General features: G+C 40.4%; 1 pseudogene; it reads left to right on the top strand.

Annotated features, from left to right (window-relative positions):
- Nucleotides 1–7547: 7547 nt before the first annotated feature.
- LOC144222227 (large ribosomal subunit protein P1-like) lies at nt 7548–32407 on the top strand (annotated as a pseudogene).
- Nucleotides 32408–68285: the final 35878 nt, after the last annotated feature.

Here is a 68285-nt window from a genome sequence, read left to right as displayed (position 1 = left end):
CAAGAAAGAAAAATTTTAATTGTGATTCTGTTTCTAGGGAATTATTTTAAGGAAATGAATAGACAAAGATTAACACATTAAAATTATCACAATATTTATATTTATATCATTTATATCATTATAAAAGATATGTATATCATTTATAGCTAAATGATAGAAACAGTTTTTTAATGTCCAAACATGAGGAGTTATATATTACAAGAGGAGTTATATATTACAAACTAACTCTTTTTACATAATATTATATAGCAATTAGAACCTGTTAATAAATGATTTCAATGACATGTAAAAAGTCTCATGATGGACAGACTGTTAAATGAAAAGGAAAGAGTATAATTTTTCAGTGTAACGTCATCTCAACCATGTAAAAATATGTACAGAAAAAAAGCTCATTATATCTGGATGTGGGAATCTGAGGTTCTACATCTAGATTCCCACATTCAAACCAATAGGATTTCTTTTTTCATACACCGAGTTTCATTTTACAAGAAAGAAATAAATCACAAGTAACTAAGTGAATGTGAAGAATTTGTTTAAAAGTGCACATCCCAGGGTAGGTCTGTGGGGAGTGAATTTATTCTTCTACAGCTCTTAAAAATGACATGTTTAATGGTGACCCTAAAGGCCATTACATCCTAAGGCACTTCAGAACCACGAATGGTTTTGCTCAGTATAGTTTTCATACTAGGTGAGCATATTGCCTTCTATTGTTTGAAATTGGTGGTCTGGATGGGATCTAAACAACTCTGTAAGTAGAAGATCTAATTAACATAACACTGCATTCGGCCTTCTTTATGGATAATCTGGGGCTTAAAACCTTGTGGCCGCAAGCTTTATTGACTTAAAGAATTCATTTTTATTAATAATTACTTAATTAATGGATCTCACTTGGCCTCAAATAGTCTCCCACATGAGAAGGTCTACATCAAAATGATGAGAATACAGTAGTTTACAAGTTTCTTTAAGGCAACATAAAAATACCAATTCATGCCAACCGAAGGGACAACTTCCACCGTTAATACATTGGCAGCGAGAAAGGAGACAGACCACCAATGTGTTTCACACGGGCCACTGCATTTTCCCAGGAGCATCTCCAGTGGCACAGCTTCTCAGTGCTACCAGTAGAAGACGGGCATCTCTCCAGGAAGTGAAAGGCTCCTTTTCATACCCTGCACTGCCATATGTTTTGAGTTGAAGTTGGTACTTAAAAAGTTTTGTGAAGTGGCCACGGGGCTTTGCTTGTACATGTGCCCTTGGATCTTTCTCTGAAGACTAGCCCCCGTGGTCCCTCTGATATTTTAACAGCTTTGTTTGTAATGTGGGATACATATTTTGGTCTAGGATCAAATATGAGCTCTGAATCAAAGACAAACGTTTAAACTGGCCACCAAAAATGTTTTCCTTCAAAGCGTGTCCAAAGCAGCAGCTTAATTTTGGCATGCTTTTGGGTCCCATAGGCAGGACCTCCAAGCTTTCCAGATCCAGGTATTTCAAAAACCCCCTTTCCCAATTGGTGACCTGACAAGAGATGTCAGAGTATTTCAAGTGACTCTCAACTCTTCTGTAGCTTCCATAGGTTTGGCCTCTTTGACTTTAACTGAGTTAGAGTGCACATATCATTTGGGGTCTGTCTAGACTGGAACAAAGACACTGGCTGTCCTCATGGTGAACTTCTTCTAAGAGAGAAGATGCTTTCATTTATCCTGTCAGATGGCAAATATTTTGCTGAATGTCTAATGAACAATGTATTTATTCTGTGGGGGAGGAGGGGGGAGGAGCTCAGAGAGAAATGATGGTGGCCTTTTGCATTTGAGTTGGAGGGATGTAGGTCCCAGAATCACAGTGGACCCAGTAGAGGGCTCTATGCTTAGCAGAATAATGAGTAAATAAATGAATAAGTGTACTTTCCATGAGAAAAAAATTGACAATATAGGGTCTGTGTGAGCAATATCATGGTAAAAATGGACAGTTTGAGAAAATTAAGACTGTAGACGTGTTTGCAATGGCACTAGATTTACACACAGCAGTTGTAAGGAGATTGGAAGAATGTCTTCGGAGCAAAGCTAAATCTACTGTTTGGAGTATCTGTCAGAACAGAAGTATCTACTGGTTGTGATACAACAATGCAAATGTACCTTCTATAGTACGGTGAGCCCTCCTTATCGTGCTGAGGCCTTTCTAGTCATGAGCACGACAAAGAACACACACGTACACAGCACAACTCCAGTGTGCAGATGAGTCGTTTTCATGGATTCTTTCGGAAGTCATCTTACCATGTCAAAATGTAGCTTTTTGAAATACAGAAATAAAAATAATCCCTCCTTCAACTGAGTTTCCATTACACTTATCTTTTTTCATAAATAAATAAATAAATTCTATAAATATTTATCAAGAATTTACTTGGTCCCAGACACTGTGATCAGTGCTGGGAATACAAAAAAGACATGACCCCTGAACCCAAGAGGCTTGGGGTCCAGGGAATAGAAGCAAATAGACGATTAAAATACAATGTTCCTGAAGTATCTCTATTGTACTTATTTATTTAAATGTCTACTTTATTTATTTAGATGACCTAATTTGAACTATGGGAGTACAGAGACTGGATCTCGTATTTATTTGATTCCCTAGCATCTGGGATGCATCCTATGTATTTAACTACATTTATTGAATTTAACTTAATTGAGTAAAGTCTGGCATATGATGGATCTCAAAGTAGTAACCATTACTTATTTTTTGCTCATATTATTATAGAAGTTTCATATGTTGGAAGAATACTGCATTTGCTTAGTCTAAATTGATCCAAGCCTGATTCTAAAATATCGTATTTTAAAAAACACACTTATTTTTAAGGTAATGGTGTTATATAATGGAAAGAGCTTGAAATTTATACTGGATCTGGATTTCAGTTTTGTATAAGTGACACCTTTTCATAGAATCAGTTGCCTTTTCTCTAAAAGGAAAATATAAACAAAGCCTAACTCAGGAGTTTTAAAATGAGATTAAATTAGATAGTATATGTGAAAATCATTTTGTTAATAATAAAGCGAGATGAAATGTTAATGGTAAATCAAATAGTCAATTAATTACATAGAAATAGCTATTGGGTAGGTATTGTGGTAGGCAATTATTACTTTTTTTTTCTATTCATCATTTTCTCCTCGAGGAAATACCTTTTCCTGATTTTTATGTGGTCCAATCTATTTCTACGCATATCTCCCAAGATTCTGCTTGTTATGGATAGAATTATGTCAATTCAAGATTCATATGTTGAAGTTCTAACCTTCAGTGCCTCAGAATGTGATCGTATTTGGAGAGAAGGCATTTACAGAGACAATTAAGATAAAATGAGGTCTTATGAGTGGGTCCTAATCCAATATGACTCATAGTCTTATAATAAGAGAAGATTAAGACACAGACATGCATAGAGGAGAGATTATGTAAAGACACAGAGAGAAGATGGCCATCTAGAAGCCAAGGCATCAGAATGTAATTAACCCTGCTAAGACCTTGATCTTGGACTTTTGGTCTCTAGAGCTGTGAGAAAAATCAATTTCTTTTGTTTAAGCCACTCAGTCTGTGGTCACTGTTATGGAAGCCCTAACAAATTAATACACTGTTTATAAAAATTTGTAAGATTTTATAACTCCTTTAGTTAGCATGAGTTGGGTTTCCTTCAGGAGCAAACCTTGGAATTCTTCTAAGTCACACTGACATTTAACACTCCTAGTGAGCCTGTAGGGAGTGTGTGTGTGTGTGTGTGTAGGGGTGCTGGGTGTTGGGGGGATTTGAGTAAGTTTCTAGAAGAATTGACATTATTTCAGGCAGCATCTGCTGTGGGTGGACTCGCTGGAAGATCTATAAGTGAGGGAAAACTTCCTTTTTCTTAGCAGGAGGAAGAGACACTTGGCTACTGATCTAGAGCTGTGGTTTTCTTTCCTTTCTTTTTTTAATTTAAAAATATCTTTTTAATGTTTGTTTCTGAGAGAGAGAGAGAATGAGCAGGGAGGAGAAGAGAGAGAGTGAAACACAGAATCTGAAGCAGGCTCTGGACTCTGTGCTGACTCAGGGCCCCATGTGGGGCTTGAACTCATGAACTGTGAGATCATGACCTGAGCCAAAGTTGGACGTTTAACCGACTGAGCCACCCAGGTGCCCCAGAGAGCTGCAGTTTTCAAATTGTACTTTTAGGATGAGCAGCTAAGGCTTCATCTGTGTTAGAAATGCACAGTGTTGGACCCCACAACCTAACCTACTGAACCAGAGGCTTAGGGCCAGCTCCAGCAATCTCCTCTCTGGCAGTGACTCTCAAACTTTATCGAGCATCAGAATCATCCAAGATCTTGTTAAAAACAGAAATGACTATATCCCATCCTCTCAATTTCTCATTCATTAAATCTGGGGCAGGGCCTGCAAATGGACATTTGTAACAAGTTCCCAGGTGAGGCTCATGTTGCTGGTCCCGGGGACCATACTTTGAGAGCTGCATCTCTCAAAGAATTAGCACCTTTAGGACTAAAACGGAAAGGGAAGAAGATCATGTTACTGGAGTCCAGTGATTGCTGGGATTTTGTAGGAGTGTCTGCCAAGTAGGAGGGAGACAGTAGGGAACAAATACCCTAGTTTCTCTCTCCTCCCTTGCTCCCATCTCTGCCTCCCTTCCATTGGTGGAGAGGAAGACAGCTGGAGGAGAATCTAGTGATTCTCCATAGGGGTCAGCCTTCCAGGACACAGGACAGGGCATAGAATAGATTTAGATCATAGGACTAAGGAAAAATGAATAGCAGATTGAGCCACCTGGGTGTGAACCTGGGACTTCACCTTCACTCAATTTACCACTTAATTTATTTCAGCCTTTCACTGAAAGGCCTTCAACCTTTTCTATAACTCAACCCAAGTTAAAGAACTAAAGTCAGCGATAGAGCAGGCACTAGAAGCAAATCTTTTGACCCTGTGCACTTTGCTCTTTCCGCCACACCAGCAGGAGTTTAGGCTGATAAATCTGGGTGCACCGTAAGGAATACACTGGGAGGTGTGGCTGGGATTCAATCTCTTTGTTGGGGGTAGTGGGGGGAGGGGGGTTCCGGGAACCAGGGAAGCGGTTCATAGTTTGTTGCAAGAACCTGGATATGAAACTATAAAACACAGCACCCAGTTGGAGACGGCAGGAGTAGAAATGAAGGAATGGATCATGAAAATCTTTGAAAGGAAGAATGGCTGGGATGTGTTGGGCAAGAGGAAAGAAGTATGAGGGTTTGTCAAAGGCGAATAAAGCCTGAAGAGGAGCCTAGTAAGGCATATGGGAGAATTTGCAGGTTAGTTTTCGCAACTGAAGCACGGTGGGGAGAACCAGGGTTCCGAAAGAACAGAGAAACAGAAGTCGACCCTGCTGCCTCCTTCTCAGAGTATGCTGCCTCTGGCACTGATTCTTGTGGGGCTGTGCGTGTTGTTCTCCCTCTCACTTTTCCAATTGGCACCACTTGTGACAACAGCACACTCCGGAAGGACAGCTGGCCAGGCGTCGGGTGAAGTGAACGACAAGAGGTGACTGGCTCCCACAAGGCCAGTCCGCGCTGCCAACCTCAATATACCAATGTGGTATCAGATCCACCTGGGCTTGAGTTTCAAGTCTGCCACCCATGACCAGGCAACCTTGGGCACATCCAGAGTTCCCTGGAGTCTTTGGAGCCTCAACTCTGAATTGGGTGTAAAAAATAATATCCACCCTTTTCCTCGTTATTTTAAGCTTTCTAACCAAGTTGACCAACTTGTCTCAGATTTACAACAGTGACCGGATGTGAAATAAAGCAAGTATTGGCATCTAGGTTTCCAGCCCAGGAAGCAGACAAGTTTTGACTTTTACTTGAAAAGCACAAAGTGATTAAAAGAAGAATTTGTTAAATTAAATTGTGAGAGACTGGCTTTTTGAGGAGAGAGCAATAACTAGTGTAATAGGTCGTGGCTTTAGTCAAATACGTTTACCTTCCTGATATGCTTAATGAATCAATAAATGTTATCGTTTCCCAAGGTGTGCTTAGATAACTATTTTTACATAGAAATAGGACATTTCACTAGCTCACACACAGATATTTTAGGATCCTCTGGAATTGTCAAAAAGCAGGGAAAGTTTCGTGTGTTACTTGGAAAGACTTCTTTTATAGCAAGCCTTATCACGTTATAATGAATGTTTTTAAGGGACTGATTGGAAAGTCCAATGTTTATGCTATTTAAAAACTATACTAGGCATTAAACTCAAAATTTTAGTGTGGAGGCAATTCTTGCCTTCAGCAGGAAGAGTGATATTAAGACATTTTTTCACTTTCTACATCTTTTCCATTTATTTTTCAGCTTCCCATGATAGAGATGAAGTAGTCCAGAATATGCAAAAAATTGGCTGTCGATTGGTTTCAATAAGTTCACTAAGTTTTCAAGCACCTAAAGTCAAGAGTCAGGGTGCTCTTTGCTAGTTCCACAGTGTTGAATGAAGCAATTATTAATGGAAAATGAGAAGTGACCAGCAAGTTAACCCATATTTACTGCAGGCAGATGACATTTTTGTTCAAAGCTGTGATTCAAGTAACTACTGGTATACTTAGCTTTAAAGGCAACTGCTGCATTAAACAACTACGTGTGTTGTCTCATTTACTTTGTTCAGCAATTTGGAAGTAAATGACATATTCCCATTTCACAGATGAGGAAACTGAAGGCTCAAAGAAATGAATAACTTGCCAATGTCACCAGGCTGGTAGGTGGTTGAGTTGCACATGGAATTCAAGTTGGTCTGATTCTAAAGTTGAGGTTCTTTCCATTACTTCATACTGTCTCCCTGAACAGACAGCAGCAGCACCAACAGCTATCCAGATCTGGAAGGGTGAGTTACAGGTGAAATACGGGTAGACAACATACAGTACTAGAGAACGTTGATGGGAAACAAATCAGAAGCAACCTCATAGAGCTAGGGTTAGCTGTATCATATGGAAATAAGTAAGTGACAAGAAAGGACAATGTGTCGCCAAATAAGTTTTTCTTAGGCCAGTCATCTCCCTGGGTACTTAAGAATTCTGGCATTAAAACGTTTGTTATGTTTACATCACTCTACCACACATGTAGCCCTGTTTATCTCTTAACATCTTTGTGTTAATTAGAATTCGAAACTTGTTTTTCATGCGACAAGTCACTGGGATGGGACAGAAAGAAATGCAATGAAATGAAAGTAGATTTTGATAGTCTGGAAGGTGAAAAGAAAGTTTCAGAGAAGAAACTACCCAAGAATGGCAGGACAAGGTGGGGACTCACCGTGAGGGGCCTCTCCTACTCCCCAAGCTCCTGTGAGGGTATGGGGAACAGAAGTGCGAGGTCAGGGACAGGGACCATCAAAGGTTTACGTATCCTTTAGTTTATAATTTTTAGCTAAGGGTGGCTCTGAAATAGGGGTTGGGGCACAAGTGATGGGAAAATCAGATTGTGAGCAGGGTAGGAATGAATGTTAGTAACTGTCCAGCTAAACTTGGAAATGGGTTGAAGACCTGGAGTTATTGCTGTCCCTGAAAATGGACCCTGGGAGCCGGCAGGCCTTGAGGCTGATAACAGAAAATCCAGGCAGGCGGGAAGATTGCAAACCCTTCACCAGCTTGTCGCATAGGTGGGGGCCGCCTCCTGGGGTGAGATGGGAAGTCAGTGAGACAGCAGCAGGAGACCACCCTGGGAAGGAAAGGATGTGCTGGGAAGAAGGGAGATGGGGAAACTGAGCTTCGTGCCTGCATTCAAAAGGAAAAATAACCCTGCTGCTGTATGGTGAGGAAGGATGTTTCTGTTAACACAGAGAGCTGGGAAGAGCCACAGAGGCTGTGGGAGGCCTTCTGGTGTGTTCCGCTTGACCTCCCACTTGACTCGTGGCACCTCGCCTGTGATGGACACCAGGAGCCGCTCCCAGGCCTCCACTTGTGAGTGTTGAAGTGTTAGTCCCATAATCCAGCCTACAAGTGGCCAGTAAGATGGAGTGCATGGGGCACAGTGCAAATTCCAGCCCGTTCGATAAGTCGTCCGTGGTCTGGGGCTTGCCTGATCAAAAGGTGCAGACTGGAATTAAGATTCCAGATAAGCAGAATGAGTGTCTGGGGAGAGGCCCATTCAATTCTTTGAGGCCAACTGCTGCAGCTTGTGGTCTTTATTTAACCCACACAGAGGCAGGGATTCGTTTCCCTTTCTGCTAGTTTAGTGGACAGCTTATGTCTCTAATGGCCTAAAACATACATACAGCATACACCAAAGTGAGGAATCTCTCCATGCAAGGCTGAGGGCCTGTTGATGAATCTCCTCTGGGAGGGCAAATTCTAAATACCATACGTGCTTAGTTACAAAAATATTGGGCCATGCTATCTGCTCCTCATCTGGACCACAAGTTATAATTGATTAACTGCCTCTGGGCCAGGATCCCAACTTCCTTTTGCCTATGTATGTGGTCTACTTGCTAGCCATAGAAATTTTAAGAATCTTTCACTGGACACTTTGAAATGAGAATATTATCTCAATGATTTATTGTTTAGTGCATTCTTTGCATATGTGCACATAAATGTAATTTGGGTAAAATAGATAAAAGAAAAATAAAATATTCTAGGAAAGAGATGTTGTAATATCCAATTGGCAAACCGGCAATGGAAAAAATCTTGATTCACAAGACTGTTCTTAGCAGTACAGAGAAAAGGAACACTGACAGGAGTCTGAGATGTAGTCCCAGAAAATACAGATTAACATGGCTCAAGAATTGTCTCTGGAAGTAAAATGGCCCTTCCTCTTTCACATGCTAGAGAAACTTTCTCTTTTCATAAAAAGACCTCCCCCCACTGATGCAAATGGTGGAACACTTCCAGCAAAACTTGTCTGTATTTGCTTGTTCTAGAGCCAGATATGGGGGAAAAAAACCCATTTCTCAGATTTATTCACTAACATTGTCATTTCTTGTATTTTTCCTATAGATTTTATTCTAGGGAATAAGTTAATTCTGAGTTAATAATATCAAGTTGTTTGGAAATCCTTGCATCTCATCCTTAAATATTTCGGTATGCTTGAGAGTTTATTTTGTATTATTAAACATTTTTTAAGTTCATTTATTATTATTTTTTTGAGAAAGAGAGACCACGAGTGGGGGAGGGACAGAGAGAGAGGGAGACAGAGAATTCCAAGCAGGCTCTACCTTCAGTGTGGACCCTGACGCGTGGCTTGTTCTCATGACCCTGGGATCACGACCTGAGCTCAAGTCGGACACTTAATCGATTGAGCCTGGCATCCAGAAACTGGTCGATATTTGTTTGTTTGTTTAAAATGTTTATTTATTTTTGAGAGAGAGAGAGAGACTGAGCACGAACAGGGCAGGGGCAGAGAGAGAGGGAGACAAAGAATCTGAAGCAGGCTCCTGGGTCTGATCTGTCAGCACAGAGTCCGAAATGGGGCTCGAACTCATGAACGGCAAGATCGTGACCTGAACCAAAGTCGGATGCTTAACCACCGCGCCACCAGGGCACCCCAAGACTGGCTGATATTTAAATTGTGTCCCAAGCAGCTTTGAAGCACGTGTGTGGCATAGGACAGGTTTAAATCCTTTAATGAAAAACAACAAATTTTATTTGAAATAAGGGAATTTGATATGTTTTTATTGCCTTTGTGCTTTATAACTTTCTACTGTTCGAACAGAAACCTGGAGGCTTACATGTTTCTGGCAACCACGTTGTCCTTTAAGACTTGAAATAAACAAAATCTCTTTGATGAGGGAGTCTCAGTGTCATAACTGACGGGAACAGTGTAATGAAAGAAGCTGGCAAAAACCATGAAAGTTTTATGAAACAAATAATCCAAAAAAGAACCAACAGCTTCTGCTAGGTGATAGTCAACAAAATAAATGTGCTTTTCAATACATCTCTTAGGAAAACCAAGCTGAAATCCTATATCAAATCTTGCTCAGTTCACTTTGTTGAGATTTTGAAAAAAAAAAAAAAGCTTTGGTTTCAAACCTAAGGCAGTGTTCCCAAACTAAGCCAACGTGACACTTAGTCACTAATGGGATATGGACCTCAGTGTTCCTCACATCTGTATTTGGAAATCAACACATACACAGCCATTGAACATTTCAATGGTAAATAAAAAGCATCACATTCCTCTTTCCTCGGGCCAGCTACTTTTACAGTTCTCTCTGCCTGGGCTCGGGAAAACAACTCAGGATCTGAGCTCCTGTGAGAACCTGTCTGATTTAAGCTCTGCCAAGAAAACACCAAGTCGTTTACCTTACACTACAATGCGGGCTGCCTGAATAGTGGGCTGATCAAAAGGGATAACAGGTCAGACTACTGAATGCAACCACAAGGAAATCCATCCCTAAGTGCGTTTCACTGGGCATCCGTGTATCCTGCACCTGATTTCAGACCTCTGTCTAGCTCCCCTTTTAAATAAGCTTCAGTCAATCTTCTAGTTAATTTAAAAGCAATAAGAACATGTCAGAAAACCCAAAAGCAAATGGGACACTCAGAGCTTCCTTTCCCAAAGATGGTTATCAGCGCTATCAGACATCTCTGGTCTTCACCCCTGGGAACTTGCCTTCGCCTCCGTTTGGACAGTGTCTGAGGATTAATTGGCAAGAGGCTGTCTCCTGATAATTGAGTTTCTTCCTTCCCTCGCTGACAAGCAAACACCACTGCCGCCGGTTCACTGTGGTATTCTGGTGCTTGAGACTGGTTCTGAAGCAGCCCAGGCAGACCTGCCTTCCTCTACATTGTCCCGTACCTACTGGCCATTCCCAGGAACTAGAATGTGGTTAGAAAGAAAAACAATGGCCCTCAGTGCCATGGTGCAGAATGGCAATGGGAGGAAATGACAGAGACACAGGAAACAGGGAGAGAGGTTTTCTTACACAAACAAGCCCAGGGAGGAACAGACTAGCAAAACAAAGGTAAAACCGGAGAAAGCAGCCACTGGGCCCCGGGGAGAATGTGGTCAGGGCAGGGGCCTCTGCCAGAGCAGCAGAGCCAGGGTCCTTGGCGCCTGTGGCACCTTGGTGACCAAGTCTACAGGGGCTCCCGAAGTCTGGGGCAGTAGAAAGCCAACTAAGAAACCTAAGAAAATACTGACCTCTGGGGTTTAGAGTCTTGGTGAAGGCTCACCCGGTCCCTGTGGGAGTCAGGAGCTAGCTGCCTCATCCCTCCAACCCCTCCCTTCCTCTGCCCTCCCACACAACACAGCAGGGGATACACACAGCTGAGTGCACAGCTCCTGCCTTGGGATGGGGGCTGCTGTCTGGAACAGCCTGCTCACTAGCTGTCTTCCGAGAAAAGGTAGAAGTCCCGGCCTCCCTAACTGAGGCTGCACCCTTGCTTAGTCCTTCCTGGTTAAGGAACTGGTCGCTCTGGGGTAGATCCCTGCCTTAGTTGCTTCTGCATCTCCATTTCCACAATGACTGGGACACACAGGCGATCCTGTGTGTGCCTTTATCGTCACTCGTTGCTTGCACAGCGCTCTTATCCGTGACCTCTGCACAGTGCCCGAACTTAGTAGGTGCTCAGGAAAGGCATGGGACGTGAAGTTAATCGAACTCCTTGCCTGTACTCTTGCTCCCAGGTAGAATCTTCCTGTCCTGAGGCTTCTGATGCTGGCTCCTCCCTGATGACCCCTCTTGGCTACTTGCAGATTCTAGTTGCTCTTTTTTTCTACAACTTTCCTCCAGAAAGGGGCCAGGGAGTGTTCTGACAGAGCAATCGGAAATGCCTTCTGCCTACTCCCTAACTATTTTGAGGGTAGCATTTAGGAGTAGGGCCGCTGTCTGGAGAATGCTGCCATTGCTAATATTCCTCTGTGGAATTATTTTTGGAAGGTGTCCCCACCCTGTCCCCCAACCCCCATTGGAAGTGATTCAGCCGGGGACAGTTCCAAGGGTAGCCTGGGGGATGGTAATGGCTAGAGCTGCCCTATATCCCCACTGCCCTCTTTCCTAAGCCACCATGGATAAGACAACACATTTTTAAATCCACTATTTTTTGTGTGACTATTGCTAGTTTTATAAATGTGGTATTAATAAAATAATTTAAAAAATCTATGCCAATCTGAGCTGGAATTTCCTAAAAGGTATATGGAGAATTGGAGCAGTCCTCTCAGAGGCCAGGAAGATGTGGCTCAGAAAAAGCTTACCCCCTTAGAGAGGGCTTCACTTTGGGACTCATCTCTCCTTGAGCTATGAAGTCATATTTAGCATTTACTTTGACATCCAATTATTCAGTGACATCTACATTCCCACACATCTTTGTGGGGTGAAGTTATGGAGAAAGGAAGAAGTGGGCCAGTAAGGTGAGGTGAGGGAGGCCTGCCTCATACGCTTCTATCTTCCTCATGAGCCCTTGACAGGGAAAAGAATTTTACAGGGGTCTTCAGTAAATAGCAGCCACATTAAGTCATGGCCCGTGGCTCATGTCAGAGCAGGAAGGAGCCCTCAGGTCAAGGAACAGTGGTCAGCTGGTTGACTTAAAGGCAGATGTGAGACAGAGGGGAGTGATCCTAGGATGGAGGGAAAAACCACCACTGCAGGCACAAAGTACTTGTGTGATTCGTTGTTTAATGTGTGTCCCTCTCACTGAATTACAAACGTCACGGTTTGTGAAGGGAGGCAAGGATTGTGGCCAGAGTTATATTCAATAACTATTTGTTGAAGGGGTGTATAGATACATTTATAACACTTTTGATTTTTTAGAAGTTTTAAATTTACGCATCCAGTCATTAAAAAAGAAAAATCCACAAAATACATTGACCCTCGTTCCTGAGCACGAGCTGAGCACGGGACAGACACCTGGAGTGATGCAAAGCAAACAAATAAACGGAACTTCCCCATTAGGATATGCTTCTCAGACAGAGTTCCCAAAACTTACAGAGCTGGCCCACAGAATTCAGCTCTGTAAAAAGCGAATTGCTTCATCATGCTAAAAACCAGCCCCTGGATATGCTGCTCATATTTACTGGACTTAACTGATGGTGTCTCCATTTCTCTCCGCTGGAATTATCTCTTTCTTGCATCTTCCCAAAAGATACTTTGATTCTTAGGAATGTTAGTTCATTTATCTCTCAAATGCCCAGCCCATGTACAACAATGCATTTGGATGAATTAAAGTGAATTTCCTTTTCTTTTAAATGTTTTTTAAATGTTCATTTAGTTTTGAGAGACAGAGAGACAGAACACAAACAGGGGAAGGATACAGAGAGAAAGACACAGAAGCTGAAGGTGCTCCAGGCTCCGAGCCATCAGCGCAGAGCTTGACATGGGGCTTGATCCCAGGAACGGAGAGATCATGACCTGAGCTGAAGTCGGATGCTCAACCGACTGAGCCACCCAGGCGTCCCTAATTAAAAGTGATTTTCTAAAATTTAGACCCATTTCCAGATCTGTGAATGTGGAGATGGGTCTAGATTTGACAATAAGCTGATGAACACAGCACTGTTTTCGAAATGCTCTGAAAGCTAATAAAGCTGATTACCTCTTTTTCTTAGGCCTAGACATAGAGGGTAGGGATTTTGAAACTAGAAAGAAACTTTCAAGTAACCTTCAAGTTTTTCTCATTTTATAAATCAGGGTAGAAGACAGAGTAAGCATCTTCTACTGTTAGCTCTGCTACTCCATATTTCTACCTATTCTAAAGAGATTATAGATATGAAAATACTCTGAGAAATTTAAGGTGCCATGTAAATGATATGCTTCTGGAAAGGCTGGGTGGATGCTGATTCAATTTTCTAGTACCTGGGAAGTGGTTTCAGATAAAGCAAATCATGATTGTTTCTTTAAATGAGATGATATATGTAAAGCTCCCATTATAGTCCCAGGCTTGTAGTAAGTGCTCAGTAAATGTTTGCTATTATTATTATTTCTTTAAAATTTTTTTTAATGTTTATTTATTTTTGAGAGAAGGAGAGAGAGACAGAGTGCAAGCAGGGGATGGGGCGGAGAGAGGAGTAGATGCAGAATCCAAAGTGCGCTCTATGCTCCAAGCTGTTAGCACAGAGCCAACAGGAGGCTCAGGCTCACAAACTGTGAGATCATGACCTGAGCCAAAGTCGACGCTTAACTTACTGAGCCACTCAGGCGCCCCTTATTATTTCTTTACTATCTCAGAAGGTATCATCATTTCAGAATACTACATGGACCAATTGCACCTGTCTTAGTTTATACTGAAAACAATATGTGTATGGGATATCTTTATCTTGATTAATACAACAGACCAAAAAAGCAAGATTTTCTGGTTAAAGGAATGAAATCCATGCATTTAACTCTGGAATTAATCCCAGAGTGCAAATTTTATCCCTCAATAAGTCTTCATCTTTCTTTATCTACATTATTTACTTAAAGTTATCTTGGTTAAAACTTTGTTTTTAAGGATCAGATCGGAATGGATACTCATGGTTTTTGTATAATCACTATACATGTTTAAATCAGTTTTCCTACAGAATAGGAGAGGAGCTGAGATAATTATGATACTTCCAATTTATCCATAACATTTAAATAACTAGAACACAAAGATGAGATAATTTTTATCAAATAGTTGGAGCTTCAAAAAACAAATTCCTTATTTTTTAAAAAATCTCACAGGGCACCTGGGTGGCTCAGTCGGTTAAGCGTCTGACTTCGGCTCAAGTCATGATCTCACGTGGGTTTGAGCCCCGCATCGAGCTCTGTGCTGACGGCTAGTGCAGAGCCTGGAGCCTGTTTCAGATTCTGTGTCTCCCTCTCTCTCTGACCCTCCCCTGCTCACGCTGTCCCTCTCTCTCAGAAATAAATAAAATATTTAAAAAAATTTTTAAATTAAAAATAAATAAATAAATAAAAATCTCACTTCAGCAAGAGGATGGTATCAATTTTTTTTACTTCAAAATATTTTATTTCTATCAATTTTTTTATCTAACAGCCAAAGCTGCTAAATGAAAATATTCATTCTTTGGATGGGGACATGCAAAGGCCATGTGAATGTGCAACCCAGAAGTGAATCTAAGGGGGGTGCCCTTGGGCAGCTGCATGGGTTAAGCATTGGACTTGATTTTAGCTCAGGCCGTGATCCTGGGGCTCCATGCTGAGCTTGTTTAAGATTCTCTCTTTCTCTCTATGTCTCTTCTTCCTGCCCTCCCCCACTCACACACACTCTTGCTCTCAAATAAAAAAAAAAGTGATTCTAAGGGAGAATTATAAATAAATACCTCAGACCATCGTTATTCATTCTACTCTACAACTTTCCTTCCCAATTTGTGTTTTTTCTCTTCTTGTCCATGGGCTGATGTTTACATCAGAGTTGTGCTGTTACTCACAGTGCTTCTAATTGGGTATTTGACTTCAACTGGATTGTAATTTAAATGGATCCAAACTGGAACAGGAGGCCTTGTGAGAGAGCGAACCTCATCACTGGATGTTCAGTCAGATCCCCAATGGCTGTGTGCTGAGGATGCTGAAGAGAGCATCCTCTGGGAATTGGCCTATATGGCTAATAGAATCATTTCCAATTCCTGAGATTTTATTCCAAAGATCTAAGTTAACATAATCATATTTATTTTTTGCATTTATTGTGTAACTATTCCATTTGTATGAGATATTCAGCATTTTCCTTAATGTTATGCTGCTTGTTCCTTTTGTATTTATGCAGCTGCATACTTGATTTTAAAAACCACTTGAGATTAGCTGGTCATGCCTCAGGCAGTTGTCACCAAGACCCTCCCCACACCCTCCAACACAACTCACTGGAGGAAGAGCCTCCCTAGGGGGATGATGAGCAAGCCTGGAGTAAAAACAGGACTATGGATCCTGGAAACTCAGTTCAGGGAGTTTGATGCAAAGAGGCAGAAAAGGGAACAGAGAGACCATAAGAATGATTTATATCGCTATTTAGGAAGCAGAGAGTGAGATTTGTAAAAAATAATCAAGTGTTTTCTCAGGGAAATTGAAGGAGGCGCATCACAGTCAGTGACTAATGGGGTGGTGTTTGTCCTGTACAGCCTTGTTCAGAATGAAAATAGGTAAGAGTCTAAACTGCCCAGTAGGGTTGTTCTACTGCTGGGTTCTCTTCTCCTCATCGCTGCTATTTCAGTGGAGTTCTTTATTTTTCTTGGGTAGGTTCGGCTCATGAGTATGAACCTGCCTTAATCCTCTCAGGGCCCACCAAACTTCCATGCCTTGTGAAAGTTGGTCCCTGGGGGATTGAGCAACGCTCAGTTACCTGCATTTATGTCGCAGAGTGGGAAAAGTAGCAGCAGCCAGTTGCTGAATTTCTTTCTCCAACAATTTCAGAATGATGTGGAGGCTAGTAAGGAGCTGTGTGAATTAAGTCTTTGGGTAAATGAGAGAAACATGAACAGAGATGGATGTTAATTAGACTTAGTGTGATTATTTTTGTGATATATACAAATATCAAATCATGTTGTACACTCGAATCTAATACATTGTATGTCAGTTACATCTAAATTATAAAAAAGAAAAAAAATGGAGAAACTTGGACCCTGCATTGTGGACCTGTAACATTTTAGAACCAGCAGATACCTTAGAGATGGTCTTGTTCTTGTCAAGAACAAGATTATCTTGTCAAGAGATTGACTTTCTGCCCTGACTGTGCATTAGAATCCTAGCCATCTTGGTTGCTTTCAAAGACAATGCCAATATTGGGACTTTACCGCAGACCAATTAATTTCCTCGAATTGGCCTCATGGAAACTACCTTATTTTTCTGACAAACAAAAGGAGGACTGTAGTTTCTGTTAATTACACCACGTTCCAGAGCAAGTGGCGGCAGAGGGAGGCCAGCGCCTGCCTCAGGACAGAGAGCTCCCACCAGGAAACATTTTGGTAAAATCTCATTTCTCTCCTTCATTAATTTTTTTTTTTCAGTTCCAGATGGAAATAGTAATCTTCTATTTTTATGGCATTTCTTTGCCTCCACACTCACCAAACACTAACTATATCTTTGAAGGATTTCTCTTGCAAAATAACTTGGAAACCCCAGGCTGTGTTGTTTATTTAAAGAGTCCCTGACCAGAGACACTGGGGATAAACCAAGACCATGTGAAGCTGATGAAGCTCCCCACATAAACACACACACACGCACGCACGCATGCACGCGCACACACACACACGCACACGCACGTACGCACGCACGTGCACACACACACACACATACATCTTGAGCTGAAATTGACCAAGCTGGTGGGTTCAAAAGGGTAAGAAATTCGGTTGGAATGGGTTAAATGTACAAGAAGGCATTCTTGTCTTCTACCCTTTCCCTTAATTCCAGCCCCTAAGCTACACTGTGGTTAAGTGGGTCACATGAGAGCCTCCCAGGTGGCCCAGCCACCCTCAGGAGGAGAAACTTGTGGCCCTCTGACCTGAGGGCAGTGTTTTCCATTACAGAAGTGAAATGAGGCTATAAGGCTGGAAAGGGGACATTGTCATTGAATGGTGGCTGACTTTTACAACCCAGAGCAAAAACTCAAAGCTTTCAGTCTTCCCTTGTCCCTCCCCGCCACATTTCTTTTCACAAAGCAACAAATTCTGGCTGGTTATCACTTATGCTCCACCCCATTCTTCTAAGTTAGCTTTTGTGCAGGAAAATAGAGAACTGTTTTCATTGCCTTATCAGCGTCCCAGGAAAGGGGAAAGGAGCGTCTGGTCTGCTATCTGCGCCTTGCATAGGGACAATGAAAAGCTGAAAACAGGCTCCAAGAGCGAGGGGCTGCCACTTCAGCCCCACAGAGTGTCTATAAGGACCAGGGAAGGAGGGGCTGGGCTTAGCCTTCTGCAAACATAATAGCCCCTGGGGTGGGCTGCCGCAAACAGGAAGGGTGTGGGCAGGATCTGAGTGCAGCTGCCATTCGGCTCATGCCCCCATTCCCACAGCCTTTGATCAGCGCGCAAATGGCATTTTGTGCCCTGAGATAAATGCTCGGTCAGAGGGTGTGTGTGGCTGTGCAGGGGGATAAGGATTAAAGATGAAGATGTTTTATAGCCTGCCTTAAGGATGTGTGTTTTAAACCTGGGATCAAGGAGGTGCTAAGTACAAGGAACAGAAAGATTTTCCATGGGTGCATTCATTCATTCCTCCGACATTTTTTTTCTGCACCCAGTAAGTTCAAGGCATTGTGGGGCACCTGGGTGGCTCAGTTGATGGAGCAGTCGACTTTGGCTCAGGTCATGATCTGTGCGTTCGAGCCCCGCATCAGGCTCTGTGCTGACAGCTCAGAGCCTGAAGCCTGCTTTGGATTCTGTGTCTTCTTCTCCCTCTGAGCCTCCCCTACACACACACTCTATCTCAAAAATAAATAAACATTAAAAAAAAGTTCAAGGCATTGTGCTAGACAGTGTAGGAAATGCAATGGTGAATAATACACAAACTGCTTCTAGTCTACTGTGGCAAATCTCAGGTGTTTGGAAGTTACTTGGAACATCAGAAATCGTGGAGTCTGGTAGCAAGAGGTGGGGTACTCTTTAAGCCTGGATACGTTCTTCCCCACCATAGACTCAGACATTCACTGTCCCTGCCTCCACTTTTCCCACCTCCGACTGTGCTCTGCAGTTGATAATCATCCTGGACTAGGAATGCTTTTGGCATTTGAACTGGGTGGAGGCAGATTAATAAAAACCAGGGAAACTCTTTCTTAGCCTAATTTGCAAGGCTAAGACTCATACAGAAAACAAATAAGCAAACAACAAGAATAAAAACAACCAACCAAAGCCTCCAAATACACAGTGATGATTGTTATTGCATAATCAGGGAGATGTGGATCTAAATCAGTGAGAGCAGAGGGGAGTGGCTTCTTCCATCCAGAGCAATGGCGATCGTGATGGTGGGCATATGAAGAAGAGCCTTGGGGAAGGCATAATTCCTAGAGGAGGCCTTGAGGGTGGATGAGGTGAAATTGAGATGTGTGGTGATGGCAAGAGGTGCCAGGGAGGCTGGGAATGGTAGAAAGAACAGTTTGGGGGCAAATAAAATATTATAAGTAGGGCACAGTGGTGGGGTGAACACACTTGGAGAAAATAGCTCGCTGTAGGTAGGTAAGAATGTATATGTTTACCCCAGGAGGGAAGGCTGGAAAATATTGGAAGGCTATTCTCTACAGGGTTTTGACTGCAGACTAGACCTTACACTGTTATCAGGCCACAGTCTGTGGGGATGTTATCCTTTCACCCATCACTTACCAACCCTAGACTTATCCACAGCCTGAAGGAAGGTCCCCAGGTCCTGTGGTGTAATGCTCTGCCTCTGGGCCACACACAAAATTTGAGCAAAATACACCATGAAAGATCAATAAATGGCAAGAAACCTTTCTGAAACTCTAAGCAAAGATGTCTTACCGTCATTGGTTGGTTTGTAAAACAAATCTCTCATGGAGGTGTCCTTTTTAATTTATGTATGATTAAATTATAATTTATAATCTATAATTAATTTATATTTAAAATAGTTTTTATTTATAGTTTAATAATGTCCTGGCATCACTCCAGGCCTTCGGAATGCAGCAACAAACAAAAAATGCAGAGTCCTGTCCCCAAGGAGCTGATATTCTAACTGTGGACAAGTGGCCAACAAATAAATGTAGCGAGTCAGAGTTATGAGGCAGATTAACGCTGGGTAAGATGTTGAGAGAGATGGTGGTAGTGGGTTAGTTTACGCAGGGTGGTCAGGGAAGGCCTTCTGGTAACTGAGTGACATTTGGGCAGCAGCATGACTGAAGTGAAGGAAAAGCATTCCAGGCAGATGGAACTGGGGGAATTTGCTCGGTTCTATAGTCAATGCAAGGAGGAGGGACACTGCCAAGTCCACTTATGATGGATACATACACCTCCTCTCCGAGGTGAGGAGATGAGTAAGGGAAAGCCAGTGCTGTGGGCTTGACCTGGAAACAATCCCGTGGCACCGCTGGGAGCTTTGTTCCTTGGGCAATTCTGGGTGTTGTTTAATATAGACTTCTTAGGATGGAGGCAGACAAAGGTTACCAAAAATATCTCCATAAGCCCTGATTTTGGTGAGCAATGCTGGATTAGGAAAGCACTGTGGTTTAGAATTCTTCTATGACACCGAAGCTGGTTTTTGCAAGGAAAGTGTGAATTTTTTAGAGGGTAGTGGATTGTTATGGATGGGAAAGTGTTTCTCATAAGTCAGTTGTTTATTAACCCAAGAAAGATTTCTCCTTTGAGGAGAAAGGGAGGATATGTCTCTTGCCCACTTGAGCCAACAACGCACCAGTGAACAGCGACAGAGTTTTTTTTGGCAGAGGAAATCCCTGTTAAAACACTACAAAATTTGGTATATTTCCCCATACCCTACAATTGCCTGCTGCTTCCCCAAACTTTATGTAAATACAGTTGGAAAGCTTTAAAAAAAAGAGCATATATAATAATAAAAAAAGAAAGTGTGGGGAAAAATTGGTAAGTGGGGTCTCCTATTTTGGTATACATATGTTCCTGAAAACGAGAAAGTTGAATCTTAGATATACTTACTTCTTGAAGGCTAAAATATGAAGGAAAAAAAGAAAAAAGGAAAAAATCCTAATTTTTAAAGAAACATTTAGTAATAATTCAAGGGGCATTGCCAATTGCCAATATTAATTAAGGTTGATGGTGCTTCCTCTTGTAACTAGAATCTTTTTAAAATAGTTTTATTTTCATGAGATAAGGGGAAAATGTAATCTAAAAGGAATATAAAAATTTTCTCTATTCTTTTATTCTTTTGCTGTAATGACATTTCTGTAAGTGTGATCTTACCTGAAAGACCCCTTGCTAAGGAAATGAGGCAAGTTTGAATGCATTTTCTGGGCTGCTGTGGTGCTTTTCTGTTCTGGACTCTGAAGGATCTTAACTGTGAATATGTCAAGACCTCTCAACTAGTAGCACATGTGTCCACTATAAATGGATTATTCAGCTACATGCTCATCAAACAGGGGGTTTTAAACAAGAAAAGGAAACCTATTCCAAAGAGACTTTATTTGTTCTATATTGGGTCCCTGGAATTAAACATGCATGCATATATACATAGATATTTGCACACATACATAAGTCTCTAGAAAATATAGATTTTATTTTTCCTCACTTATAACCACTAACCTTTTTTTCCCCTTCCAAATCTCTTGGAAAATGGCCCAGGGCTGCTTTAATGGTTTCTTTGTTCCTTTACAGAGCAACAGACTCTTGACCATGAAACTCCGGCCTGTGTGCTGATCTAGGTTCTATCTTAACACTTGAGGAGACATCTGCCTGAAGCTTAGAACTCTGGGGTGACCCGGTGGCCCGTTGGTATCCTGGTTGGAGCCCAGCTGCAAGTGGGTGGGATGAATGGGGGCCAGGGAGTAAGGGGGTCTCTTCCCATCTGCTCTAAGGTGACACTTTAGAAATAACTACTTTTGAAAACCTGCTTGACCTAATTGTAAAACCCAGAAAATGGTGTATAGAATCAACTGTCGTGACTTGGGAATTTTCTTAATTTCAAGGGTGGTGGTAGTTGGGGAGAGGGTCCAGGATAATCAGATATTTGAGACATGGGTAAAATCCACTTGATCCTAACTTGTAACAATGGACAGAGGGTCTCTTGGGTATAGTCAATCATTCATTATTTACTTGGTAGCTCTGAGAAATTGAGTATGTAGCCTAATCTCCTTGAGCTTCTACTACCTTAGCTCTATAATGTGTAGCAATTTCTTTCTCCTAGTGGGATTGTGAGGCTTTCATGAGACACTGTTTGAGGCCACCATCATCGTTCCTAGCACTTAGTGCCTGATGCACATTTGTTCCTTTTCTCTTGTCTATGAATAGGGTGTGAGCATTGGCTCAGGTATTCAGGCCTTACAGCATGATATTAACTATTTCAGGTCTAGTTGTGAAATCAAATGAAATTCCACTTTCTTAAAATTAGCATTAATTTATTCAACATGGATATTAATTTATTCAACATGGGCTCTGTGCTAAGCTCTGCAGATATCAATGAAGCACAATGCTCATCCTAAAGCAGCTGTGAGTTTAGGGGAAAGCCCAGTACGTAACAGACAAGGATTACTTGGAGTCAATCATGCAAAGAGGACAAAAAAAGGTATTGGGGGGTCATTTTTAATAAGGACACTGAATGATTCAGATGGAGCAGGCTCAAGGAGCATACCTGAAGAAAACATCGCTCTTAAATAGATTCATTCTATAATTCTAATTTTTATGAGTAATGGTGTCCCTTATAGTTGACTATAAAAATTAAGCCTGCTTTATCACCTTGTCTTATTATGTACTCCTATGTTTTTTTGTAACTTCCAGTCCTATTCACTAAGAAAACCATACTTTCTCTCATACCTTTTCCAATCATCACATCTAAAGCACTCAAGCACTCAAATAATTAAATTCACTTAGCTCAAAAATGTAGATCTTTATAGGCATGCCTTCCAAGTCGTGAAGATTGTGTTGAGATCTCTGGGTATTACAAACACATGTGTAAACTCACTGATTTAGAGGCACATGGATACATGCCCGGTCTCAATTGCCTGTAGGTGTCCGGTGTTCATTTAGATATATTCAGGTTAATAAGGAACAAGCCTTAAGTGGTCCCATGGTCATTGTATAACACTGGAGCATGCTTTTGTTTGCGTTTGCAATTATAATGGCTTGTGGGTTCAGGTTGTGTTTATATAGCACTGTAACAAACAAGGTGAAAAATTAAAAAAAAAACTTCAAGTAATGGCCTGATGGTGTATTGATGATTTTATTATTTTCTAACTTTGCCAAATGAGTGAAGTATTTTAGGGGATAACAGGTACAGACAAGTGCTGGACGGGAGTTCCTCTGATGTATGTTATTTTTGTTACAGTTTAACTTCTTAAAGATCTATTTTATATAGAACAAGTGTGTGTACTTGCACAAGTCTTGGTATTTACTTGACCAAAATGTAAAACTCCACATGCAGATTGAGGTCCCTGGCTCTGCATGATCTAGGCTCATCTACAACATACTTGTTCCACCTACCACACGTGGGGCTGCTGAGGTAGCAACATTGATATTCTCTGTTCTGATTTGTCCTAATGTCTGGAAGAAGAGTAAGTGCTACATTCCTATAAGGTAGAGCCAATTGCTGGCTTCTCGCGATATTTTTTTTTTCCATTTGAAGTGACTTGTGTGAGAGGCAGATGGCTGAGTGATTCCATTACGCATGGCATCTCACACATCTTAACCAATTAGAAAAGGCTGTAGAGAATTACATGGAATTAATCCCATCCAGAAGGTCTGGGACAGCCTCATCGACTCAAACTCTAGTTACTTGGTTTACAATGTCACAAGAGCCCCTTGATGGGATTAAAGCTGTGTATCTCTGGGCAGTTTGTCTATTATTTCTTGTGAACAGTGTGTGTTTCAGGGGCGGGAGTGGGGGCTACAACTGTGTCAGCATTTGTTGGGGGTTAACAGTAAGCTCTCACATTCATTTTATTCAATCTGCCAAGTTGTGAGACCCTTTGAAAATGTCCACTTCTTTTGTACTTGTAAAAACCATGCCATTTAGTTGACTTCTTTTGACTTTTTTCAAGTGTTTGTTTTGAAGTTTCATTTATACAGGAAATAGACATAATCACCAATAAATTTAACTTTAATAACTGAGACCCTGGGAGCCTTTCCTGGTTGGCAAAAAATTCCCTACATGCTGCAAATCCTTCTTATGGGATATCCTATTTCTTATCTGGAGTTGAAAGTCGGGATTAATCCAGATGATTAAGAAAATCTTTCTAAAAGATACCCTGCATCCTCTTTAAAATTAAACTCTGCTTGGAAGTTTCCTTTCTTTTCTTATAAAATCATAAGGTCAATGATAAAAGAAAAAGCAGATCACAGGAATTTTGGTATTTTCCATAGGTATGTTTAAAACTCAGACAGTGGGATCCTCTCAGTTCATTATTCCACAGAAAATGACATATTAGAATAAAATTTTGAATCTAATTATTAACAAACAATATTCATTTGACAACGTATTCAATATACTAAAGGAATTGCAAGAGTATATAAAGAAAAGCTTTTGATTCTTTCACTTAGGTTGTCGATTTGAAAAGCTCTCACATCATATATACCGCATATATGTGTTTCATTGAACACACACACACACACACACACACACACACAGAAATCATCTTTGTAAATTTTGAAAGCCAGAAAACCTCCTGCAGATAGTGTAACTGAAGGTTTCTATCCCTTTCTTTTTGTTTTCTAAGGCATGGAACTCCAAATCTCTTTCTCAGACAGTCAGATATGCTATAAAAAGTAACATCAGCCATGGGAAATATAAAGGGGGAAGGGATATACCATAAACATGGATAAACATCTTCTGTTATGCAAACCTGCCAGACCCCTTGAAGCACAGAACTGCTCCTTGCCCCCACTGCGGGCCTTCTTTCCTGTCCAGGGACCCATGAATGGGGTCTTTCCCTCATAAGTGACCCACCATGAAAGGCTTAGATAAGGCACAAAGTTGCCCTCACTAGACTTCAACCCCCCATCTCTGCAACAAAGTGGGAAAGTAATACTTTTGTTAGCACTCGATCAAGGGAAAAAAACCCAAGGAAAACATCCACTGGACAAAGCCTACTTTGTGTGCTGAGAAACCCTGATCCTTGACTATTGTGTCTAGTCTTGTTTATGCAAGAAATGAATTTTCGGTGTTTTAGCAAAATTATCAGCAGGGCCATTTTAATACCCTATGTGTTTATTTGGTTAGTACACTCTCCATTATCTAAAGGAAGAAAACACTCAAAAAACTTTCTTTAAACAAAAAGTTACAGGAAAGAAGAAAATGTTCATTTCTGAATAGGAAAGCTCTCACTGTGAGATGCCCTGATATGGAAAGACATGTACTTTATGCCAAACCTTAAGAAACTTATTCTATACATAGGATGTATAAATATATGTTTATGCTTTTTAATCATAAAGTTTATGTATAGTATACTTGATATACATTACGGGTGAACAAGTGCAACTATGAGACCCAATGGCTTTTTTGACTAACCCCAAAGCCCAAGTAGGCTTTAAATTATATATAGTGCTTTTAGCATGTGACAGAGGCAGGGAATTGAGGGAGAGGTAGAGAGCGCCAAAGACAGGAAAAAGGAATAGGGGAAGCATGGGTTTAGGGGCCTTGTGGCCCAGATTCTGAATCTCAATTCCACACTTCACTCATTAATAGACCCTAATAAATATTATTTTGTTTTGATTTTTGAACTCTAATGTTAGGATAACAATAACACCTCCCTTACAGACCTGCAGGTACTTGTGCAAAAACCTCTGTTGTAAAGTAGTCATGAGAAATCAGCTTTGAAAGTACTTAAGTACCAGAGGTAGGTAACTGCAGAATGATTTGGTTTTCTTTCTATCTCCCCTGGAGAGGACAAGGGGTCTTGAAAGAAAACCTTTGCTATATTATGTGAGTGAATTTTCAAACTAGAGTCTCTTATCCATGCAACAAATATTTATTACTGATTCTGGGCCAGGTGGTGTGTCAAATATTAGAAGAATTCTGGAAAATGATTCAGGAAGCTGCAAATGTTTGATTTGAATTTTCTTCAAAAAAAGAATAGAAATGGCATGCATGTTCTGTGTGCTGGATATCAAGTTAACTGTTTTTTTTAAAATCTTTAATGTTTTATTTACTTCTGAGAGAGAGAGAGCAGGGGAGGGTCAGAGAGAGAGGGAGACACAGAATCTGAAACAGGCTCCAGGCTCTGAGCTGGCTGTCAGCACAGAGCCTGACGCGGGGCTCGAACCCACGAACTGTGAGATCATGACCTGAGCCGAAGTCGGACACTTAACTGACTGAGCCACCCAGGCACTCCTCAAGTTAACTCTTGATACCACTGGTGTCTTTACTCGTGCACTCAGGTTAACTCGTTTTTGTGTAGACTCAGAATATAGCTTCTCCTGCCTTCTCTGAAAATATTTTCACTTCTAAATGTGCCATTGATTAGGAATGTAATGGCGCTTAAATGTTCCTTTAAAAATTCAGGCCTACTCATGTGTACTCATGTAAAACTGTACAAACACACGGCTGTCTTCTGTGAATGCTGGGCTCAGTTACATGAATGCTGGGCTCTATTAAATGCCAGGCTGGGGATCTGCCCAGATTCTGTTCTGTTCAGTATGTAGCTACACAGCTGTGCAAAAATGAATGACAAGCTACCTTGTTTGATACAGTTCTAAAGCTGTAAATCTGAGTGCTTCTCTTTTGGCTTTTATATTTATGAGAAGGAATGAACCGTTATTAATGTATTGTCGATGATACAGTTTTTTGCATCAACTATTCCCACTCACTTTTTCGAAGAGTATGTTGAGATTGCAAGGGGGGCTCTGAAAGAGTGTCAGCCTTTGTAAAGACTTCTATGGCTGAATTAGGATTTGTCTCAGTACTGTGCAACCAAAATGAAGTAGAGCAAAAATGAAATACTGAAGCTGATTTCGAATTATTTCCTAAATCAAAATACTGGTTGTGCTTAATGATTGGTTTAATAAGAAGTCATGTTGTAAATTAATTATATAGAAGAAATATACTAGTAGAATAATGTTTTGTCCGTTTCTATGCTGGGGTATTAAGTGCTCTTAAACAAGTATGGAAACCATGGCTTGAGGTATGACTTTCTCCAAAAGGAAGGTCACAGGAATAGAGCAGCAGAAGTGCTATAGAAGCTCTGCTTAAGACATGGCTGTTTTCCTTGTTTCTGGAAAAAATGTAAATGTAACCCCCAGACCTGTAGTTTGCATGGTGACACAGACGTAAGTGTTCTATGAGACAAGTGAATGTTGAATCAAGTTTGAGTGAGATGGTCTCAATCATATTTTACCCATTTTATGCATAAGATCCCTTTTTTAAAGGCATTATAGAATTGCATCCATCCCTTCTCTCAGATTCAGAACCATGAATGTATCTGGACAAGGCTCTTGTGGATTCTTCTGGTTCTGTGAGGCTTATTTTCCTTTCACTGAAATGTCATTTCATCCTTAATTCTTTAAAAATCACAAGAAACACCACTTGGATGTTCAAAAATGAAAATCACAAGCTTTATAAACATTCCTGTGAGGATGTTTCCCTGCTGTGGTCCGCATTTAGAGTGGTGTACATTCAGTGTCCATCATTGTTCTGTTGAGACCAAGGAGTAAATATCACTTCCTGTTTCCAGATCTTACAAACTAAGAGGAAGGAAAGAAGAATTAGGGAGCAACCTGTTGGGTGCTGAAGCTGATGCTTCCCTTAAATAAGGATTGAATGGAAGTATATGTTGCCTCCAAAAGCTTTTGTGCATTGGGGGGATGAGGTGGGGGGTATTAGAAAAGCCTGTATTAGTGAAGTGCCCTGCATGGATAATGATGTTCAGTTATTACCCCATTTATAGTCTTGATAGTTTAAATGTTGACCTTTATATTAGTGATGATTTACAGTTACTTTTTGATCTGTTGCACCTGTATTAGACAAATAGATGCATATTCCCATCTAGGAACTAGTATTTTATTTTATCTTATTCTTTAGGACATTAGTGTGATAAAAACTGTCTTCCTACTTGCCTGTTTCCTCAATACCTAGTTGCTTGTTTCCTTTGATCCTTTGGGTCCAATGAGGTCATAATGCCTCTGCTGAAATCTGTTTGCGGGTTAACACTGGTGGGATAAATCTTGCTGATGCTACTTTTCATTTCTTTATCTCTGCCTTTCCCTAGTGCTCCTTTTACTGCTTTCTCTACTGCTCTCTAGGACTTATTCTACATTTTTGTTCATTTTCTTGTTTCTAAGACTATTACCTCCTGTACTTTTGTGTCCACGTCCATAGGTTTTCAATGAGACTCTTTTGTATAGAACCCAAATAACCAGATATAAATTCTGTCATTTTTTTATTTGGGAACTATGCCCTGCCTCCAAAACTAGGTTAATATAAGCAATATATTACTTCTCTCAGAATTGGAATAGTCCCAGGGTGTCTGTGTGGCTCAGTTGGTTAAGCATCCGACTTTTGGTTTCAGCTTAGATCATGGTCTCACAGTTTCCTGCATTCAAGCTCTGCATCAGGCTCTGTGCTACCAGCACAGAGCTTGGGATTCTCTCTCCATCTCTCTCTGCCCCTCCCCCAATTGCACTATCTCTGTCTGTATGAAAATAAATAAATAAACTTAAAAGAAAAAGATTGGAATAGTCCCTATTGGTCACCACACAACGAGACTGAACATGAACTAGTTACTAAACAGTGGAAAGATCCTTGATCATTCAATCTCTCTCATCCCCTGCACAAGACACTTTAAACAAAAGACACTCAGAGCTAATCATGTAAAAATCCTGCCAATGTAAAAATAAGCAAAACTTCAAAAACGTGTTAAAACAGGTGGAAAGAGATGTATGTTTATGCTTAACTCAATATACATTTGAAATCATTGTTTTCCTTTTACAAAATAATTATGTAGGGGCATGAGTAGCCTAGAGGTTAGATTTGGTCTGAGTTCTTGAGGTATAAGCATGAAGAGGACTTATTCTGTGTTCTTGAGCAAGTCACTCCTTGCATTTATTTCTCTAACTCTAAAATGGAAATAATGCCTCCATCCTGAGGGTCCCGGGGCTTACTGTCAGAGAAGTGCTTTGGAATCCACTGCTGAAAGGCGCTCAGCAAGTTCAAAGCACTAATATTAAGAAAGGTTTATCATATTTATAAACCAGTAAATCCTTCCCACGGGTATAAAATGATTCTTCCTAGTTTTATTCCCTACACAGACTAAAAGAAAAGCTTCAGATTCTTCAATACAATCAACTTAACACCGTGCTCCAGCTGTGACCAAGCACAAAACTCTTCCCATCCTCTTTTGATTTGTCCCATGCACTGAGCCCAAGACAAAAGAACGCACTACTCACAAGTGTGACTCATGTGAAAATTGAAACTACATGCTCCATTTTATTAAGGGCCTTGCTTTCTTTCAGTGGGTTAGAACAATTGGGAATAAAGATAAACACTGTAAAATAAACATGAACACAGAGTCCAATAAAGGAAGTTTGAAGCAACTGCTCACCAGCAAACCTAGTGGACAAGTGGGGAAACTGCAAGAGGCAAAAAGCTATTGAGGATCCCAACCCATTGCTTCATTTAAATACATTATTTGAGTTAATAGGAACAATGTCTAGTTACAAAACACATGATGGTTGTAATAATCAAGGTTATTCAAGAAAATAGGGGGCCCAGAAGAGAAGAGGGCACCTGGCTAGCAGCATGAATGCATAGCAGAAAGGTTGAAGGCCCAACAGAAGTGATGTTATCACAGGTTATAAGGAGAAAAGAGGAAAGATTCAGACATTCAGTGTGTGCCAAGTGTGCCAGGCATCATGCTAAGCACCTTACATGCACCATGTCATGTAATCCTCATAATGAATTTACAAGGTAGGCATTATGATTACTTCCATTTTATTGAGGCTGACACCTTGGGTCATTTTTCCAGGTACTAAATAATACAATAAGAAACCTATTTGGTCTCATATGACTCCTACTCGAACTGTTAATACCATATCCTAGCACCATTTTGGAAAACAACTCTGTTGATTCTGAAAACTACTGTTAGATTTTTCATTATGATTTGTTAATAAGCACACTAAAATAATGTTAGTTTCCATCTTGGCTTCGTGCATCTCTTTCACCTCTCTGTGGCCATATTCTTCAATATGATTGATTTTCTTCAATCCTATTTGGATTGAAAACCTGCTTTTTCAATAATTAGATTGAGTTATGTTTTAAATATGTTATTGGTAGTGAAAATGCACACGTCAGCTATAATGATTGGTATCTCCCTTCTGTCCTGATGTATTGAAAAGGAGAGGTATTGAGATGAAATCTGAGAATTTTCAAGAAGTCTCGGCAAAAGGTATAAGAAGAAAGAACAATTTTTGAACACTTCTTTCAGGAAATGTGTTCTAAGTCGTGTAGTAGGAAAGGAAAACCCTAGTTCTGGGAAGTTCTATAAGGAGAAACTAGCGTATGGATTGCTCTGAAGAAACCAGGTCTTGTACCAACTCTTTGTGTCCTTCAGTGTCTGCTCTCAGAAAGTCTTTAGAAAGGAACTTGTGAGATTAGCTCAGAACTGTCCCCTGACCCACTAGTGCCTTGGCGTCCCTTCTTTACTCCCCTCTCTCTACTGCTCTCTAGCTTACTTCGTCTTTACTTCTCAGACCTTCAGTTTCAATTCCCTAGTAGTTTCTCTCTTGCCCTGGAGCCTGGGGCTAGGGATTGCCTTTGTTTCTGCGCTAGACGCTCACATTTCAAGCTGTTTTGGGGACAGCATCTGGGGTCTCTCTCTTCCATCCAAAAAACAAAAGGATGAACAAGGACAGAGATCCACCATGTTCTTTCTTTGGTGACCAAAAGAGCCCTGAGTTGCAGTTCATCAAGGCCTGGGCAGGAGTGAGGATCCCATACCTGGAAGTCCCTGGGAGGGATGGGGTCAAGGGGCTTGATACTCATTAATTTAGCCAAATCTAAGACCAGCAAGGAGGCCAGACTTGCCATACCCAAGTGTGTACTTTTTGCATCCACAGTATTTTGAAGTAGCATTTGAATTCCACAGTCTTAAAGTGCCTTTTGAGCTCTAAGATTCTGAATGCAAATATCTCTTTTACTGCAGAATATGAGGTAAGGGAATGACAACTGAAGCTCAAACTTACTGCTTCTGAAATACAGCTTTGCGAAGATGTCCTGGCCTCTGGCACATGAAACTATCTAAGTACCAGGAGAATCTAGGAGACTCTGTGCTTAGGAGTTTGCTCTGCTGTTTTTGATTAAGATTTACTTCATGTGGTGGAGTGCCTGGGTGGCTCACTCGGGTAAGCGTCTGACTCTTGACTTCAGCTCAGGCCATGATCTTGTGGTTTGTGGCTTTGGGCCTTGTGTCAGGCTCTGCATTGAGAGTGAGGAGCCTGCTTGGGATTCTCTCTTTCTCCCTCTCTCTCTGTCCCTCCCCTGATCCTTTTCTCTCTCACAAAATACATTAATAAACTAAAAAAAAAAAAAGATTTATTCCATGTGGGTATTTCCAATATCTCTCTGTTATCTTTTATTGTTACCACTTTTTCCCCCAATCTTTGGATTTTAAAATTCTTTTTTTCTCACCCTCCCCATCTTTTATGTCTTTTGTTTCTTTCTATAATTTTCATCTTTAAGAGGAGCAGGAAGGATTTAAACTCATGAAGCAAAAGGTTTTCATCTATACCAGACCTATGCAGTAGAACTTTCTGAGATGATAGAAATTTTCTATATCTTCATTGTCCGATACAGAATCCATTAGCCATATGTGGCTCCTAAGGGCTTAATATGTGGGTATGGTGGCACTAAACAGTGACAACACAGCAGAGACTGGGGGGAGAATTACGGAGAGGACAAAGGTAGAAAAAGAACTCCTTTAATTCTATGATTAAAGTCCTGGATTGCTTGCTCCCCACTCCTTACCCTGAAAAATGTCTCATGTGCATGAAACCCGCCAAAATAAACACAGCAAACACTTAGGAAACTGAAGTTGGGGTGCAAGATCACATCTGCAGATCTGACTCTGAGAAGCACACAGGTGAGGGAGACCAAAATAACAGCACATAACTTTTGAACCAAATTGACATTCAAACCACAGTCCACAAAATGGAGTCAAGACACGTTCAGGGTTGATTGCCTGCTAAAATATATGATTTAAAAAGAAACCTGATTCTTTTAACTAAATCCTCAAAATGTTCAGGAATCAATCCAAAATCATTCATTTTACCAAGCACCAGAAAAACCATAAGTCAAATGAGAAAAGACAATAACATATGCAATGCCATGATTGCACAGAGGTTGGAATCAAATGACAAGGTTGTCGAGCAACTGTCATAAACTTACTCCAACAAGGAATGCATGAAAGGGGAAATGAAACAAAATGCAGTGGAAACAAACAGCAAACAAACAGCAGGTCTAAATTCTAACACATTGTGAATTACTTTAAAAGTAAATGGCTTAACCCCTTTCTTCAGCTGCTGCTAAAGTGCTCCTTCTGACAGAGGAAGCTTCACTTCATCCAGCAGCGCCCACTTGTCCGCACCCTGGCCTCTGTCTGGGAGTTTGCCTGCATTTACTCGGCCCTCATACAGCATGATGATGAGGAGTCAGTCAGGGAGGATAAGATCAACGTCCTCGTTAAAGCAGTGAGTGTAAATGTTGAACCTTTCTGGCTAGGCTTGTTTGCAAAGGCCCTGGCCCATGTCAACACTGGGAGCCTAGTCTGTAAGAGGGGGGCTGGAGGTTCTGCCCCAGCAGCTGGCCCTGCTCCCTTCCACCACTGCTGAGGAGAAGAAAGTGGAAGCAAAGAAAGATGAATCAGAGGAGTCTGATTATGATGTGGGCTTTGGGCTTTTGACTACATCTCTTTGGTAACCTGTTCAATAAAAAGCTGAATTCTTAAAAATAATAAATAAATAAATAAATAAATAAATGTAAATGGCTTAAACACACCAATTAAAAGGCAGAGAATGGCAAAATGGATTCAAATAATTATGACCCAACTGTGGGCTGTCCATAAGTAGCTCACCTCAAATATAGGTATGATGCAGGTAACTTAAAGTATAAGAATGGAAAAAGATACATTGTGTAAATGTTAATCAAAAGAAATCTGGAGTGCCTATATTAATGTCAGACAAAGTAGACTTTGGAGCCAAGAAAATTAACAAAAAAATGGTATTACAAAATTATCAAAAGGGTCAATTACCTAAGAACACATACCACTCCTAAATATATATGTTCTAAGCAACAGAACCTGAAAAAATATGAAGAAAAATTAAAAACTGAAAAGAGAAATAGAGAAACCCATAACTATAGCTAGGGCTTCTCTTAGTAATTAATAAACCACCAGCCAGAAAATCAGCACAAAACCTGAACATGAATATTCATAGCAGCTTTATTTGTAAATTAAAACTGAGGGGTGCCTGGGTTCAGTCAGTTGGGCGTCTTACTCTTGATTTCTGTTTGGGTCATGATCTCACAGGTTTTTGGGATTGAGTCTGCCTCAGACTGTGCACCGAGAGCCCAGGGCCTGCTTGGGATTCTTTCTTTCCCTCCCTCTCTGTGTCTCCCCTGTTCATGTGCTCTGTCTCTCTCAGAAGAAATAAATAAACATTGAAAAGTTTTTAAAAAATTTTAGAACAACTTAAGTGTCTTTCAGTAGGTGGATGGATAAACAAAGTATCTATTGCTATAGAATGAATGTGAACCCCAGTTTTCAAATTCATATGTTAAATCCTAATGCCCAATGTGATGGTATTTGGAGGTGGAGTCTGTGGAAGGTGATTAGGTCATGAGGGTGGAGTTCTCTTAAAAAGGAGAACACATAGAACTCTGTTGCCCTTTCCAGCATGTGAAGACATGGCAAGAAGATGATTGTCTATGAACCAGGAAGTGGGATCTTGCCAGACACCCAATCTGTAGACACTTTTATCTTAGAATTTCCAGCCTCCAGAACTATAAGAAAAATATTTCTGTGTTTAATAAGCCATCCAGTCTATGGCATTTTGTTACAGCAGCCCAAAAGGACTAAGACATCATACAATGGAATACTACTCAGTGATAAAAGGAAAAAACTGTTGATATATGCAACAGCGTGATGGATGTCCGGGATATTATGCTGCATGATGCAAAGCCAATTACATTCTTAAAATGACAGAATTATACCGATGATCAGTGTTTGCTAAGGGTTTGGGTTGGCAGGAGGGCGTGAGTATGAAGAGATGATGAAACAGTTGATGATGATCTTGATGATAATCATGATTACACGAATCTGCATGCATGATAAAATGACATAGAACTATACACCACCCCCCAAATGTGCATATTAAAACTGGTAACTCAAATAATGTCTGCAGTTTCGTTAATAGTATTGTACCACCATCAATTTGCTGGCTTTGATAATTATCCTATCTTTATGTAAGATATTACTGAGGCAAACTGGGAGAAGCATCCAGGGGAACTCTCTGTACTATTTCTGCAACTTCTGTGTAAGCCTTAAATTATTTCAAAACAAAAATATTTGTTTAAATGTGGCTAAAGCAACAAATCAACTGAATTTTTAGTTTAGTTTGCTTTTTATAAATTTAAATAGCTGAATGTGGCTACTGGCTACAGTATTAGATAATGCAGGTCAATACTAAGTTGTGCCAAGTAACCTTTTTATTTCCCTTTGTTCTTATTCCTAGGCCTCTGAAGAAAAGTTTCATCTATGAAAAATTTACCCAGCACATAAAATATAACCCATATCATTTAAATCTCCCTTAATCAAATACAATAAACCCTCTACCAAATTAGAGCATGATGAAATTCGATGTTAGAAAGCAATGCATTTGGTCACTTTTCATTTTCTATCCCATTCAGTGACTATTATGGATGGAGAATGTTAAGTCCTCAGTTAAGTTGTAAAGGTTTTAAAATTCATAGCCTTGTTTTGTAAGCTCACAGAATAGGAAGAAGTCTATAGTTGTTTGGAACCTTAATGATCTCTTTTTACTGACAAAATCTAAGCAAGTTACTACCTCCAAATCCCTAGGAATGAACAGTTGGTCTTTTGACTCTCTCTGCCAGAATAAGTGACTTTAAATCTTTGCCAGCACAGGGTAAGAGATCAACTCTTCTCTCAGAGCTCACTGAAGTCAAACTCCTCTGACATGCAGAAGGGGTTTGCTTCTGCCCTCTTTTCATTCATTCCCTTCTACTTTTCCCCAAGCTTCCTACTCTAGGTAAAATATATAAGCTTATAATGAGGTAAATTCATTGTGTGCTGGCTCAGCCCTCCTCACTTCCTGCCCTGGCCCCACACAAAAGCAAGAGTCTAATCATAATGAACTGCCCCAGCTTTCCTGGGGACACTCAGGGGTGGAGACTCAAGGTTATTTTGGAACTGGTGGCTCTAAATCTCTCCTTCTAACCACTTCTCTCCTTCCTTGGTGATGGAAGCTGTTGTGGCCAGCTCACTTTGGGGAAAGGCTAAGCCTGGTTGTCCAGAGATTTCCAAAGAGGAATGATACTAGGATTCTCTTCAGTGACATATGGGGGATAGGGAGTAAGCATTAACACTACCATTGTTTAGGATTGCCAGCTCACTATGATAATAAAGTCCATACTGACTCTAAGTTTTTTAAAGCAATTTATTAAGTTTATTTATGTATTCAGTGAAGAGCCTGATGAGGGACTCGATCCCACCAGCTATGAGATCATGACCTGAGTCAGAAGCTTAACCGAATGAGCTACCCAGGCGCCCCTGTTTAGTTGGGTTTTATCACTGTTAAAATTCTCCAGATGGTGCACTGACTTGTTGCCCATACTGGGGAAAACTACTCTATAACCCTCTCTTCAGAAAGCCACCCTGTTTTCTCCCTTCTTTGTTCAGAAGCATATCCTGCTCTCACCTTTCCAGACAAATGGAGGGAAACTCAGACATAACCCTAAAGTGTAAGTTCTGAGAGAGCAGGAGATAGTCTGATTCCCTCTTGGGTCTGGAACAGGTAACACAATGGTTGGCTCTAATCTGTGTTTACAAAGTTATTGTTAAATAAATAGAGAAATGAATTAGCTTATATTTCACAGAAAGAAATGACCATTTTTCTATTCCCTTCATGCTAAGAGATGATCCCACAAAATAGATTTCACTGCAGTTAACCGAAAAATACCTCTTAGGAGAGATAATTTCCATTTGGTCAAGGGCGGTTTTCCAGGTAAAGGGGCAGCTGTGAGCCATTAGCAGATCAACTCAACTAGCCGTACGATGAGTGCACTGGCCTAGAAAAAAGGGACGCTGGCAGGGCACCAACAGCCTCTATGACACTCCATCACTTGTCCCACTCATATCCAGTTGTTTCCCTCATGAAATTCACTCCATCCTGGAACAGATTTTCCAAGGTCTTTGGTTTTGATGTTTAGAGATGGTGTTTAGCAGCTAACTGACATCAACTGGCTGAGTCACTCTGTCCACAGTTATTTCATGACTAATGAATTAGATGGAGTTGATGAAGACCATGATCCATTCACCTTTTAAGTCTTTGAGGGTGGTACCAATCGCTGCCTTTCCATCTGGAATGTAATATTGTTTTTGATGTGGTACCTCAGAAATTTCAGGGAGTATTCACTTTGATTTTTTCCCATTGTAAACAGCTCTTTACTAATTGTGAGAGTTTTCACAAAAGTTAAGTACACCTATGCTGTTTCTAAATTTAGCAAGTCAGGAAATAACTGAAGGGCAGGTTCATGGACTCTGCTGATGTACTTTGGGATGGACCCAGCCTAGAACTCTGGACCCATATATGGCCCTTCTCTAACAGGAGGATCCATGAGAGTACTCTGGGTCCTTAGGTATCATAGTCAACTGAGATCCCTGATTCAACAGCCCACTTTCCCCAGTGTATCTTTATTTGAGTAAATTGCCACTGGCCCCATTGTAGAAAGAAGGAAATACTACTGTATATACTTTCCATGGTGTTGCAAGTTAGGAATTTGCCATTACTTTAAGCAATAGGTTATGGGTCTAAGAACTAGCTCAAGTCTGTAGACTGATGAAGAGATCATGATTTTCCACTGGGTGGGTAGACCTTAGTCTTCTGTTCATCTATTTGTGGTCTATCTTGATTGCTAATATACATTAAGCAAGACCCTTATTGTTTGTCCATCAATCTCATTCTGGGAACACCATTTTCCATTGGGTAGCTCCATAAGTCTCTTTGAACAGATTGTGCTAATCTATCTGCTGTGCATTTTGATAATCATACCCACCTTGCTTCTGGTCATCTGGCCTGTGCTATTGTGAGATCCAATCATCCCCATTGCTATCAGGGAGCACAGTTCTATAAGAGGATCTCCTATCTTCACTCCTAATCTACATGGGACAGCTTCTCAACAATGCTGGTGCCCCTCTCACCCAGGAGAGGAGGCTGCGATATTGTGAAAGGAAATTCACCCGGGAAGAAGGCAGCTGTGAGCCTACAGCAGCCCAAACTCACAGCAGCTGTAAGTTGGATATAACAGGTTTAAAAAGGGAATCTTGACAGAGCAGCAATGGCATCCACTTCAAGGTCTTTCCTTTCTGCCCCAGATCCCTACTATATAGGTTTGCCTTAGTCCTTACAAGTAATGACATTATCTGTTCACATTTTCGGTTCCTGACCATAAAGGTTTTCTTTACGATGTAACTTAGTTTAATCTCAACACTGTGGTGTTTTCTCAATGGAGTTTATAAGGCTTTTCTGAACTCTGCATGAATAATGACTTTGACCAGCTTAACTTTGTTTTTCTGCTGTAAAAATTTTGCCAAGATCATTGTTCAACCCATGTAACTCATGCCAAATGACTACTAATTTTCTTCCTGAGTAAAAAGCATCCATAATTCTTGTAGTAAATTTGAAAAGTAAAGAGAAACATAAATGAAAAAATAATCTAACCCTGCTATCTGAATATAACCATTGTTAAAAATTACATTAACTGCCAGGGCACCTGGTGGTGGCTCAGTCGCTTAAGTTTTAGATTTTGGCTCAGGTCACAATCTCAGAGTTTGTGAGGTAGAGCCCCCTGTGCTTACAGCATGGAGCCTGCTTGGGATTCTCTCTCCCCCTCTCTCTCTGCCCTTCCCTCCCTTTCTCTCAAAATAAATAAATAAACTTAAAAATTGCTTTAAAAATAAACAACTAAAAGTCAGTATGCATTTTATTATCACGGTGAGCTGGCAATCCTAAACAACGGTAGTGTTGATGCTCACTCCCTACGCACCATGTGCCACTGAAGAGAATCCCACTGTTATTTCTCTTTGCAAATCTCTAGACAACCAGGCCTTTCCCAAGGTGAGTGGTCACGGGCACACACGGACGCGCGCTCTCTCTCTCTCTAAAAGAAAAGAAAAGAAAAACCTTGCATTTACTCCCAAATATTCCTCTCTGTGTGCTTACATATACAGATACATAAATATCCCATTTTTTCTTAACATGACTTTATGTGACCTTTATCATACCATTAAAAATAATATTTGTAGGACTCTTTTTAACAACTAACTACATGATATATTGTCATATGATTGTGTTTTTATTACAGTAATTAATTTATTTGAATACTCTCCTAATTTTGGACATTTAGATCTTTCTTGATGTTTCAATTGTTACTATAAATAACATTGCAATGGACACATTTTAAATAATTGAAGTATACCTGACAAAGTTATATTAATTTCAGGTGTACAACATAATGATTAAGCAATTCTATACATGAGGCAATGGTGAACACATTTTTTTTTTGTCTGCCTTTCTAGTCACTTAATTCATTCAGTACTCCTTTAGCTGACAGTTATTAACTCTGTCCCTATTACAAGCCAAAGGCACTGGGCAATCGGCTAAGCGCACAGCCAAAGACCAGGTAGGCCACTCTCTGCCCTCCCTGCCGCCATGGAGGTCACAATCTGCTGGGGGAATAAATCTGGGAAGGACAGCAGCTCCAGGGGTGATGATGAGGAAGTGCAGTGTGTCTTCTGTCTTTGTGCGCTTGGGTGACCATGACAAAATACTACAGACTGGTGGCTTAAACAACAGAAATTTATTTTCTCACAGCCTGGAGAGTGGAAATCTGAGATCAGGGTGCCAGCACCCTCAGGTTCTGGGAAAGTTCTCTCCCTGGCTTTCAGTGGCCACCTTCCTGTTCATCGCTCATGCGGCCTTTCCTTGGTGCAATGGTGCCCACAGAGAGACATCTTTTTCTTTTTTTTATAAGGCTACTGGTTATGTTGGATTAGAAACATTCTTACAACCTCATTAACCTTAATTACCTCCTAAAGCCTTATCTTCAAATAAAGTCCCAGTCAGGGGTTAGGGCTTCAATATATAAGTTGGAAGGGGGCAAGCTTCAGTCCATAGCACCTTGGCAGCATTTCAGGAGAGACTCTAGTTGAATATTTTCTTCAAATGTTTAAAAAAATTGGAGTTCTAGTAATTTTCTTTTTAATTTGGATGTACCGTTTTAGGCTTGACAGATTTAGCAAATAAAACCAGAGAATGTTTTAAAAAATAAAAAAATAAAATAAAAAACATAATGTTCTATTTTAATTTCAGATAAACAGCAAAAAATTGTTAGTATAAGTGTATCTCATACAATATTTGGTGTTCTCGGGGTGCCTGGGTGGCTCAGTCAGGTAAGCATCTGACGTCGGCTCAGGTCATGATCTTGTGGTTTGTGAGTTTGAATTCTGCATGGGGTGAGCTGGAGATCTGTTTTGAATGAGCTCGAGTCCCACTTCAGGTTAGTCTTGCTTTGGGTGATACTTGCTTCTTTCTCTCTCTCTCTAATTTCTCTCTCTCTCTCTGCCCCTCCCTCACTTTCACCCACTCTCTTTTTCTCTTCTTTTTCTGGTAATCCTTTTCATGCTTCAATGTGATCGATGCTACCTTTTTATTTGTGTAAGGATCATATCCTACGAATTTGTTCTTCTGTGGGACACCAATTTAAATGTTTGTTTGTTGAATTAGTATATGAACAGGGAGAGTGTTTTTAAAGTGTCCAGTTAAAATTGATTGTTACATTTGTCTGACATTTCTGTGGGAAGACACTTCAAAGAAGAGCTAGTCTCCTATTTTTTGCCAAAGTTGTAAGCATCTGCTATTATTTGACTAAATTTTTGTATTACATACATCTGTTTCTAAAGCGTCAAGACATATATACTTTTCTTCACTTTAAAATAAAAGTTTAAATGGAAGGAGACTTGTTAACAAAAAGCATTTTCAATTCCTCAGTAATTCCTCATGGAAACCCATTATGAAGTGAACATTTAGCTTCCTTTGACAAGTCCATACTCCTGGAAAACTACTTTTTATAAATACTCAGAACAATGTGGCAATGGTGTAGGGCTTTCAGAAGACGTGTGTCTGTATCTCTTCACATTAATTCTTTGTCCCGAAGCTGCCATTCACTGTATTTTAGGCAAGGTAGCTCTTATCTCAAGAGTAGGGTTTCAACTGCTAGAATACTTTCTGACTCTTGATCACTTTCTCTGCCTTAAAGGCTTTATAGCTGTTCCTTGAAAAACACTTAAGCCAAGAAGGTGGCACAATTAGCATTTGCCTCAATACTCTCACAGAGGCTCTACCCAAGATAATTTTACACTCAGCCGCAGACACATTATACGATTTTTTTCAAGGGATTACCAATTGGAAATGAGAGCTGAAATGTATCCTATACAGTACAATTGTACATACAAAGTACTAACGTCTTAAGAGACACAATGTCACCCTATCTATGGAATCTAGCTGCCCAACGAAATATTCAGCAAATATTTATTACATGGCAGTATCTGATTTGAATGTTGATGTCCTCTGAATTTCTTTACTCGTCTCCAAACTCCTTTTCAGATTTCCTAAGAGTGCTTTTCTTTCTCTTCTCACCTCTAAGTCCATAAACACAGTGCATTGTCTTGCTTATCATCGTTACAGAAGCAAGCTCTACTTGAATGACCCAAGCTCCCATCTAGTAAATGCTTAGTTGTAAACTGTTGGGGATGGGGAACATAAGAACCTAAAATTATGTTTTGCTCTTAGCTGAAATTTGATTTAATCAAATTGAGCAATGGTAAGCTGTGAATTAAAACTATTCTTGTGAAAGGTTGGAAGGAATACTTTAGTTTTGTATGTGCAAAGGAGGTATGTTTTTTAGAAGTCTAAATTACAAATGTTTTATTTTATTTTCTTAAATTTTTTTTTTTTTATTTCTGAGAGAGAGAGAGTATGAGCAGGGGAGGGTCAGAGAGAGAGGAGAGAGAGACAGAGAATCTGAATGAGGCTCCAGGCTCTGCGCTAGCTGTCAGCACAGAGCCCGATGTGGGGCTCGAACCCACAAACTGTGAGATCATGACCCGACCCGAAGTCGGACACTTAACCGACTGAGCCACCCAGGTGCCCCATAAATTACAAATGTTTTAATACAGAGTTTTAAGTAACAGCTGTTTTGCATGCACTCTTCTTGCCTGGTAGTGGCTTCTAACATCTACAGTCCCTTTCAAGATCTAAGCTTCACGGGGATAGTAAGTTTTGTTTATTTTGCTCCTTTCTTTATTTCTAGTGCTGGGAGCAGTATCTAGCGCATGGTGTGTTCTCTTTAAATATTTATTAAATGTATGAATAAATAAAATACAATGAAAAATGTACTTAATTTCACTTGCCAGTGTATAATCATGAACAAATGCTTGGTGAGGTAAGAGGGATACTCATAATTAGCACTAATTTCATTCCTACTGTCGAGGTGGGTGTTCATCGGGTGTTCATACCAACTTGCTCTAATTGATGTTTTCAGAACTCCCCTTGCCAAACATTAGTGACTTTTGTCCTGCCATGTTTACATACCTGAAACCAAGCACAGGCACTTTTTGAAGTTAATTAAAGATTCACTTATGTTAAACATTTCCGGATGATAGCAAGAGAACAACTTGGCAGACAAAAGAAATAATCTCTAGTGCTTCCCTCTGTGATTTTTCTCAGACAGGTCTTGAAGGGTCTGTTCCCAATGGGATTGATAGAAGCGAGATGGGGCGATTGGGAGATGCTGTGAGACTTAGGTTGCCGACAGCAGGGGAACACAGGTGAATCCACAGACAAAGATCACGAACTGCATCCTCTGCATATCTGAGTGCTTGTTATCCAGGACAAATATAAGATCCCCTTGCTGGCTTCGGCCTGCCAGCCAGTGCCTTTCTGGTGTGCATTTCATTGATTTGTTGTTGTGTGTTTGAAGGCTAATATCAGCTTAAAAGATAACTTATCAGATTGCTTCCCAATTTTATCACCTGAAAGTACTTTACTTACTTTCTCTCATGATATACTCAATTTTTGAAAGATTTTTATCTATGTAAAAACTGTATTTATAAAGTAATAATTAATTTCCCATTTCAGTTTTATTTTAGAAACTCTCCTTATCAGAATTTCACATCAGAAAGTGGTAAGCTATCACCTCAGGTGTTTATTTAGTTCCAGCCAAGAGCAAAGAGACTCAGTGTTAACTGGAAGAAGTTTATCATGGGTAAAATAGATGACTGTCCTTGGGCTCTTTGAAATATTCAAAGTAGTTCCTGAGGATCTCTGGGGGTCCCGTCTGAGAATCACATTAGGCTGCGCGTTGGGACCAAATAGGGAGCTTGAACGTTCTGGTGCCTGGCCCCATTCCAGACCACTTAAATTAAAATTTCTGTGCCCTGGAGTGACTTGATTTTTTTGAAATAATAAATTCATGTGGTTAAAAAAGCCCAACAATACAGAAGAGTGATTTTAATGCATGACTAGGGTTAAAACCACTACACAGTGGAGCATATCTAAAGCAAATGTTAAAAACAAAACAAAAGTAAAAACCTGAAAAGAAAGGAAAAAAGAGGAAAAAGCCTGCCTTGGAGGATGCATCAGTAACTGGGAGAAAAGCTTTCAGAACTCTGGGTCTGGCCTCTGTCTTGCTAATGACAACTCAGGAACGTGGAGGCAGAGGTGTCTCCTCCCCCCTGAAGCCTCTGCCTTCCCAGGGCACAGTCTCAATAACAGACCAGGGCACTGCCAAATCCGACAGGAAACAGGAGAGTGAGCTCTGACTCAAGATGTCTCAGGATTAAATTCCCTGCATTCAATTACATATGCGGGGGCACCATTAATTTCTCAGTTGACGTTCTTCCTGCCAAGCGATCCTGCATTTGCGAACAGCTCTCTCTCATTCCCACACAGCTTTGGTGTCATCCCTTCTCTCAAGGCCAGTGTTTGCCAACATGTCAATGACCACTAAGGTTGCAAAGCTGCCTAATAGTACAGATCAGGCATCTGTGTGAGACTTCCTAATCTTCTGGTGGCCCCTGAGGCCCCACCTCTGGCCCCTTGCTCCTGAATGGTGACCATTCAAAGCCTCAAGAGAAGTGTTGTGTTTATTAAAGATGTCCAACATTACCCTTGAGGCATTACAGATGGACAAAAGGATGCCAAGTGAATAGGGATATTTTTGCTGGAAAATTGCCTGTAGGAAAAATTGCCTACAAAGGACAAACTGATAAGGAGAAATAAACAATAAGATGAATGCTAAACATCTTATGAAATGTGAAATTTCTCTGATTCAATATATTTCCAACTGTCTTATAAAAATAAATAGGAGGTTTTCATATGTTCACTTTGATACACTTAACATATTTTATAGTATTTTATTGATTTCAGAAAACAAATGCCCATGCTTTTATGACTTTTATGTCTTTCTAAGAACTAGGCATTGTAAGGGACCTCAGAAAATCATCAGACTCGGCCATCTGGCTGAGTTAGAAAATGTAGAATTGTGAGTATCTTTAGAGGCTGCTTAGCTGGTAGATAGACCGAAAGCATTGGAGAAGACTCGACCTGGGGTTAAACTCATGTTCCCTTCGTTACTAACTGCATAATTGTAGGCAAATTACTTAACCTTCATAAAGCTCAGATTCTGTATCTGTAAAGTGAGACTGATAATACCGGTTTCACAGAGTTGTTAGAATGATTAATTGAGCAATGTCTAGAAAACATGTAGTACCAAGTCTGTTTAGGAATAATTCACACATATTGCTCTCATTATTATTCAAAAAAGTAGATGACTTTCCTTGTTTCAGAGAGTTTAAAATCTTGGGTGGAAAGGAATACTGCAAAAGAAAAAAAGAGAAAAGAACACAAGTTACAGCATAATAAAGCTCTCAACTAGGAAGAAAGACAGGGAGCAGGTTCTGGATTAATGTCAAGAGTGTGGTCTAGTCAATGACTGTGTGACCTTGGGCAAGTTATTTAATCTTTCTGAGCCTCTTATTTCCTTATCTATACTATGCAATTAATAAAGTAGATGAGTATTTACAGCTTCTAAGAGTCCACAAACAATGAGAATCCTCAAGCTATTTTTCATATTTCAAAAAATCTGAATAAAATTAGAGTTTATATCATGATAAAACTGCTCAGACTAACTAACCTATCAAAATTCTTTGCTTTTGCAGGGCTAAACAAAAATCACTTTTGAATGATGGCATCACTTTTCATGTGGATGAGAAATGATGGTCAATAAGAATTTCATTTCAGGAATTTACGAAAGAGATAATAAAATGGATTCTTGGTTATTAGAACGGTAGAAACTACTGTAGGACTTGAGATTTTCCAGAAATGTTTCTTATTTGATTATCCCATGGATTTGGTCATACGTCAAAGCACTTATTCCTGAAAATCAATGCAACAGGTTTTCAGTTCAAAGTTTTTATTCTTATTTCCCCCAAACTTCCTACAAAAACCTCTGCTATGACAGCATCGCATACTTATGTCGCATGTTTTGGCTTAGCCTCCGCAGCCCCTTTCCTTCCAAGGCTACATCTTCTTCACAGTCCAGCTAGCTTGAGATGCAAGCTACTTCTCCATGTCACACTTTTCTCAACAGTTATAGGACTTCAGTTCACCACCAGCCTGATATTTCATAGCTCATTTTCTACACCTGTGTCTATTTCTCACTTTCCTAATTAGACTGTAAATTCACGGGCTGATCATTGTTTTCGAGTCATTTCCTAGCCCTTATTTTCCATAAAACCCATGAATTTTAATTAAGGAAATTGAATTGTCACTGTTCAGACATGAAAATCATTTATGGAAGCCCAAACTAGCTGGTGTTTGATGAGGATCGGGATATCTATAGTGTCAATGTATATCCTATCAAAAATACTTGTTAATAACTTATTTATAAATAGTACCAAAAAAACTGGCAGACATAATCATAACTAAATGGCAAAAAATTAGCAGCACTGAGAATGGGACAAACTGACATCATGTAAGTACTTATGTGATACTCCGAGGAGAACACAGTGTCACTGCCATGGTATTCATGTCATAAAGCATACCCGGGATCTAGTCATGAGGAGAAATCAAACACATTTAGATGGAAGACTACTCTACAAAATAACAGTCTTATATACTTAAAAAGTACTAAGTACATAAAACACAAGGAAAGACTGAACAATTATTCCAAGTTGAAGGACATGACAACTGAATGCAACAATCTTAGATTGAATCCTCATTTATAAAGTATTTTATTGGAAAAATCAGTAAAATCTGAATGGAGTCTATACATTTGGTGGTGGCAATCTATCAAAGTTAATTTTCTAATGCCGATGGCTGTTCTGTGTCTATGTAGTAGAGTGTCTCTATTTTTAGGAAATAAACACTAAAATGTTGAGGGGTAAACCGGCTACTTACTCTTGAATGATTCAGAAAAATTATGTATATTTTATAGAGTAATTAATGTGATGTTAGATATATATGTACATATTTTATATAGGTTATGTATGTAGTTTTTTTAAACGTATATTAAATAAATTTATATGGATATATGGAGAGAGAGATGTGGTAAAATGTTGAACAATTGGCTAGTCTGTGTGTAGGTCATATGGCAGTTCTTTGTACCATTCTTGCAAATTTTTTGTATGTAACTTTTTGTATGTAACTTTTTTGTATGTTTGAAATTATTTCAAAATAAAAGGTTAAGAATTAGTGGATTTCAGTACAATCAATATGGGAAATTAAATTAATAACCTAAGCCTGAGAAATTAACACATATAAACGATGTTATCCTAAAAGAACATCCTAAAATGTGATATAATGGAAATATCATATATAATAACAATTCTTTGGGGGAAGAATCATAATCTAATGATAGAGAATAGGCTGAAATAAAATCAAAAGATGTTAGAGTTTAGGCATAAAGAAATTCTCCTTTATTGTGACTTCATTGCTGACATTATATATGGTTATTCCTTGTTCATTCTAGAATGGAATACACTTGGGACGCCTGGGTGGCTCAGTTGGTTAAGAGTCCAACTTCGGCTCAGGTCATTATCTCACGCGAGGGTTTGAGCCCCGCGGCGGGCTCTGTGCTGACAGCTAGCTCGGAGCCTGGAGCCTGTCTTCAGATTCTGTGTCTCCCTCTCTCTCTGACCCTCCCTACTCACACTGTCTCTATCTCTCTCTCAGAAATAAGTTTAAAAATTTAAAAAAAAAAATAAATGAAATACACTTGATCCTTGAATAATGCAAGGGTTGGGGCGGCAACCTCCGTACAGTCAAATATCGGGTATAACTTTTGACTCCCCCAAAACTTGACTACTACTAGCCTACTGTTGACTGGAAGCTCTATGGATAATGTAAATAGTCAATTAACCCAGCTTTGGTATATTATATATGTTTATACACTATATTCTTACAATAATGTAAGAGAAAAGAAAATGTTAAGAAAATCATGAAAGAAAATACATTTATAATACTGTACAGTATTTATCGAAAAAATCCATGTAAAAATGGATCCATGTAATTCAAACCTGAGTTGCTCAAGAGTCAACTGTATATTGAAGTATGAACTTACTGGAGAAAAACATCCCTGGATTTGCTTGAAAATTCAATGCAATTATTTTCTCCTATTTCTGAGTGACCCAGAACAAACGTCAGGCTATCACTTGGCCCAGCCCCATGCATATATTAATTGTTACTCCATAGTAACAACTAGGAACAGACATTCATTTTTTTCACCTTCAACAGCATCTAATCCATAAGCAACTTGAAGAGCATAATGTGAGGACAGTGTGCCTTTCTTATGAGATCAAGACAATGAAGGGACTGAGGCGCTTCTTGAAGGACCCATACCGTTTTAAACCCTACCCAACAATGACAGATGGCCTGTTGCATTTAGCTCAAAGTGTATTCTATAATAGTAGTTCTTGAAGTACGGTCTCCGGACCAGTGGCATCAACATCACCAAGGAATGTGTTAGAAGTACAGGTTTCCAGGTCCTGCCCCAGACCTACTGTATCAGAACTCAAGAAGCGGGACTCAGCAATCTAAGTTTCTTAAGTTCATCCGGAGATTCTGAAGCAAGCTAAAGGCTGCAAACTGCTGAGAAGTCATCCGCTCAATGAGTTTGAAAGAACATTGTCTGCTAGGAAATACTCAGGCACCTGTGTCTCCTCAGAAAAGGGACTAATTCCCAATTTCCTTACCGTTAAAAGCCTTCAGAAAGAATCACCATAATTTAAATGGCTCGAGCTCTCAGGGAACTGCTTAATATGACCATAAATAAAAATTTAAAAACAATTAGGGAGGCACCAGAAGCTCTTTTTATCCTCATGTGATCCTCTAAATGCACCAAGGACTTGCCACTTGGCTATTATAATTTTATATCCACCTCTATATTAAGGTTCTTGGTTTGCAGTATTTGCTCTGGGAACCAAATGTCTGTCAGTTTACGGCACCATGGAGTGATTAATAAAGGCTTTTATAATGTACTGAATCGCTATGTGAACACATCCTGCTCATTAAATGAAAATGGCTCAATACAATACCTGCAGGCCAGCAAGCAGGAGAGGCTCCTATGCGGGCAGGCAGAGGAGTCTGAAGTGTAAGGTAGAGCAGGATTCGGAAGCCCAACAACCTTATAAGAGACGTGGCAGGGATGAGCCATGGAGGGAAGCACGAGAGGGTAGGGCGCTCCTGAATTCCCATCTGCCCTGAGTGTGAGTGGAGGGGGGTCTCCGGGGAAGCACTTTGCCTGTCATCAGGTTTCTGAGTGGCTCGGTACCCTGGGTGCAAAGGTTCAGAAAGGACCCAGGAGCGCTCCAGTCACATTCTCTTTTGGTGTTTGTTTTCTAACTCAGACAATGTTTTAGTCAGTTCAGGCAGCTATAACAAAAATGCCATAGACTGGGGGGGGGCTTAAACAGCAAATGATTATTTCTCACAGTTCTAGAGGCTGGCAAGTCCAAGATTAAGGCACCAGCAGATCTGTGTCTGATGAGAGTTGGCTTTCTGCTTCACAGACCTCCTTCTTCTCACTGTATTCTGAGGTGTGGAAAGAGGGCAAGGGAGCTCTCTGGGTGTCTTCTACAAGGACACTAATCTCATTGGTATGGGCTGTACCCTCATGACCTCATCACCTCGTAAAGGCTCCATCTCCTAATACCATCACATTGAGGATTAGGTTTCAATGTATAAATTTTGGCGAAACATGACATTCAGTGTATAGCAGGTAACTTTGCCAGAAGTTAGGAATCTTGAGGCACTTGGGAGGCTCAGTCAACTGAGTGTCCAACTCTTGAGTTTGGCTCAGGTCATGATCCCAGGGTCATGGGATCGAGCCCCACATTAGGCTTTGTGCTGACTGTGGAACCTGCTTAAGTTTCTCTCTCTCTCTCTCTCTCTCTCTCCCTCCCTCCCTCTGTCCCTCTCCTCAGCTCNTAAAATTAGAAACCTTGTTAACTTTAAACAAGAGTTTATTTAAGTAATTTGGATTGGGCATTCTCTCTTGTCAAAGGACAACCCCCATGGCTCTGAGATCTTTGAGAGTAAAATGTTTTCCTTCTTTTTTTTTTTTAATATTTTTTATTTATTTCTAGGAGAGAGAGAGAGAGACAGTGTGAGCAGGGGAGGGTCAGAGAGAGAGGGAGTCACAGACTTTGAAATAGGCTCCAGGCTCTGAGCTGGCAGTCAGCACAGAGCCCGACGCGGGGCTCGAACCCATGAACCGCGAGATCATGACCTAAGCGAAAGTCGGACGCTTAACCGACTAAGCCACCCAGGCGCCCCTACAATGTTTTCCTTCTAGGACAAATCCTGCCTGAGGTTTGCTGTAACATCAGGAAAAAGTCATTTCACTTCCACTCATAAATGACTGATTTCTCCATATTAGGAACAGAATTACCTGTTGTTAATAAGTGGACACACCACAGGTCATTATTATCAGTTCCACTTAACAGGCCCTTCACTGGCAATCTAAGACTTGAAGCCCCACTGAACCAAAGTGCCCACTCATGAGGTGGCCCCCAGGCCTGAGACACAGGCAAGACTTGAAGTTTCACTAACTTGGTGGACAGTCCATCCAGGAAGAGTCATCCCCAGGCCAAAAGCTGCAGTTAGCTTTCTGAGCCCTACAACTTCAGATCATTTAACTGGTGCCTCTGAAGGAAGTACCATAGGCTACTGCTCATGGAGCCTTTGGAGCCATAGACCTTCTATCAGCCTACTTCCAGGTATGGGGCTAGTTCTCCATATTCAGCCCTGGTCGCCTATCCTACTATTCCCGGGGCTCCACTTTACCTATTTCTTAGTATTTAAATCTTTTCCCTCCGATAAGGCTACCTCCCTGAAATTCACACATGACTTCCCTTTTTTAAAAAAGTTTATTTATTTAAGAGAGAGAGAGAGGGAGGGAGAGAAAATAAGGGAGGGGCAGAAAGAGAGGGAGAGAATCCCAAGCAGGATCCACACTGTCAGAGCAGAGCCGGACATGGGGCTCAATCTCACAAACCATGAGATCATGACCTGAGCCGAATCAAGAGTCAGACACTCAACTAACTATGCCACCCAGGTGCCCACTTCAAACATACCTTCTAATGCAGGCCACTGTAAACCCACCATCAAGCCCTTGAAGAGAAAACAACCCTTAATGAGTATTCCGCTATATTGGTTAGTTGAAGTGATGTGCAATTTCTTGCTTACACCACAACTAGGAGAATCCACTTCAGTTAAATTACATCCATCCTTTCCACCAATCTGAACTGCTTGCTTTTCCTGGAATGCTCATGACTGTGCTATGCAAATTTTACCTCTGAGTTTTTGAGCACATTGTTCTATCGTCATCAACAACATCATAGCTAAAATGTATGAGATGTCTACTCATGCTTTCAAAAGAAATTACATATATGTGTTCATTTAAACCTCACCAAACGTTTTGGGTAGTTACTATTAATAACTCCATTTCAGATAAGAAGTCAGGGGATTTGTAAATCTTGTCCAGAGGCTTATAGCTACTCACTGGTAGAATAAAAGTCAAATCTGGTTATTGTAATAGGGGTGGCCCACCCCCAGCTCCCTGCCCTGGTAACCCTTACTCATCCTTTAGATCAATCTATTGCAGCACATCCTCTACGACCCCAACTCGGGATTCCTCTTCAGCTCCCACAGAACCTCTACCCCATGACACAGCAGCATTTTCTCTGTGTTACTCTCCTCTTTATTCTGCTTATGTTGGAGAGGGGTACTCATGTAGGTCAGGAGTATTCATGACACCTTATTAATGTTTTTTTGCCTTTAGGATATCTGTGATGAGTCATGTTTTTAGCTATGCTGGTGAAATGTGCGGAAACTGCTTGGACTCCATCTGATTACCTAGAACAGGAGGCATTCAGAATAAAGGCAGGAAATGCTGGGAAAGAGGGCAAAGGGAGCTATACAGGATTTGGGCTGGTTGGGAGTGTGGAGCATGTGGGCGCATTATAATTGCTCCACTATTTGAAGTTGGGCTGCTTGGGAGGGTATAAACCCTGCATTTAGAAGTCAGAGAATAGGATCCTACTCCCACATTTACCTCTCACTGGCTGTGGTACTTTGAGCAAATTATTTAAAATTCTCTGAGCAGCAATTTCCTTTATTAAGAATTTATTAGTTCCAAAGCTTTTATCATTTGCTTCAAAAATATACTTAATAACACTTTATAAGAATATGAAATGATAAATCTTTAAAAAAAAAAGGCAAGACAAATGAGAATATTCTTACAATGAATTACAAATTCTTTCATTCTCACTTAGGAAAAAAAATAGAATGCATGGCCTGGAGGAAAAAAGAATGTGTTTGCAAATGACTGATTTTGGAGTCTTTGTGTTTGCGGTTAGCGCAAAAGGCAAAAAAGTACCTTATGGTCCTATTGAGCAATAATCAGAGGGCTGAGTAGGCACACTGCAGAGCCCTGTGATTTTTATCAGCCATAGGATCTGAGCTGACAAGAGCAGTTTAGCAAACTTGGTGTTTCTCAGAGGTGTGGGCAGAGCTCTAGATTCTGGTCTCCCCTAGACTAACCAACCCCTTCCTTTTTAAGTTTGATGCACTGCTTCTCTATTAACATTGATCCAATATTCTGGGAAAGTCTGTAAAACAAAAAGTCCAGGACGTGACTTGGACAGATTGCTGACTGTCTTTCACAGGCTGGATTTTATGAACTCTTCCATGTATGACAGTGTTTTGTTTTGGGTTTAATGTATTCGATGGTGGAGGGATACTGAACTAAACCATTGTGGTGAGGCTCACAAAGATTTAATAGAGTGCTAGGCAGGCCACAGAGAGGGATTCATTATGCGCCAAGAGTGAGATTCCAATGATGTGTATTCAAAATAGGCTACTGTCATTAAAAAATTGAGTTTAGTGAGAAGAAAATGCTTGAATTTATTAGCAGGTCATGCAGTCAGATAAAACATTTTCTAAAATAGACCATTGCTACAATAAAAATCACCAGGGATGAATAACTAGATACCAAATATCACCACTCCTCTGCATGCTTCAGAAGGTAACCAATTCCTGCACACTTATTTATTAATCCATAGTTTCTAAATCTCTTCTTTCAGAAGCCAACAGTCCATTCAGTCAAAAAGGTAACTGGGTGTTTGCTGCTATATGGTGAAGAACACAAGGATCTACCCTCAGCTTGGATGTTGGTGGGGCATATAATCCTGGTCACAGCCACAGTAGTTTTTACTTTTCACCCCCCCCCACTGTTTGTAGAAGACGGGGTTTAGTATTTTGCTGGGGTATCAGAGGTAGCATAAACTTTGAACTTACTTTTAAGAAATATGAGATTTATCTGGAGAGAAAGAATACAGAAAACTAACTATAATCTTTAATATCCTTTGAGCATCTGTTGTTTGCCAGCACTATGGTAAGTCCTTTACATGCATTGTTTTATTTAATCTGTAAAACAATCATGCAGGGAGATATTATTATTATTCCCTTTAACAGTTGAGGACACTGAGACTTAGACACATTTAGTACCTTCCCGACATCGCTCAGCAAGTAAACAGAACAGCTGGAATTTGAACTGAGTGAGGCATTTCTGGCTTCACAATCTTACCTCCCCAACTGCTCAAAAGACAAACTCTCTTCCAAGTAATATGGAAACAAGTGTATTTGCAGACTGAGTTCATGTCTTTATCAAGACCTGGAATAAAGAAATAGAGTTTGTTAATAATGATATTTGGGAGATGAAGTCTGAATATTTCTCATTCATTAGAACAGACATAGAAGATCACCAGGAACATGGTGAAGAGACTAAAATACCAATAGTGTATTTTATGTCAGTTCCTACTACTAAAACTCATCTCTTTTATAATCTGGACTTCTTTCCTTCCTGACCACACCCCCTTTCCATCTCTGCACTTTTCCCCTCCTCTATGCCAAGAATTACTGCCTGAAAACCTGAAACAAATAAGTAAGGGGTCTTAGTGTCATTTGAATTCTGTCCTTTTCATCTGAAGAAGTGGCATTATGTAGATAAAGGGATTTAGTTTCTGGGGAACCAGCTTCTAGACTTGGCTATGGCCACCTCCTTCTCACTGGCTCACTTTATTCCACCTCAGACCCCGATGATCCAGGTGATGGAGCAGAGCCAAAGCCTCCACCACCCACCCCAGGTTATCTAACCCTTGGAAATCTCTTGCAGCTTCCAGCTGTGTTCCATTTGTATAGGTCAGACTGGTCTGGCCCTGTTAAGGGGCTCTTTATCTCATCCCTGGATCTCTAATTAATCTCTTCCCTTCCTTCAGGGTTCCTTCATTTTGCCCAAACCCATCTCCTTACTATTTGCTTCATCTTGTTCTACCAAACTGACCCCACACTCATGGAAGCCATTCCCAGGTTTCATCCAGTAGTCTCTCTATTGGGAAAAGTCTTTCTCTTGCTTTCATTTCTTCTGAAATTCTCCCTGATTTGAGTGATAATTGCTCTGTGTGTATGTGTGTGTGTACAATGCCCACAACAATGAAAACTTCAGACAAATGTGATGATTAATGATCATTTATGTGCTTGGTTATATATTTATTATTTTGTGTACTTTCTTCTTGCAAGGTTGGGTGTGTGGTAATATTTTTTGCACTGTTAAATGCCCAGATTGAATTTTAGATTTTAAACTTCTACAGAGAGGAACCTGTCTACTTAATTTCCTGCTAAAATGTTTTGAGCTGCACTGTGTATTTTTGGGCAAATGAATCCTATTTGGCTGTTAGAACCAATGGAATAAATTTAAAGAAAAACAAGATAATACTAATTTTTGGACTGCTTATATGGAATTCATTTATTTTTCTTTCTGAGTTTTGGATAGCACATGTGAATTTTATGGTAAGGTCATACAAATCCTAAATAATTAAATAGAATTGTGTGAAGGGGTGAAAATTCCAGATTACATTCATTTTAAAATGAAAACAATTGTATTGCTTTTAAGAATGTATAATAATATGAATCATGTACAAAGTATTAATAATATTTGTTCTGGGAGACCTACAAGATTGGTGTAATGGTCAGGAGGCTGTATATTATACTGAGCACAGTAAGAGCTATATCTGAATCCCAAATTTGCCATGTAAATACTTTATGTTCCTGGACAAGTCCCTCAAGTCTCAGATTGTACATGTTCCCTCCCAAAACAGTACTGAGGATTCAGTGGGAATGATAAACAAAGTACTTAACATGAATGTGTGAGCAAATGATAAATATTCAAAAGATTTTAGCTAATATTAATATTTTGACTTGCTTTTTGAAAGACGTTTCAAAAACGCTAATCTTTTTGTTCCTATCATTTCGATTACATTTGATTACATTTACTCAGCAAACTTTTTTTTCATTCTTCTTAGTCTGAATAATTCATATATTATCTTTAAGGTATATAAGGGTTTTTTAAAATTTATTTTTGAGAAAGAGAGAGAGTGCATGCATGCAAGCAGGGGAGGGGCAGAGAAAGAGAGGGGACAGAGAACCCAAACCCAGCTCTGCACAGACAGCAGAGAGTCTGATGCGGGGCTCGAACCCACAAACCATGAGATCATGACCTGAGCCGCTGGCAGATGCTTAACCACCTGAGCCGCCCAGGTACCCCTCTAAGGGATTTAAATGAGTGTAATTTAGGTGGAATAAGGACAAGAGAACTTTCTCTCTGATTCCTCAGTCCCACATATCCCTGTAATCTTCTGTGTTGTTTGGAGCACAGAACTGTAGAGACATGAAGTAGTGGGTTTGGCAGCCTCTTGCTGGCATAGCATGGTTTATGGCGGCACTCAAAATCAAGACCCTTGTGCTTGGGCTCCTCTTTTCTCTTCCATTCCAAGTTAGGTCACACACTGTCAGGATTCTTGTAAAAGCAGGAATGATGGCACAATGGGGGCACCTCACTGGATAGAGATAAGAGACGGCGTTTGGAATTTACACTCTAGACAACAGTGTAGACATACAGACAAGGATTTCATCAGAGAAGAAACCCTGGTGCAATGGGGCAGGGTCTTTTTTCATAAGTGTGTTGCTTTGTTTTGTATTTAAGAGCTAAGAGAAGGGTCTATCAGATGCCTGAGGACTCTACAGGCATGTCCACCTTTAAAGAGGGGTTGGGGGCCACCTGGGTGGCTCAGTCGGTTAAGTGTCCGACTTCGGCTCAGGTCATGATCTCGCGGTTGGTGGGTTCGAGCCCTGCATCGGGCTCTGTGCTGACAATTAGCTCAGAGCCTGGAGCTTGTTTCAGATTCTGTGTCTCCCTCTCTCTCTGACCCTCCCCTGTTCATGCAGTCTCTCTCTCTCTCTCAGAAATAAATAAAATATTTTTTAAAAAAATTTTTAAATAAATAAATAAAGAGGGGTTGGGATCTTGCTTCCAAGGGTTTAGGATACAGTAGTTGAGAGAACAAATTGGATTCAATGCTATACAATAAGAGAAATGTGCCTGATGATTGGATTCATTTCTCGTTTCTCTGGAACAACAACATTTTCATGATTATGTGAATCTTGCCACTGGTGGGTGATGGGATCCATTGAGGACGGAGCTCATCATGAAGGTATCTTTGAAGGCAGGATGCTTCATTTGTGAGAAACTATCAGGGACTGTGGAAGGTCTCAAGCATCTAAATGGCTTTGATTGTTTATGTTTTATTTATTTATATGCCTCTACTGTAAGATAATCAATAAGAGTTGATTACTCTTTTAAGCAATGTTTATGACATATTTAAACTCTTTCAATGACTTTTAGGATAAGTGGAAAAATTTTCCCGTTTCTTTGAAATGTTTTACACATTCACCTGGTATTTTCCAAACCAGTTATTCTAACACAAAGGCTTTTTAATGACTTTTGTACACCTTAAATATGATGTGACATTAACTGAAAACTTGAATTTCCCTTCATTTTTGTTTTCACTAATAACATAAATCTTTCCTAAATATAAATTCTTTGAAATGAATTTAGGTAATAAAGTAGATGAATTAGATTGGATAGCTTGTTGAACCAAAGAAGCATTCTGATAGACTAGACTTTCAAAACATTTCCTTGTCTTTCATATTCATTATACTTAGGGTGTGGAGAAACGTGTAAAAGTTTTCATTCATGTTTGGCTCCGTGACATTGGAAACAGACACTCAAGTACTCTTGGGCAAATGCAACTCTACAAGTGTCTACTTTAGACAATTTGCTAATAAGAACTATCTTAATCTATAGTATATTTGACTGAAAAACCTTTGAAACTGCCTTTACTGTAGGATCTATAGAATCCTTCTAAAGGTCTTGTACATGTTCATGTATCCTGTGCACTTCCTCGTCTCTCTACCAGAGCGATTTTTCTAAAAAGCAAATCCAGCAGGCTTTTCCCTACTTATTGGTCCCTCTTCGCTTGTAGGATAAAATTCAAACTACCTGCAGACCAGACTTCTCTGGGCGCTGGCTCCATTTCTCACCAGTTTCCTTATTACCCTATTGCCACATTCCTGTGTACTAATCTGTGGGTCAGTGAATATGCCCACAGCTTCCTTCTGTGTTCAAGCCATTCCGTTTAAAAACGTAATCCCCCTCACTTCCTCTCCCCTTGGCCTGTGTGGGGAATGTGCACTCTCGTTGCAACTGTTCAAGCAATACTTCCTCTTTCAGCCCAGAAAGAACTGTCTTTCTTGCCTGTCCACCATCATACTTTTACACCCTTCGCTGGCCACACCCTGCATTGTTAGGTTGCACCCTGTCTCCCCAGCTGGCTTCCGTTCCTTGAAAAAAAGATCTGGCCACAACATTCATTTTTGTGTCCCAATGCTGGCCACTTAGTAAGTCATCTAGAAGTGTGTATTAAATGACTGATTACATCAACATAATTGGATTATAAATGATATTCTCTTACAAGAATAGATGATGATTCCCTGCCAATGATTGTCTTTACTACCTGTTTTATAGATGGTCTCCATCCTTCCATTTGTGATACTGCTGCAGGTTTCAGGGAGTCCCAACAGTCTGGAATTGACAGTCAGATATTTGCCATTTTCTCCATGGCTCATCAGGCTTTCTGTGGTTTGACATCCTAGTTGTTTGCCCACTAGTAATCATAAAAAAAAAAAATAATAAGTATCTAGGAAATGTTGCTGCTGAGTGTTAATGAGATTCCACTCCACTCCTCACTTGGCCTTGAGGATTTAGAAACCTCCATGCTCAAGAACCACTTCAACTGGACCTCCTGGAATGGATTCACCTAGCAGGGGAGTGATGCCTTTAGGAATCGAAGGACTCCCTTCCTGAGTCTGGGTGGTAGAAAACAGCACAACATGTGTGTGCATATGTGTGTTTGTGTATGTGTGTGTGTGAAAGTAAGAGAGCTTATCTTATACATCAGAGAGCAAGGGGAAAAATGATAGCTTTCATAAATTTTTAACCTTAATATGTCCCAAACTAAACTCCTGGTATCTTTTAGTTCCAAAACTCCTGCTGCTTTCCCTGTCTTAGTTAATAGCAACTCTATTCTTCCAATTACCCAGGCCAAATTCCTTGCATCTGCTAGTCTGCTATTTGGGATCAGCCTCTTGCCCCCACCCCCACATCTCTCTCTTTGGGTCCAGCAACCACTTGGATCATTCCAATAACTTCCTATCTGGAGCTTCCATAATTGCCTAGTTTCAGTACATATTCTTTAAGTTTATTTATTTATTTTGGCAGAAAGAGACAGAGTACAAGTAGGGGAGGGGTGGAGAGAGAGGGAGAAAGAGAGAATCCGAAGCAGGCTTCCCCACTGTCAGTGACCCACATGGGGCTCAAACTCATGAACCATGAGATCATGACCTGATCTGAAGTCAGATGCTTAACCAACTGAGCCACCAAGGTGCCCCAATATATTTTTTATTATTATTTAAAAAAATGTTTATTTATTTTTGAGAGAGAGAGAGAGAGAATGTGTGTGAGCAAGGGCAGGGGAGTGAGAGAAAGGGAGACACAGAATCTGAAGCAGGTTCCAGGCTCTGTGCTGTTTAACATGGGGCTCAAACTCACAAACTGTGAGATCATGACCTGAGCGCAAGTCAGATTAACTGAATAAGCCACCCAGGTGCTCCTTCCCAAAATATTTTTAACACAGTAGCAGCCACAGCAACCTGTTAAAACATAAGTCAGCTCCTGTTGCTCCTCTGCTTAAAACTCTCCAATGGTTTGATTTCAGCTCAAGTCATGATCTCATGGTTCATGGGATCAAGCCTCTCATCAGGCTCTATGCTGACAGCACAGAGATTCTCAATATCTCTCTCTCTGTCCCTCCCTCAACCCTCAAAAATAATAAATAAACTTAAAAAAAAAAGAAAAAGAAAAAAACTCTCCAATGGTTTGACATCTCATTCAAAGTAAAAGCTAGAATCCTTCGTATGAGCCACAAGCCCCACATCACACAGCCTCCTGGGAGCAGCTCTTCCCCACCTCCCTGGCTCACTCTGTTCCAGCCTCACCAGCCTCCTGCCCTGTGAACCTACAGGCACACTCTCGCCTCATACCCTTCCAGCTAGCTGTCTCTGTGCATCAAATCTCCTTCCCTGCTTGGATAGATCCCTCACTTCCTTCAGATATTTCCTCTAAGCCATCTTCTCAGTGAGGACTTTCCCTATTTAGATCTTACTCTTCATCACCTCCTTCCCTTTCCTCTTCAGTATTTATTGTTCAAAATTCATTTTTTCTCCATTCTGTTTACTGCCGTATCTCCAGCACTTAGAATAAACACTGCATGGTACATAAGAGATGCTCAAATAAATATCTGCTGAACTGATGTTGGTTATTTTAAAAACATTGTTTTCAGGAACTGAAGAAGTATGATTTTTCTTTGGGCTGAGATTCAGGACATTGTGCTCAGCAGGAGACTTTGAAAGCTTATTATGGTCTATGGTTGGGAGAGAAAAGGGAGAAGGAAAAAATTGTATTTCTTGGCTACAGATTGTTACCTAGGTGGTGTATACTCATTTTTGCTCTCCCAGAAAGCCCTCTAGTCAGATCCCTTGATGGGTCAGAGGAAAAAGGAGAAGGAGAAGGAGAATTCAAGGCTACAGTGTCAGCATCAAGAACAAAGTGTTACAACACGCAGGTTGCAGATTACACTGAAATTTTTTTTAAATCTCCTTGAAGTGAACTGTCTACTCTATTTTTAAATCTGTATTTAAAAAAAAGCAAAAGATGTGAGCATTTGTGAATACAGTCAAAAAATGGTATGAACCCAGAATAAAATCTCCAGGGGAGGGGGTGGGTTTCTGCAGAGGCACAGAAGACAGGCTGGGAAGAGGGGTGAGCGGACTCCTGAGGCCAAAGCGGTGCTAACACGAGGGGCAACAGGCTCCCCACTCTGACCAAGGGCCTCACTGCTCCTGGAGCCATTAGCAACGTTTATCAAGGCTGTCTGGGGAATCGGAAGTCTAAGCAAGTTTGTTGCTTCGTCTCTGGACACATCCCAGGCAGCAAGTAGCATCTAGGGCCATGGAGCCATCCTGACTTGACAGGGAGACTAAGTGTGCTCACATATGCTCCAGCTCTCCCGCGGGATAGTCAGAGCCACCATCCCCTCCCTCCTCACTGATCAGGCCGCTGCTATTTATTACTTGTTAAGACAACACATTTGGACTTTAGGTTGTAGACCACGTGTTTTCTGAGAGGCTTTCAGCAACCGTGCAGCACTTACAGGTTTGTGGACTTGCTCTGAGCTATTCTTGGGCACTCTAAATTGATAAATGCTTTCTTAAGGAACACTGTTTTCTCTTTATAACTGATCTGTGAGTGCCACCTAAAATCTGCCACAAGAGAAATTATTACAGTGGACATTGGTTGTATGTTACTATTTTGGTCTGAGAGAACTCAAGATTTTTGTCCCCTGCAAAAAGACTCCAAATCAGCTTTCAGTATTCGATATGTGTGTATGTGTGTAATGAAATTAAAGATGAATCAAAATCCATCATCAGATTTGGATAAATAAATTTAGAGAGGATTGAAACATTTTATTTATTTTTATTTAAGCCCGGATGATTTTGAGGACACATGAGCAATACTATAACATATGTTAAACTTTGCAGGGGATCTTACTGCAAATATCCACTTTTTCCTTTACACAAATTTACTCCACTCTCCCAGAGAAGAGTAATAGATTTCAATGTCTTGTAGGGGAAAGGTAGGGCAATTTTTACTTGGGAAAGAGTGGATTTTGGAAGCTATGACATTCCTTCCCCGGTATGTGATGGGCTGCATTGCTAAGGGATAAACATTTTAAGTTACCCCAAAGAGAAGAGTTAGGACAGCAAGTGGGAATTAGAAAGGAACAAGATTTTAGTACTAATGTTGAATAAGGTTGTCTATATATGGATAGCTTTATTGAAAAGTAGTGAGCTCTCGTGTTTCCAGAAGCTTATCGGTTGGCAAATTACACAGATATTACAGAGAATATTGCTCAGACATACACACAGCCTATTCTAAAATTCCGTTGCTTGAAATAAGATCAAGTCAGCTGAAGGCTGTTTTTGTTGTTGTTTTTTTTAATGATTATGTGAGTACTCTTATCCTAAAATTTTGACAATTGCTATTTTGAACACAGATGAAGGCCTTTGCTTTTTTTCTCTGTTAAGCTTCTTCCGGCTGTCTGGGTGGCTCTTTACTTATCAGCTCCCCTACCCTGGAGAAATTTTCTCAGTTCTATGCCCACTTGCTAGGGTTGCTGAAAAAGGACTTCTTAGCCAGGCAGAAGGTAAGAGAGAGAAAAGAAGTGACTTGGTATTGTGTTAGGGACTTGATACATGTCATTTCATTTAAACCACCCTTCATCTTACGTAATGTCATCTTCATCATTTTACTTAAGAAGAAACTGCAGCTAAGTGATGTTGCAAAACTTCCATGAGGCCACACAGCTGGTAAGCAGAGACTCATATCTGGACTTACCCCTGCCTGGCCTTCTCTCTCAGCTCTTCTGTTTTGATGTACAGGGTCTGTACACAGAGGCTGGGTCGACCACTGCTACTAAATAGATTAATCAAATTGATCAAACAATCTGTTCCTTTGATGATTTAACTGATTTGTTCATTCAGTTGACATCTTTGATTTAGTTTGCAGAATTGGATAGTTGTTTGGGGGACTTGTAGAAAAATCTAAAGACATCCTTTAGGCTCAACTGGCAATGAGATGAATTCTTTATGAGCACCATATCAGAGTTTGACATGGCTTTTCAACAAGGATATACAGAACCTGGCATGTGGCTGTGTGTGTTGAAGGGAGGAAAAAATGATAATGGATGGAAGAGTAGATAGAAAGAAGCTGGCCCAGTGGCACAAAGGCTAACAAGGTGAATTCTTAAATTCTTAAAATCAGGAATAGTTCAAGTTGGAAAAGTTTTTAGAAAACATTTCCGCTTTGCCCTGTCCTGTTACTGAGAAGTAAGCTGTGCCCCCGAGAGTTGAACCGAGATGCCCACAGGCACACCCTGATTAATGATAGTGTCAGATGGACCACCTGTCTAATGACTCCTCATCTAGAATTCTCTCCACATTCGAACAACCTGCTTTAACAAATCACTGGTCTCCAAGGAGAGAAAAGTCAAGTCTTGACAGAAAGACACCAAATTAAAGTAAGTGCAAGGTCATTTCAGTTAGTGACATCACTGACCTTTCAAGGGTCTTGGGAGTAAGTTTAATTTATTATTTATGATTTTAGGTCAGGCTGCCTTCAGTGTTTCAAGGTGAAGAGACTCTCTCTCATTCGTGAAGCAGCGAACATCACCAACACAAATATTATATCTGTCTTGGCAAAAAGGCTGCCAAGTAAATATTTGAATGTTTCCTTTCTGCTTTTCTCTGGGATTCTGTCTGTGTCACATTCTTAGCTGATAAAGAGCTGATAAATAGATCATCCAGAGTCACCCATGCTCTTCTTCCCCTGCAGATAAGCATACTTATAAGCAGAATATTTTATTTTTTGAAGAGCAACCCTTAATTTGGTTATCTAGGGAGGAAAAAGAGCCAGCATTTGCTTTACCTTCCATAGCATCTCAGCCCTCATCCACTCTACACTGCCCTGTAAAAGTTGGAGACAAGAGAGTGACTCTAAAATTACATATGTTTCTCTCTAACCAACTGAAAAAGCTAGTTCCAGGACTCCCATCCTCTGCTTCTCTGTAGCTCTAGTCCCGAACACTACTCTGGGTTTCAAATGGATGGTAGACTAAGTATTGAAACACACACACACACACACACACACACACACACACACACACACAGAGAGAGAGAGAGAGAGAGAGAGAGAGAGAGCTGGGTAATGATTGCTTTAAGAGCTGCCACATTCTTACCTTTGGGGATCTCTGATAAGTAGAACTAGCTAGTAACTTTATTCCTTTCCATTAAATGGAAGTTGCTTGTCAATTTCTTACATTCTCACTTTATTGTACCCTGGCCCACAGACCTGGCCACTGCAGTCCTGAGACTCTGACTCACGTTTCCATTAGGCAAATCCAAGTTGATTTGGTGGGTTGCCTTTTAGCCGCCTAATTGCTGCTTTGGGTGGATGAGGTCCCAGGTTTAGACCACAGTTTCTAAGCTCTCAGGAAAACTTGGCTTAGCTGAAAACTATCTGATAAAATGTCTCCTCACAATAATTCTAGCTCCTTCAAATGAATCCTAAACCTCAGTAACCATAATGAATTGCATTCACACGCTACAAAACCCCAACATGGTTCAAGCCTAATTCTGGAGTATAATCATCTGAATTTTAGATTCTAATCAGAGTTCTGGCCAGAAAGAAGCCTGCCAGTTTAGCCAAAGTAGTGGTATTTAGGGGCTCAAGGATCTGAGGATGGGAGGCTCATTTGGATATTGTAAAACATATGCATTCCATTCCTTCTGAGAATGGCTCTCACTCCTATGCAGAAGGAACATGAAACTCACATACTCCTCTCAGCTGTATAAATATCATTTGGCAAAAGAGATGAGCTGGAATGCCAACAGTCAGAATAGAGCCTTTCATCTCCATCATAGCCTCAGCTAGGCCATCTGCCTGTGTTTGACCTCCTTTCTGGGCTCGTTCACTTCATTTTGGCCAGTAGAATGCTACAAGGCAATGGCATTAAGGAGAGGGAGAGAGCTGCCAAGAGGGCTCTGAAGAGCTACCGTTGTAGCTCAGTGATGCAAACGCAGGTAGCAGGTCCTCTGCCTGTTATAGGTATTAGAGCATTTCTCATGATTTCTGACCAAAATTAAAAAGCCATATTTGAGATGCTTCCCAATTTAGGTCAAAATTCAGTCTTGTTTTTCAATGCTTCCTGCGTTGACTGGTTCCCATATGGGCCAGATTGCCCTTCATTCCTGAACTGAAAAGGACTATACTCCCTGAGTCTCATTTAAGCCCAGATGTGATACACATTTATTTCTGTTCAGCACCCAGTACACAGTTTATCAGAATATCTTGGTTCATAATTCCTTCAGGGTCTCTGTGATTTTCTCTTACGATATGAGAAAACAGTTCCATGTCCTAAGTAGAAAGTTTCAAATAACCTCATAGTCAAAGTCTGCTCAGTCTTCACACACATCACTGTGTTAAAATAGCTTGCAGTATCCTTGTGAGTTTGCAGCACCCTGGAGACCCCCAAGTACTATATAGCACACAAGGGACAGTTTAACACAGTTACTTCCTGTCTGAAAGGAGCTATGCAATCTAATAAAGAACATTTAAAAAGTATGGTAAAATATGTTACATAGCAAAGCAAGATGGTATGTCATAATGAGAAAGGTATTCTATTGGCCAGGACATTTAATTGCAGAAATAGAATCTACCAGCCTACTTTGAGCGGAAAGTGTTTATTAATGACTATTAGGGTGCTTACAGAATTTCTAGAAAGGTTTGGGTACCTGGGTGACTCAGTCAGTTGAAAGTCTGACTTGTGATTTTGGCTCAGGTCATGATTCCCAGGGTCGTGGGATCAAACCCCTCATCGGACTCGGTGCTGAGTGTGGAGCCTGCTTAAGATTCTCTCTCTCTCTCTCTCTCTCTCTCTGTCCCTCTCCCCCACTTGTACTCTCTCTCTCTAAAATTAAAAAAAAAATTCTTTTAATTAAAAACAATTTCTAGAAAGGCAAAGGAAGCAAAGTTGGATGCTACATAGCCAGAATTGTTCACATATCACAAAACAGTTTGGTGAATATCTTACTGTTGTGGCCTTTGCTGTTTCTGCTCAGCACCTATGACCCTAGGCTCTGTACCCAGCTGCCTCCGAAGAATGAAAATCTCCCTGAGTTTAGCTGAGTGTATCTGAGTGTAACTGAGTGCCCCATAATGACCACTTCTGCTTTTCAAGTCTTGTGCAATCCTAGAGATTTACTTAGGGAACCTAAAGCATAGGTAGAAACTCTAGTGGAGGAGTTTGGGATTAGTGAGATTTTTTTAAGTTTTTGAGCTTCTTTAGTACAAAAGGGCAGTCTGGAAGAGGGCTAGGATGAGTGCCTTGTGATCTAGAATCTGCCATACCTGCCATGGGTCCAAATGCATAGATGGTTGATAAATAAGAGTAAGGTTTAGACTTAGTTGTGAGATAATAGGAATCACTCTACCCATCATGGACATAGAATTGAATTGGGCCTCAGGAAGCTGGTGGTATCTCAATTGGCAGAAATGTTGGTGGCCAATCACAATGGAAAAAATAAGACAATCAAAGGTTTAGAGACAGGAAAGAGTATGGTAAGATTGAGGAAATAGTGACCATCATTTGCCCCATAATTTTGTAAGGAAGGAAGAAGGAAACAAAAGGTTACCAATATAGTAAGTCTTATACTAGATAGAGAAATCTCTGAGTACATGATAAAAGTCTTCTATGAAGGTTATTGACTAAAGACTAAATGGAAATAGAAATGGAAAAAAATCTTTGGCATCTTATTTTCTCTGTTAATATTCACTTCCTGGATGAATTTATCTAACTCCTATGGGTTTAAAGGTGTCCAAATGCTAGAGACCCCACATTTTCTGTATTCCATCCAGATCCCTCTTCTGAACTCCATACTTATATATCTAATTGCCTAATCTACATGATATAGATATAAACAGACATCTCAGACTCAACACATCCAACATGGAACTCTTGATTCTCCTTCCACCTTATGGACCTACTCAGTCTTCCCATCTTACTAAATTGTGGATTCCAAGTTGTAGTTCTCAGCTAAAATCATAATGCTATCCTTGACTCCTCTCCTTCTCTCACACTGCATATTGACTGTCCACAAATCTGTCAATTCTTCCGAAGACATCCAGAGCCTGACACCTTCTCATCACCTCCTCCACTGCCACCCTATTCTAAGCCATTATCTTCTCTTGCCAAGATTACTGCAGTGGCTCCTAACTAACCTTTCAGCTTCCAAACATTCTCAACCAGAGTATTTTTACAACAGGTTGAGTCAAATCATGTTATTCCTCTGCTCAAAATTTTCAGTGGCTTCTCAACTCATCAGGGTAAAACGTAAAGTCCTTACAAAGTTCCTTTTGACCCTACGTGATTTGGTCCCAGCAACTTCTCTGACCTCCCCTTTTACTCTTCTCCCCCACTTCCCTATGCTTCTGCCTCAGGAATGTTCACTATTTCTCAAACATCCCAAGCACACCCCTGCCTCTGTAACTGCTGTTCCTTCTGCTTTAAACACCTTTCCACCTGATAGCCCTGTAGCTCTCTCACACAGTTTTCTTCAAGAATCTGCTCAAACACATTATCAGAGTGGACTTCCACTGTGCTTTGCATGAAACAACATTAGACACTGCTATCTTCCTTATTCCCATTACCACCATTTATCTCATAACATATATTTAAATATATATTAAAATATACATATATATATTTAAATTGCTGATGCTTCTTATGAACTGGGACAGTGCCTGACATATAGTAAGTGTTCATAAACAATTGTTGCATAAATATAACTCATCAAGGGCAGATTCACAATGAAGACATTTTGTAAAATAAAGAAACACCTAATGAAGTGGTAGATTGTTTTTTACTTCCGTATCTCCGGAACCCCACCCTATCACTCAATGCATGGGTTGTGTGTGAAAAATCTGCTAAAAAAAACCTTGAAAAATATGAATATCATGTGAAACAATGTGTTCACCAGCACTGGATATAGAACAGCATGATTTGGAGACCAAACAGGTGGCAGTTAGAACTCCATACCCTTCACGAACCCCTGCCCATTTACATCACTCTTTCAGATTCATCTAACCATGTCCTCACAACAATGCTGAGAGTCAGTTGGATGTGTTATTCTCATTTTAGAAATGAGGAAATTGAAGTTTAGCAAGATAAAGTTACTCCACTTGGTCACACAGCCAGAAGGTGGCAAGTGGAACTCCAAGTGCATCTGAGAAACTCCCACGTTCTTGGCCTCTTCCCATCACAGCAGTCACAAGGACCCTAATTAAAATGCTTTGCAAAGAATGGAGCCTATTACCTACACCTTCCGTCTGTTTTACTTAGTTGAGCAGCTGTACCAAAGTAGCCAGTAACTTTTAGGTTGTTGCAGCTGCTGAGTTTTAGAGAAACTGATCTGGAATTTTTAATGTGTGTTTGGTGTGGAAGCACCTTGTACATTAGTGCCTGATGGCGTGAAATTGCTCAGTGTTTGGATTAACAGTGATTCAGAACACAACTGTGTTCACACTTAGTGAAAGATACATTCTTCTGGGGGGAGAAGAAATATGGCAGTGAATGAATATGGATGAGGACTTTGAGGGAGTTTATCAACAGGTGCAGCACTGCTGCCCTATGTTTAAATGATTTGCATGCATTTCTTGAGAACGGGCATTGTTTGGCAAAAGGGGAGGAAATGGGCTTTGCTTAATGCAGTTGTGATCTAGGTTAATTGAAGGAAGATCTTTCTGATGAGTGTGAAGGACTTTCTGGACAGGTTTCCCAGAGTATGTGTGGCTCTCCAGCCTCTGAGAGAGAAAAAAGGAGAGGAGTGTCTCCAGCCCAGCCCTGCAGACACAAGCCGGATATAGCCAATCTTGCTCTGAGGACCAGAGATGGAGGTCTGAAAGCTGAGAAGTAAGCGTTTCTGGGAAAGTGAAGATTGCCCCTGTTTCCAATTGCCTGGCACAGGAGGAAAACAGAGGGGCAGATTGTTTCATTTGGAAAATCGGAGACAGAGAGATGACAACTGTATGGAAAGTATAATTAGGGAGGATTTAATTGTTTCCTTCAACAGATAGTTCAAGTACTAACATACACTCTATAAGAAGTAGAAAACAGGGAGCTTTTAATGTAAGAAAGTATCATTCAGTGGCGCAGAGATATTTGTGAAGGAAATTATCACCAGAAGGGTGGAAGTGAGGAGAGCCTGTTTCCTCTGGCTCATGTATGTAAAATGAGGGATTCGGACCATTATCTGCATGATTGAAGTTTTCCATTTCCCCTCAATTTTTAGCGCCCTCAGTCTCAGGTGGAAGGTTTCTGAACCTATATTATCACTATCGTCTGAAAGTCTCTGTTTGCTTTACATGGTAAATATAACCAAAGTGGCATTATGTTTGTACTCCTTGCAAGAAACCTTTTTGGTCCAAACTCTCCACCTGAATGGTTTTTTTTTCCCTTCAAAATAAAGATGCTCACACCTTACTTCTAGGGATTCTGATTTAGGAGATTTAGATGAGGCTGTAGCAATTTATGTCTGAAACAGCTTGATTTGCAGCTAACTTTGAAAGGCACAAAACCACAGGGTCCTTTTCCTGGGGGATGACGCGCTGTGTGCCATTAAACAAACTCCTGTTCTCATTTGCTTTCTTAATATTTTCCTAGCACTGCTGAGCAGCAAAAAATTCCAGTCATCTGAAAAGTCCACTTAACTGGATTTCTGTGTGGTAATTAGTACTGCACTTCTTACTGTTTCCTTACTCCGAGCCTGAGAATTTGGCTGGGAGTGGCCTTCATAGTCTACCGTCGGCAACGACGGCAACTCATGCCTCCGGTATAGAGAGACGACAGTGCCTCATTTTTTTTCTCCACCGTAAAAAAAATGTTACCTGCATTTTCATATGTTTTCCTCTTTCAGTCTGATATTTCCTTCCCATCAAAGAATAGGATGATCATGTCGTCCACAGAAAAGAAAAAAAGTAATAAATAGAAGAAAGGGTACATTGATGTGCCTCCTGAGGAAGAAACAGGTCCCCAGCAAGAGAAAACTTTGAGTGGGATTTCAGCCTTACCACAAAACAACAAGTCTCTATACTCAGCAAAGAGCACGATATTCAACCTTTTCATGGAAGGATTTAGTATTCTTTTCAAGGCTACATATCTAACCTCCCCACACAATGGAAACATTCTCTCTCACTGGGGCATTAAAGAAGAGAGAACTTGCATCCGGGCTTTCATCGCAGCCTCAGATGCGCTCTCTGGGGACCACGGACTTACAACCATGAAGAAGAGGGTAAGGGGCCATCATGCCATTTCCATTAAAAGCGGTTGTTGAAGGCCATTTTCCCACTTTCTCTCTCTTCTTCCCTATTTCACAGTAATGCTTACATTCCAGTTAAATGAGTCTTCTTGCAATAGGCCAGGCAACACTGTTCTTTCCCCAGTGCCAGTTGCTTTTCAAGTGGGTAGTGGGATAACTGAGAACATTTGTTACTGGGGCAGAGTAACAAAACCCATTCAAACAAAGCATTCTACCCTTTCTTTTTGTGGGGCTATTTTTCCTCTATATAATTCAATTTAATTTCTTTTGGGAGAAGGCCTGCGGTGAGTTCAAAGCACAGTCTTTCCATCTACACAACCAACGTGAAACAGGAATAGAGACTTTTCCATTAAACACAGAGGTGTGTTTGACTGACCTAATCCTGTGTACTAGGAAATGCATAGGGAAGTGTAGGGACTGATACATATTTGTATATATTTTGTCGTTCTTTGCTACAACTAGGAACATGCTGCAATAGGCAGATTTCTAAAATGGCT

The sequence above is a fragment of the Crocuta crocuta genome, unplaced genomic scaffold (assembly GCF_008692635.1).
Source record: "Crocuta crocuta isolate KB4526 unplaced genomic scaffold, BGI_CrCroc_1.0 scaffold230, whole genome shotgun sequence".
Classification (NCBI taxonomy): Eukaryota; Metazoa; Chordata; class Mammalia; order Carnivora; family Hyaenidae; genus Crocuta; species Crocuta crocuta.
Note: the sequence above shows the minus strand (reverse complement) of the source record. Positions and strands in the feature narration are given on the sequence as shown.